At 34.2% G+C, this 72,089-nt stretch overlaps 2 protein-coding genes across 2 annotated transcripts; one reads left to right on the forward strand and one right to left on the reverse strand.

Moving 5' to 3' along the window:
* The first annotated feature begins 16,588 nt into the window (after positions 1-16,588).
* Positions 16,589-21,149, forward strand: LOC139851931 (ERAD-associated E3 ubiquitin-protein ligase HRD1B-like). The gene is made up of 8 exons (XM_071841130.1): positions 16,589-16,645; positions 17,103-17,648; positions 17,993-18,169; positions 18,345-18,494; positions 18,615-18,811; positions 19,197-19,356; positions 19,436-19,694; positions 20,698-21,149. The coding sequence occupies exons 2-8, from the start codon at positions 17,116-17,118 to the stop codon at positions 20,923-20,925; spliced, it is 1,704 nt and encodes a 567-aa protein (XP_071697231.1). The 5' UTR covers positions 16,589-16,645; positions 17,103-17,115; the 3' UTR covers positions 20,926-21,149.
* Positions 21,150-21,833: 684 nt separating this feature from the next.
* On the reverse strand, positions 21,834-25,102 carry LOC139853050 (uncharacterized). Its single transcript, XM_071842417.1, has 5 exons — positions 25,050-25,102; positions 24,161-24,540; positions 23,224-23,501; positions 22,389-22,832; positions 21,834-22,311 (listed from the first exon to the last, which is right to left on the reverse strand). Exons 2-5 carry the CDS (start codon positions 24,315-24,317, stop codon positions 22,090-22,092), a joined length of 1,101 nt encoding a protein of 366 aa, XP_071698518.1. The 5' UTR covers positions 24,318-24,540; positions 25,050-25,102; the 3' UTR covers positions 21,834-22,089.
* Positions 25,103-72,089: the final 46,987 nt, after the last annotated feature.

Consider the following 72,089-nt stretch of genomic DNA (forward strand, 5'->3'; position numbering starts at 1 on the left):
AGACAATAGCAAGGAGTTCTTTTTCAGTAGTTGTGTAATTCGTTTGTGCTCCTTGTAACGTCTTACTAGCGTAATAAATAGGTTGAAATCGTTTTTCAATCCTTTATCCTAAAACGGCTCCCATTGCAAAATCACTTGCATCGCACATGAGTTCAAATGGTAGATTCCAATTTGGAGTTATCATGATCGGCGCATTAGTGAGTTTTTCTTTAAGAATATTAAAAGATTTGATGCATTCATCCGAAAATATGAATGGAGCATCTTTTTCTAGGATTTTATTCATAGGAGTGGCAATTTTAGAAAAATCTTTTATGAAACGTCGGTAAAAACCGGCATGCCCTAGAAAACTTCTAACTCCTCTAACATTGGTGGGATGTGGAAGTTTAGCAATTACATCTACTTTAGCTCTATCCACTTCAATTCCTTCCTTTGAAATTTTATGACCAAGAACGATGCCTTCTCTAACCATGAAATGGCATTTCTCCCAATTAAGAACTAGATTTGATTGCTCGCATCTAATAAGCATTCGTTCAAGATTAACTAGACATGTTTTAATTGTATCACCGAAGACTGAAAAGTCATCCATGAAAACTTCCATGCATTCTTCTATAATGTCGTGAAAAATCGCCATCATGCACCCTTGAAAGGTTGCAGGGGCGTTGCAAAGTCCAAATGGCATGCGTTTGTAAGAAAAAGTACCATAAGGGCACGTGAACGTGGTTTTCTCTTGGTACTCGGGTGCTATTGGAATTTGAAAATATCCGAAAAAACCGTCAAGAAAACAATAGTAACTATTTTCGGCTAATCTTTCCAACATTTGATCAATGAAAGGTAAGGGAAAGTGATCTTTTCTGGTGGCGTCATTTAATTTTCTATAATCAATACAAACACGCCATCCTGTTACAGTCCTAGTAGAAATAAGCTCATTTTTTCATTTGTGATGACAGTCATGCCACCCTTTTTAGGTACGCATTGAACTGGGCTTACCCATGGACTATCAGAGATTGGATAAATTAAACCTGCATCAAGCAGTTTAATAATTTCTTTCTTAACAACATTTTGCATATTAGGATTTAGTCTTCGTTGGTGTTGCACATACGTTTTATGACCTTCTTCCATAAGGATTTTATGTGTGCAATACGAAGGACTTATTCCTTTAATATCATGAATCTTCCATGCAATAGCTGGTTTATGAGCTTTTAGCACAGAAATGAGTCGAGATTTTTCATTTTTTGTAAGAGAAGACGATATTATTACAGGTAATTCAGATTCACAATGCAAATAAGCGTATTCCAAATGGTTTGGAAGTGGCTTTAACTCTAATGTCGGTGGTTCTTCTATCGATGATTTATATCGATATTTGTCTTCTTCTTTTAGCATTTGAATTTCTTCTGTTGTTGGTTCGTATTCATTAGCCATGAGTGCGGCTAACATTTCAGCTTCATCAATTGGTTCAGTTCCTTCTCCTAAAGAACATTCTCCTGTTCCTTGTAATTCTGGAAATTCTTCTAACAATTCTGCATGTGAATCTATAGTTTGAATATAATAACATGTATCATCTGTAGATTGCGGTTGTTGCATGGCTCTATCAACAGAAAAGGTAACACTCTCGTCCTCTATACTTAGGGTCAGTTTCTTACCGAACACGTCTATTATTGCTTTAGCCGTGTTTAAGAATGCTCTTCCTAATATGAGAGGAACTCGAGAATCTTCTTCCATGTCCAGAATAACAAAATCTACTGGAAATACTAAAGTACCAACTTTAACTAGCATGTTCTCTATTATCCCTCTAGGATATTTTACTGATCGATCTGCTAGTTGTATACTTTTCGTGTTGGTTTCAATTCTCCAAGGTCTAGTTTAGCGTATAGTGAATACGGCATTAAATTTATACTAGCACCTAAGTCTGCCAATACTTCTATTGAACTAAGACTACCCAGAAAACATGGAATTGTGAAACTTCCTGGATCAGATAATTTTTCTGGTATCTTATTTAACAGTACTGCAGAGCACTTAGCATTCATAGTAACAGCTGAGAGTTCTTCCATTTTCTTTCTATTTGTGATTAGATCTTTCAAGAATTTAGCATACCCAGGCATTCCTGAAATCACATCAATGAAAGGAAGATTTACATTTATTTGTTTAAACATATCCAAGAATTTGGATTGCTCAGCTTCAAGTCTTTCTTTTCTCATTTTACTCGGATAAGGAAGTGGTGGTTGGTATGGTTTAACATAAGGCTTTGCCTTAACTTTGTTATCTTCATTAACCTTTTCAACTACCGGTTCTGTTTCCTTTTTTTGCTCAAATTATGGTTCTTGTGGAGTAGGAATAGAGTCATCAGAATTTACAGGCATTTCAGATGGTTTAAGTGTAATACCACTTCTTGTGGTAATGGCTTTAGCTGTTTCATTTCGGGGGTTAGCATTTGTATCGCTAGGTAGACTTCCCGGTTTTCTTTCACCTATCAACCTTGCTAGGTTGCTTACTTCTTGTTCCAAATTTTGGATAGAAGCTTGTTGATTTCTAAATGTTTGAGCATTTTGTTCATTAGTTTGTTTCTGAGATGTGAAAAACTGCGTTTGAGATTCAACTAGCTTTGAGATCATATCTTCTAAATTTGGCTTTTTATCATCGGTTTATGGTGGTTTATTTGGAAAAATAGGTCTTTGCTGATTGTAAGTATTGTTGGATACTTGTTGATTGCTAGGACCTTGTTGGTTGTTGTATGAAACATTTCAGTTATAATTCTGATTTTGATTGTAGATTGGTCTTGGCGGTTGATAATTATTCTGATAATTATTTCCAGGCCTTTGGTTCATGTATGAAACATTCTCTTTTTGTTCCATTGTTTGTTCAATACTGAGACAATCTTTTGTCAAATGTGGTCCTCCACACTGCTCACAACTAATTCGTATTGAGTGAATATCTTTAGTCATCTTTTACATTCATCTCTCGACAGCATCTATCTTTGCAGAAATGGAATCAAAGTCATGGCTAGAATCGGCTCTAGCTGCTTTAGATGATCTAACGATATCTTTTTCTTGGTGCCACTCATGTGAGTGGGAAGCAGTGTTATCAATAATTTTGTAAGCTTCAGTTGCAGTTTTCTTCATAATGGAACCACCAGCTGCTATATCTATGTCTTTTCGTGTAGTGATGTCACATCCTTGGTAGAATATTTATACTATTTGATAAGTGTCTAAACCATGTTGCGGACATCCTCTCAACAACTTTCCAAATCTTGTCCACGCCTCATATAGAGTTTCATTTGGCTTTTGCGTGAACGTAACAATTTCTCCTTGTAGTCTCACGGCTTTAGATTCCGAAAAGAATTGTTTAAGAAATTTTTCAACTAAGACATCCCATGTATCAATCGCCCTTCAGGTAACGATTCTAACCAATCTTTGGCTTCTCCCTTTAAAGTCCAGGGAAATAACATGAGATATATCTGTTCATCCTCAACTTCTCTGATTTGAATAGAGTACAGATCCTATTAAAGGTACGAAGATGTTCATTTGGATCTTCCTTCGGTGCACCACTAAATTGGCATTGATTAGTTACCATGTGTAGGATTTGTCCTTTTATTTCATAATCTGGCGCATTAATGTCTGGTTGAGTAATTGCATGACCTTGGCCAGTGCGTTTAGCTCTCATTCGGTCTTCCATACTTAGAGGTTCCAGATTTTCCATGATTGAATTTGTTGAATCTGAATCACTAGAGGATTCTGATTTAATGGTTTCTTCCTTGACAATCTCTGGATGAGTGATTTGTGGTTCAGGAGGAATGATTAGTGGTTCAGAATCTCTGAATTGTCCCTGAATATTCTCCGGATTCTCAATTGTGAGGTCGGGTTCAAAAAATGGATTATCGGAAATTTGAATTGGAGTACTTGGTCGACTAGATGACGATTCTAAATAAAAATCAATGGCGACAATGTTGGCTAGATGTCTTGATCGAGTTACAGGTGGTGAACGTATGAAAGGTGGTGAACGTTTTGCTCGGTGCATTCACTGAATATCCTATTAGTTATAAAAGATAAAAATTATATAAGTTATCAAATTAATAGACTTTTCTGATTTTGCTCACATTTCGAATAGCCAATAGATGCAGCAGGTAGCCAGGACCCTTTAAATCGGAAGCCCACAACTCGCCACTAAAAAATCCAACTATTACTACGAACCAGAAAATTTTGGATGTCTATCAATTTAACCACTTAAAATAATTTTTCGTCGAAGTTTAAAGAAATTTTAGAGAAGAAATAGAAAAATCTATGTCCTAAAAAACTAGAGCGTCGCGAAATAAGAAGGAAAAAGAGTGCGTCGGAAAATAAAAGGTCGAAAAATAAGCGTCGAAAAACAAAGATCGAAAAAATAATAATAAGGGAGTAGCACGTCGAAACTTAAAAGGTACTAAATACTAAAAATTAAAATTTACGTCTAAAGGTATTAAAGATTAAAAGGAATTCTATATTCAAAACGGCAATAACTTAAAAGTCACTAAAATCTATAAAATATTAAGGCGATAAGCGACGTCATAAAATTCTAAAGCACCTAAATCTTAGTCTAAAGAAAAAGCACTTAAGGGATTTTACGGCAAAGCCTAGAAATCTAGAAATATAAAATGGCTACGGCAAAAACTATATCTTAAAACTAGTTACGAACGATAACTTATACAATTATGAATAAAAAGATACAAAATATAAAAATAAAACTTAAAGTTATAAAAATACAATTTTTATAAAAATATTATTTTTATATTATTAATTTATAAAAGTATTAATTTTATAAGTAATAAAACTAATTAATACTTAAAAATACAAATTTAATTAAAACTAAAACTAATTAATAAAAACTAATTAAATAATTAAACCCTAATTAGGGTTAATAAATTAATAATAATTATTATTATTAAAACCCTACTGCGTAATAATTACTGTACTAGGTTTCAGTCTGGTAGGCTCCGCGAGTGCGGATTTTTTTCTGCCCAGGATCTCCGCGAGTGCGGAATTTAATAATATTGGGTTTGCTGGTTGGGCTTAAACAGTTCGGCCCAGCTCAGTTTTTAATCTAAAATTTATTTTGGGTTTCAAAAATAAACTGGCCCAGTTCAGTTTTTTTTTTTTAGTTTTTATAAAATATAACTTACATAAAACTTATATTTTAACAATTACTTATTAGATTTTTATAATTCTAAAAAAAATAAACTTTTTTTTAATTAAAACACCTAAATATATATATATATATATATATATATATATATATATATATATATATATATATATATATATATATATATATTATGTTTTTATATTTTGGTTTTTAATATTTAAAACTTATATTTTTACAAAAATAGATTAAAATTCTAATAAAAATCTCTTTTTTTATTATTATTTTTTTATAGCGTTTTGCTTTCGGCGTTTATGAAGTCATCGGCAGCGGCGCCAAAAATACTTGATGTTAAAGCAGAGGTGTACGAAATAGTTATATATTTACTACGAAATACTATTAAATACAATACAATTTTACACAAGTTATTTATTTATTTATAGAGTGGATATACCTAAACCTTGCTACAACACTTATAGGCAGTGTACCTAATCGTACAGTAGTGTAGTTTTTAGTAAGTCAGGTTCGTCCACAGGGAACTAGCCAAGTTTAACGCTATATTTTATTTTAAACTATATTTGTATATAAATATATATATAAGTAGTATTATTATTATAAAAATGGGGTTTTACCGTTTAATGACCGATTTGTCGATTTTATGTCTTAAGTCGCAATTAAAACCTAATGTAAAATATTAAAAATGAATATAACTTAAATTAAAACGTAAAGTAAATAATTATAATAAAAGTGCGGTAAATTAAAGTGCGATAAATAAAATTGCGATAAAAAATACGATAATTAAAAGTGCGATAAATAAAATGACGATAAATAAAATTGCGATGAAATATGAAATAAAGGAATTATGCTTATTTAAACTTCCGTAATCATGATGTTTGACGTGTTGATTTTAATTTATTACCATGGGTTAATTGTCCTTTGTCCTGGATTATTTAATATGTCCATACGGTTTTTGTCCATAACAGTCCATCAGTCATAAATATAAAGTGCGAGTGTCCTCGTCAAATTATCCTTATACCTGAAGTCAAATATTCCAACTAATTGGGGACTTAAACTGTAATAATGTTTTAATACTTTATTATCAATTACACCAAGTGTCCTTGCATGTAATCCACCCCTGTTTTAATGAGTCCATTGACTATTAATCCATTCCCATGTCCGGTCAAATGAACGATTATTAGTACTTATAAATATCCCGCCCATCGTGTCCGATCGAGTGTATGTGGTTATTTATAATTACGTCCAATTGTAAATTTTTATATTAAATTAACGAACTATCATTCAATTAAACAAATATAAAGCCCATTAATAGCCCATAGTCTAATTTCCACAAGTGTCGATCTTTTGTCCAAACCCCAATTATGGTACAAAGCCCAATTACCCCGTCTTTAATATTTAGTCCAACATCATGATTACTTCGATTTAAATAAGCATAATAATAACTTAGCTACGAGACATTAATTTAAAAAGGTTGAACATAACTTACAATGATTAATAATAGCGTAGCGTTACACGGACAGAATTTCAACTTACACACTTACAACATTCGCCACTATAACCTTATCATTATTAAACTTAAATTAAAATTAAAATTAAAATTATAATATATATATATATATATATATATATATATATATATATATATATATATATATATCGTGAGAGAGAGATTGAAAAAGGAGTGAATAAAATCGATCAGAATGCGCGACCTTTTATAGGCCCACGTTTCACTGTAGAGCTCCGCGAGTGCTGAGCTTTTATGCTTTACACCTCCGCGAGTGCGGAGGTCTGGAATCCAGCTTACCAAATGAATTTAACGTGGGCTGCTTTTATTAAAATAATATATAATATATATATATATAATTAATTATATATAATATTATATTCTTGTGCATAGTTGACTTGTAATTTTTGGTCCATTGCGTCGCGCGCTGAAAGTTGGTTCATGTCTCGGTTCCGGATTTTCGAACGCCTTTTCGTACAATTTAATATCTTGTACTTTATGTTTCACGGCTTGTAATCTTGTAATTTTTAGACGTTTCTCATCAATAATTTGAACCACTTGGATTGTACTTTGTACTTTTTAGCTTTTTTGTCATTTGCGTCTTCAATTCGTCGAATCTGTCTTTTGTCTTCACCTTTTATTATTTAAATGAATATCACTTGTAAATAGAACAATTGCAACTAAAAGCTTGTCTTTCTTGAGGGATAATGCTATGAAATATATGTTCATTTTTAGCATTATTAAAAACTATCTGAGTCATTAATTTAACTTAAAACCTCAAAACGAACTCGAATTTTGCTAAGAACAATCCGTTGACTTTTTGAAATAGAAACTTTGACTTCGAAATTTGAATTCGATAGGATGAATTGAGAGGTGAAACTTTGCAGAAAGATTGAGTAAATGATTCCTAACATCTCTGCATTTTTAGTTTTTGAAATGGGATTCAAATTCAAGGTTTTGTAAAAATGGATAAGAACAGAGGTCGACACATTTGTTTTTTTTATATCTCTGTTTAATTTCAATCGACTGAAACATTTGTGTTTGATAATTGATAGAAGTTGAATGAACTTATTAAGATCACGAGCTAATCGATTTGTTTTATAACCAAATGGGTCGACAAGAACAAATCTTTGGCCAGTAGGATTATAAAAATAAAATCAGGAAAATACATAAATAAATAAAAAGCTGATCGTGATTTATAAAAAAAATAAAAGCAGATCTGAATCCATAAAAAAAAGAGCAGATATAAAATTATATATATATCGTGTATTGTTCTTGACTTTTTAATTTTATGTTTAATTGATATTATTATTAAATATATTAATAATAATAATAATAATAATAATAATAATAATAATAATAATAATAATAATAATAATAATAATAATAATAATAATAATAATAGAATTAATAATAATATTAATAATAATAATACTATTAATAATAATTATGTTACGAATATGTATCATTAATAATAATGATAATAATAATTATTAATAATAATGTTAATAATATTAATGATAATAATAATATTAATGAAAATATTAATAAGTTATTTTATAATGACTATATCAATAATTATAGAATTTTTAATAATTCTAGTAATAATAATATTGATATTAATAATAATGATATTTCATTATATTAATATTAATGTTAAGTATTAATAGTAATACTAGTAATAATAATATTAGAAATGATAATAATGTTAGTAATGACAATAATAATAATCATAATATTAATAATACTGATAACGATAATGATTGTAAAAATAATTAATGATAATATTGATTAAAACAATATTAATAATAATACTAATACGTAATTATTTACAAATAATTGTTCGTGAATCGTCGGAATTAGTCTAGGTTAAGTGAAATCGTGTAAAGAATTTGTTTAAATTTTTTCGGAAATTTTCGGGTTGTCACAAACTCCGTCCATCATAGCCATCAAACAGCACCAACGACCACCGAGAATATAGATCTGAGTAAAAGCTTACAAAAATGAATAGCGATGGGTGGTGAACGACGGTTAAGTCAGAACAGAAGAAGGTAGAGGCGGTCTGAAAGAAACAATGATCTGAGCATCGGTGGGATGGTGGTAGTGTCGGAGCGATCGGCGGCGGCTGAAAATCAAGGAAAATTAGGGTTATGATTTGAAGCAAAAAAAAAAAAAAAAAATTGTGACTGCTTGATCTATCTAAAAAAATTAGCAAAAGTGATGGTTTTTTTTTTCAAGCCTTTTTAGGGGCCCAAATTTGTTTTATGTAATTATTGAAGATAAATCTCAAGCTTTTCTTTGATGAAGTTTATGGCAGTAGTTTGTGCGAAGAAGATGATCAAAAAAGTGGGGAAAAGATAGCAAAAAAGAATTGGTGAGGAGATGACCACGTATGGTGTTTTTTTTTTTTTTTTATATTTCAATATACTCTTTTTACAGAAAACCCTCTAGAGATTGTTTTATATATCATATTACCCCTTACACGTTTGAATGTTTGTTACTTTATAATGTAAAGTTTACATCTCATATTACAAATACAAAGTTCATACGCAATAGATACTAAAACATACTAAAATATCTAGTATGTGTGATGTTTGCGAGGTGTAGTACGAAATACTATTATTTTTATTACGTAATATGATACAAGTTTTATTTATTTATATAGATGGGATATATCTAAAACTTGCTATAACACTATAGGCAGTGTACCTAATCGTAGAGTAGTGTAGTTTTTAGTAAGTCCGGTTCGTTCCACAGGGAGCTAGCTGAGTTTAACGCTATATTTTTAACAACTATATTTATATAAAATATATATAATTATATATAGTAATATTATTATAAAAGGGGGTTTTTACCATTTAATGACCGGTTTGTCGATTTTAAATAAAGCGTAAAGATAAATGACGATAATATGAATGATAGAATTTAAATTGCGATAAAGTAAATTGCAGTAATTAAAATGACAGTAAATAAAGGTACGATGAAATATGAAATAAAAGTATTATGCTTATTTAAACTTCCGTAATCATGATGTTTGACGTTTTGATTTTAATTAATTGTTTCCCGGGTTAATTGTTCTTTGTCCTGGTTTATTTGATACCTATCTGGTTTTTGTCCATAATAGTCCATCGGTCATAATTATAAAATGCTCGTCAAATTAACCTTATTCCCGAAGTCAAATATTCCAACTAATTAGGGATTCGAACTGTAACAAGGTTTTAATATGTCATAACCCCTCCTTAACCATAAGAACGAGTTAGATAACGTATGATTTCATTGCGAGGTATTGACCTCTATATGCGACATTTTTAAAAGAACAACTGCATTTATTTTACATTACAAACCATAACTCTTATTTTAATACAAGCTTTAGACAATAAAAAGATGATTATCGTTTAACGATAATCTTAGACTTACAAACTTTACATGTGATGATAACAATACGATTTCTATCATATTTTACATTACAAATCCTCCGATATGCAGTTTTATTTTTGACACAAATATGCATACTCAAGATCTTGCTTAAATTCAACATGTTGCAGCGGAAGCTTCTAATTATCACCTGAGAATGAACATGCTTAAAACGTCAACATAAAGTTGGTGAGATATAGGTTTAATGCCGGCAGCGGTATAAATATAGACCACAAGATTTCATATATAAACGTTTCAATAAAAATATTCTAAGTTGTTGAGCACTTGATAACCATACTTAACATTTAATCAACGTCGCATATTCCCTTTATTATGAAATCTTACTACACCGTACCAAGTGTAGTCACCGAAACAAAGTACTGTGCAACCGTTGAATACTGGTCGTCCAGTCCGGTTGGGGTTGTCAGGCCCGATAGATCTATCAACAGGATTCGCGTTTACAATACCGCTGTAAATAATAGTTACCAAGCTACAGGGAAGTATGCCAGTGGTACAACTCAACGTAGAATATATTTTCAGTTACTTGTGTCCATATCGTAAAACATAAAATACATGTATTCTCATCCCGAAATATTTAGAGTTTAAAAGTGGGACTATATACTCACTTTTGCCTTGAAGATATATATATTTTGACTTGGTCTCCGGTTGATATCACGAACCTATCCATATATAATTTATCAATATATTTTCATTTTAAACAATCGTCACATATATATACTTATAATACTTTTAATGTCTTCTTAGTCCGTAGTTAGCAATTCAATTTTTAATGGTTCATATTTAGGTGTTTAATAAATAAATAAAACCCCCATCGAAATAAATAAAACCCCCATCGTATTCGTATTGGTCGGGATTAATCTTGACCCACGGTACCGTGTTGTCAAATGACGTGTTGCGTACATAAAGTACCGGTGTTGTCAAATGACGTGTTGCGTACGTACATGAGGTCTTATGATTAATCTTCTCGTGTTGTTTACGGGTGATCCTGAAATATATAAAATTAAATTATGAGTACATATATATAAAATATCATGTTATTTTAGAAAGATGTGATTTATTTAATTTTTCTCCAATTATTTTCGTGGCTAAACTAGTTTTGGATATCCGATCTTGTTTTGGTCATAGTTTCTTCGTTACAACTCTGTTTTCGTTGGTTCAACTTGTCATTTCCTTGAATCAAGTCCTTCTTTAAGAATATGAACTGTAAATACCTTAGTTTGTATTCGAAATCACAGGTCATAGGTCAAACTTTGGTGAAACTTATGAAGTTAATCATTTTCCCTTATGCAAACAACATTAAATGATTATTTTTCTAAAAATACTTATACTTTGAGTTAAATCATGAAATTTTTATGTGTTATCATATTCATAGTAAATATCATTTTTCCAGAAAATAAACCTCCAATTCAAGGTTCAAAATAGTTTTTAATTATCCAACCCAAAACAGCCCCCGGTTGCACTCCGACGTCGTAAATTCAGTTTTTAAGGTGTTCTTTGAAAAACCAAGTTATACCTTGTTAAATTAGCATATCCTTATGATATATTACAGGTCTTGAAGTATTTTAAAAGTTAAGTTAGAAGGATCTATTTAGTTTGCAAACAAGTTTGAAAACATTCAAACTATGTTCTTGTTGTTAAAATTTTATACCATAAAATAAGATAACTATATATATATGAATCGAATAAGGTTATGAACAAAGTTACTACCTCAAGTTACTTGGACAAGATTGCTGTAAAAGAGGAGTAAAAACCTAGAACCAAAAGAGTGATGGAGTTGGATGAAAGATTGGAAGTAAACTTGTGTTCTTGGAAGGATTCTTGAAGTGTTTTTGTAAGGGTTTTCTTATGATGATTAAGTGATGTTTTTGAAACTAGATCTTCATGGTTGTGAGCTGAGATGGTTAAGGGGTTTAAGGTTTCTAAGTATGTGTGTGTTTTGGCTAGAGAATTGAAGTAAAAATGAATCAAGAATGGAGTACTCCTAGCCCATTAAAAACGTGAATGGGGGGGGGGGGGAGACAAAGACAATTTTCAAGCTTGTAATCTTGTTAATTAGTCATACAATCATACAAAAGTAATTACCTTATACATAAGGCATGAACAAGGGCTGGTTGGTGGTGATTTGATGTGTATATACCAATAGTAAATACGTATAGAAGCTAGGTATGATACAGGTACATATACCCTAGATATACGTATAGAAATCTTGTGAAAACGGAACGAAGATTCAAATATAGCTATCTTTTGTGAATACACTTATATTGTTTTATGTATTTAAGTCCTTAAAAAGTGATTAAATACATTACATATACGATATATATATAAACATTATAGGTCATAAGTATTTATGTCAAATAACGTTACGTATGGTTATTGTTTTGAAAACTTAAATTAGTAGTTTCAAAATATACTTATAACTTATTGTTATTAATACAAAATGAGGTAATACAACATTCTTAGATTATGTTAAATATGTATATATACATATATATACACAAACGTATAATTATCATATGTTATATAGTTCGTGATATCATCGGTCAACTAGACGGTCAAACGTTGTGTAAAACTCTTTTCAAAAACATAAGTCTCCACAATTTGGATTGCTTATCATGTTGGTAAGGTTTAATTTATGTAAATATTAATCTTATAAGTATAGAACGATCGAAAAAGTCCGGGTCATTACATAATACTTTGTTAATAATTATACCAGGTTATCGACTGCGTGTAATCCAAGGTTTTAATACTTTGTTAACAATTACATCAATTATCCTTGTATGTAATCCACCCCTGTTTTAATTAGTCCATGATACATTAATTTATTCACTTGGCCATAATGAATAATCAATTACCCAATCCAATTGATTAATTTAAATGATTTGTAAAAGATGTCGTATAAACGTCACTAAATAGGACATGCATAATCATTTAATAATTATTAGATTAACTAATTTGAAGATAGGTTCGACAGATTCAAATGAGTTGTCATTCAATTAGATAATACCCCCTACCTATTAATAGTCAATAGTCCAATGTTCACAAATGTCGGTCTTTTGTCCAAACCTTAATTATGGTACAAAATCCAATAACCCCGTCTTAGTATTTAGCCCAACATCATGATTATTTCGGCTCAAATAAGCATAATAATAACTTAGTTACGAGACCTTAATTTAAAAGGGAAGAACATAGCTTACAGTGGTGATTAATCGCGTAGCGTTACACGGATAAAGTTCCGTCTTATAAAACCTTAAAACATTTCTTACAATAACCCAATTATTATTAAATTTAATTTAAACTTAATATTATAAATATATATATATATATGTTTTCGTTACAGAGAAGGAAAAGAAAAAGATGTGTAAAACTCGTACGAAAATTGGTGAATTTATAGACTTGGCCATACTTTCCCTTCCATGCGATCGCATGAGATTAAGGCAGCCAGGCCATGCGATCGCATGGCCAGCCGGATCCAGCTCAATCACTTTGTTTTCCAGTTTGTCGACGTATTATAATAATATATAATATAATATATATATTTTTATATAATTATATATATATTATATTATATTCTTGTGCATAGTAGACTTGTAATTTTAGGTCCGATGACTCGCGCGTTGATGCTCGGTTTATGTCTCGTTTCCGGATTTTCGAACGTCCTTTCATACGCGTAGATATCTTGTACTTTGCGTTCCGCGGCTCGTACTCTTGTCATTTTTAGACGTTTCTTATCAATAAATGGAATCACTTGAATTATATCTTGTTCATTTGAGCTTTTTGGTCATTTGCGTCTTTAAATCGTCGTTTTCTTCTTTTGTCTTCGCACTTATTTATTTAAACGAATATTACATAAAAATAGAACAATTGCAACTAAAAGCTTTACATATTGGAAGGATATTGAGCCTAAATATATGTTCATTTGGAGCACTATCAATGTGCTTACTAGATATTTATCTAAATATTAGTTAATTATTATTAATAGATAAAAAATAGATGTACTTACACTAAGAAGGATACATGGTTGTGATTTATTAACAAAATCTTATATACTCCTTAGTATAATAAAAGTTTTGAGGATAATGAATAATCAAGCGTTTAATCTTCGTGTTATGTTAAAAAGTTTGTTATTGGTCACAACTTTTAAGGGGTTCGCACAGGGCATCACAATCTTCAGGATCATTAACGTTAAAATAAAATATTTTTATGTAACTATATAGTTATGCATTATTATGTATACGTCGGAGTAGTGGCCGCCGCAATGCGCGCCTGGCCACCTGTTTGTTTTCTTCATTAAAATGCTCAATCTCTAGGCCCAACGTCTTCATACTAAGCGTAAAAGAGGCTAAGAATTTTAGAAGGGAAGAGAGATATCAAGCCCAAGTGAATTAGGCCCAACTTGTTTATTATTTTGTATTACTACCAATGGTTTTGGCTTTTATAAAGTATATTTCCTTTGTAGTTTACCGATGTGGGATAAAAAAAAACTAACATACCGGTGGTATTATTATAAGTCCAAGTGTGGAAAATTTCGACTTATAACACGCAAAGTTGGGACGAGCAGACGGCCTGAAACTCATTTTGTCGCTTGATAAGTGAGTCAAATATAACTACATATACTATCTTGTTACAGTAATACTACAAATACTATTGAAAAACAGAATTAAGCAATTTTATGCATTAGATTTACACTTAGGAAGACTTTCAAGTTTTCAACCCAGTTTATCCCTTTCATATCCAACCTGTTAATTTCAAAACGGGTAGATATTGCTACCTTTAACTAACATCATGTGCATAGAACTAATACGTCAGTAGTTCTTTGTCCAAAAACTATCTTCTTAACCTATTGTTCTTGAGAGCCTCGAATCGACCTACTAAAAACCTTTCTTTTTCGACTCGCTCAGGGCACTAAAAATGTGAGGACCGGCCCTGCTTATGGTAGTCAAGAAGATTTGGTGTCTGATATGAAGAAGGTGGATAGTGTATCAAATTTTGGAGATGACATGAGTGACAGGCTATATAATGTTGACTAGTTTATTGTTTTGGCATCATTTGATAACGATCATAAAGTTAATAGTGGTGTGTATGATGATTTTAAAGATACTAATATGATATTGGGGGTTTAGATGTCAAAAAGTTGTATGCAAGGCTTCATACATTGGAAGGACATAGGGAATCCATGAAGAAGTCACTTATGTCGATGCGGACTGATACATCACAATTGGTTTTATTGAAGGAATTAGCTCAGTATTTGTATAAAGATATGTCAACACCAAGCAGTATGCCTGTTAAGAAGCCATCACTATTTCAGAAATTCTCATTATTTGTGCTGTTCTAGGTAATGGCAAATTAATGTTCTTTTTTTCCTTACCAGTTACGAGTTAGCAATATTGCTTATAATGTTCTCTTTATATCTGTCTATTACTCATTGCATGTATATCTTTTAGGTCGACGTTATTAGTGTAGTTGATGGTTCATGTATTAATCACATGTCTTGTTTGATCACTTGAAATTGATTCCTTGAAATTGATTCCTTTGCTCAACCGGTTAACAGATTAAAACAACAAGGCCATCCATGTAAAAAGAAAAAATGAATGTTCGTTGGGGTTTGTTGACGTTTCTTTTAAGGGTTTATTGCTCTTAGACCATATGTAATGCAGCGTGGTGGCTCCGAAATCACGAGCATCGCGCCACTATGCGGCGTGATAGTAGCAAAAAAGTCCGACGCGATGGGAGCATCACCAGGAAGAAGAAGAAGAAGAAGAGCGTGAGGGATGCTTGGGCCAATCAGATGCTGCCATTTTTCTAGATCTCTATTTTCATTTTCTATTTTGTTTTCATTTCTGTTTTGTTATCATTTTCTATTTTGCGTATTGTTTAATTGAGATGAAGATCGGCGACTGAAATGAAATAAGGAGTATGAAATTGAAGAAGATAAGATATTCAACTCAAAACTTTCGAGTGGCTGTCTCTTAGATCGCGCAAGAAGAAAATAGATTGACACGTTTGGTTCACTAATCCCGGTTACTATTTAACACATACTTGACCATCACGATGGGGTTGCTTCCTTAGCAACCTACTCTTTTTTGTTGTAATTTTAGTCTGTTTCTCGTGACTTCGACGCAACCGATATGGTTGTCTATTCTCGTGTAACATTCTTTTTTCGTGATAATGATATTAGCTTTTCTAAATATAAAAAAAAAAAAATTCCACATAATTTTGTAAAAATGTTTTCGTATACTTTTTGTATGTTTAGTTTATTACTCCATTTTCCATTAGACACGTCAGCACAAGCAGCCAAATCGGCCATGTTACACGTGTGATGTAATAATTGGCTAACATACGCAGCGGTGACGAGAACCCGACCACTCTCATCAATTTTATTTTTTATTTATTTTTCATCAAATTCTCTTCTTGTTTCCCCTCGATCTTCATCTTCATCATCATCATCCTTTCAAAATATAATTCCTGATGAGTTGAGATACGATTGACGTCACGACGGCTTGAAATTTTGTTCTAATTAATATTAATATATAATATAATTTTTGCCAACACAGTTTCCTGAAGTCAAATCATCACGAACAGGTATACCGAGATCCTAATCATCTTAGGTGTTCTTCACGATTTGTTATCATCACGCGTTTTCAATTCTAACTCTGCGTGATTGATATCTCAATTGTTAATATAGACTGCTACCTATCGATTTATTATGATGTTTAGGGTTTATCGAGATCCTTTTTTTGTCAGGTTATATGTTATTAATGAAAATTTTTGGTACATCAAAAGGTAAATAAATAGTATTTGTTGTTTTATTGAAATTAAAATGGCAGAAACACTCAAGTAAATCACCGTTTTCAGGTGGATTAATCCATACAAAGTTTCCCCTTTGATTATTTAATTTCTCAAATTGCTGTAATAGCTTAGTCTTTCTTATATAATTGAAATCTATACAGAAACTGGAAAAATGATAGTATATGAACCATGTATTGTGGTCAAGTAGAAGATGTGTACAATGCTAATCGGCTATTTTGTAATGTAACAGTGCGTAGCGCAAAATGATGAGGCTGCAGACGTACGCCGGACTGAGTGTGTTCGCCACACTGGCTGTTATATATCATGCTTTTAGCAGTAGAGGACAGTTTTATCCAGCAACAGTTTATTTATCGACATCGAAAGTCTGTTTAGTGCTTCTTCTCAACATGGGTTTAGTGATCATGTGCATTATGTGGCAGCTGACAAAAAAGATTTTTCTTGGTTCACTTCGAGAAGCAGAGGTTGAAAGATTAAACGAGCAATCATGGCGTGAAGTTATGGAAATCCTTTTTTCTATTACTATATTTCGGCACGATTTTTCGGTTATGTTTCTTGCTATGGTGACTGCTCTTTTACTGATTAAGTCTTTGCATTGGTTGGCTCAAAAGAGAGTTGAGTACATTGAAACAACACCGACTGTGCCAAAGTTGTCTCATATTCGGATCGTTTCTTTCATGGTGTTCCTTTTTCTTGTAGACAGTCTTTTTCTGTATAACTCGGTTAAGTACTTGATACAAACACGACAAGCTTCGGTTTCCCTCTTCTTTTCATTCGAGTAAGCTGGTTAATTTATACACGTTTTAATGTTATTATCCCGTTTCTTAGAAATGTTGACCTGTATGACATTGTTGTCCATAATGTTCATTAAATAAACGTGGAAAACATAGCCTGGATTCACTATTTATATGTGACATCGTCATGGCTATAATTGTTCTGTCTAGGAATATATTTGTATAATTGTATGTGTGTACATGGGACCATATTTCACCTATTTGATCCACCTAAATATTATTAGTTATCTATTTGTTTGCAAGTCACTTGTTTATTGCAATCTCTTTTATAAATTTTAGTTTTATAGGCTTGATTTTGGATTTTTTAATCTCATTTTGTGATTTTCAGGTACATGATATTGGCAACAACAACAATTGCAATATTTGTCAAATATGTATTCTATGTGAGCGATATGCTAATGGAAGGACAGTGGGAAAGAAAAGCTGTTTATACCTTCTATTTGGAACTTATTCGTGACTTGCTGCACTTATCTATGTATTTGTGCTTTTTCCTCACAATTTTTGTGTAAGTACTACATATCCTACTTTGATATCTTACAAATGAAGATTATGTGGAAATGAACATGTTATGCAATGGCAATTTGGTCACTTGTGTTGTGTGTATGGTGGATATATATTAATATAAGTATGTTTTTTTTTTTTCTTGTGTATTTACAATTTCAACACTTTCTGTTCTCCAGGAACTACGGTGTGCCTCTGCACTTGATCCGCGAGCTTTACGAGACGTTCAGAAACTTTAAGCTGCGTATTGCTGATTACATACGTTATCGGAAAATCACATCAAATATGAATGATCGATTTCCAGATGCAACACCTGAAGAGTTGAATGTGTTAGTTGTTAATCCATTAAATACTCCTCATCCATATGTGTGTATGTGTATGTGTATGTGTATGTGTATACATCAGTTATGTATTCTTATTATATCTATATCTATTTGTATGATATGCAGAGGTGATGCAACCTGTATTATATGTAGAGAAGAAATGACTACAGCAAAAAAATTAGTGTGTGGACATCTTTTTCATGTGCATTGTCTCCGGTCATGGCTTGAACGTCAACATACATGTCCCATTTGCAGAGCACCTGTTATACAAAATGATGGTGGGACCACCACAACACGTTCACGAGCTGGAGCTAATCGTCAAGGTCAGTATTTTCACATTTGTTTGAATCATGCTTAAATGTTAGACAGACCCTCTGCAAAGTTCCAATAATAAAAAAAATAAAAAAAACATTTTATAATGCCTAATAGCCCAAACATATGTCTAATTGGTTGAATATGTGGTCTGGTTTTGTGTGTGAATACAGTTATTATGAACCTATGCCATTCTATTGTTTTGATTGAATCTTAATTTGATGAGATAGTTCTTTTTTTAGTGTCACTACTAAACAGGATTTAGAAAAATTGCTTTTACTATGAGGGAAACCTGTTGATGTCTATTTCGTTGGGGGAAAAACCGTAATGTTTATCATCTATAGATACAGATAATTGTATGGATCACACAGTTTTAACAGTTCTGTCTGTGTTCAGGAACAAACTCAGCAAATACATCGAATCAGGATCAAACTGGTGATGGTGTGGGAAGTGGAAACGTTAGCAGAGATCAAAAGAGAGTTCAGGCTGCAGCAGCAGCAGCAGCTTCAATATATCAGAAATCTTTTGTTTACCCTTCTCCAAGTTCTTTAACATGGTATGTACTTTATACTTCTACACATCTGTATGATTTATTATATGAAATGATATGTATATGTTTTGTAATTTGTATGTAGGTCATCTGGGTATGCTGTACTTCCCAACAAATCCACACCTAACAACAACATTAATAATGTTGTTTCTTCTGGTGAATATGACAATTCGGGCTTCAACAACCTTGCAAACGTTCAGTCTTCCCAGTTCCCTCGAACGGGTTTCATGCCACTTCAAGCTCAGGGCACAAGCCTTAATGCTGAGGATGGGTGGACCACCAATCTCCAGTTGTCAGTCTCACAATTGGAGGCCCAGGAAAAAATTATTCAGCACCAGATTGAGGTATGGTAACTTGAACCTTCTAGAAGTTTGTCCCAGAATGTTGTTAATGAGTGCTTATATTTTCCCATAAACTTGTGCTTGTACTTGTACTTGTAAATGTTATTGTGAATGTTTTTCCTAGACTACAAATCATGTATGGGTTAAACCACCCAAAAGCTCGCATGATTCAAGTAGTTGGACCACATAAGTCCACAATAGGAAGGTACATTTGTTATGGCCAGTAAATGGGTAAACGGATAAGGTTTTCCCTGTTCAGGCTACCCGGGGTTTTTACTCAGATGTACGCGCCCTAACCGGGTTATCTCGTGACCGTTTCCATCCCTTTTCCCCAGCCACCTCGAGATACATTGTTAGTGAGGTTTGAACCTGAGAACTTTTGTTATGGCTAGTAATATTATTATATCATATTGATCGGCATTAGTTGCTAACCGTTTTCGATGGATCTTATAAAAAAGATGTGTTGCGGCAAATATGAGGGAATTGAGCTTCTTTTGTGTTGTATGGTATCCTTTAGGAGTTTGTTATCTGCCATATGAACTATTGTTGCATTGCATCCAACCTAAATTTGGCTGTAATATTACTATAAGAGATTTTTATTAGCTAAATCATTGTGGATCCAGACCTAAAATGATTGTAAATGTGTGACCTAAAATGGTTGTAAATGCCTACCAACAAACATATTCTGTTACAAAATTCTGATAGTTTTATAAATTATCAGGACCATCCATTTTATGGCAAAAATATGTATTTTTGATAATACTGCAAATAGTCGGATAAGATGATCTAGGGTTTTATATGCATCGGTACTATTTACTTGGAAAACCGTAAACCTGTTTGACGCGTTAGCGATAAGATAATGCTCATTTATAAGTAAATGTATCATAATTGAGGCCATGAGAAATTATTATATGAACTTATGGTAAACGCCCTTGTAACCAATTGTGGTTTTCTTTTTTGGGGTTGAATAATATCTCACTTTGTAAGTTATAAATTCATTGAACAGATTTTGCAAAGTCAGCTTAAACAATTACAAAAGCCTGCAACTGAGAAAAACTTAGTTGCTGCAAGCAGCAGCAGCAGTAACAGTAGCTGGGAGATGGATTTGCCTATGCCTACTTCTGATAGCAAAGGAAAGGCGGTTTCATCATCATCTTTATCGGTTTCGGGTGTCGAACAAAGTCAAAATGGGATGGACAGTAACCCAGATGATATGAACAATTCACTATTGTAGATGATGAAGTTATGTGGGTGTATCTGTGGATATTAAATTATAGAGGGACACAATAGTGTGTTGCATTGTCAGATTTTTGTTTGTATGTAGGACCTGCTTCTCAAACTTCCCTTGAAGACACCTAATGAATTTGCAGAATACACGTATGATTACTAAGTAAAAAAAAAAAAAAAAAGCTATGATAATGCTGAGTTAGTTTTTGAGTCCTTGTATCAAAATCTGAATTTTAATACACCATGTTTCCTTAATTTACTTGCTGCATTCGGGGTGTAATTGAATCGAGGCGGTAGATATCCAAGCTCGACCTCGACTAGAAACCTCGGAGTTCGAAACTCGACTTGAGCTTGGCCAAGCTTGTATTTTCGAGCCCGATCGAGCTTGTATTTTCTGGCTCGAATGAGCTTGTATTTTCAAGCTTTAGCTCGACTTGACTAATAACCGACGCTTTAAACTTGGTTTGACATGATTAGCGGCATTAAGGGATTATTATTAAAGATTAGAATAATTAATATTAATATTTAATCTAGTCGATATTTTCAACCTTGGGTTGACCCAAAATGATAACTTCATGCTCTGACTCGACTCTAATTTTACTTATTGTTAACCATAAATAAATATGTAAACGAGGAGTAAAAAATGTAAAATAATGCAAGCCTGCAAGGAAGGTTAAGCTTTCGAGCTAGCTGAGTGCCCGAGTATTTAATACTCGAGCTGGACTCAAAACTCTACTCAAGTAGCTAGAGCTGCACTCGACCTCTAACTAGTCGATTTTCGAGTAAGCTTATCCGCTTATTATACATGTATGTTTGCACATACATGTATCATGCGGATATCTCTGTTTGTTGTCAAATTGGAAATTATCAATATTACCATTCTCAGTTAATGACATGCTATGAAATATTCAACCATTTGCCATTTGAAATAAAACACAAACTAAAGGCTTATTGAAAGTCGGTCAGATTTGTCATGGCTAACCGTCGTTCACAATAACAAAGCAACACAACACTTAAAATTTTATAAAACAACAATCATTTAACAACCCAAATTAAAGTCATTTGGTAAGAAAGGGGGGTTGAAGGTTGAACCACCCAGCCACTATGGTTCAGCCCGAGCACATGTTTTCAACATCAGACTGCTGTGTATGTATGCCTTCAGGAGGTTTGATCAGTCGTCATAAAAGTATCTAAGATCGTTATCGAGATCATCAAGTGAAAGTAGGTTGCTGAGAGTGTACTCAGTTCCAACGTCAGTTATAAAATTATTCAGCTCAGCTCCTCTTATCTGTTCGTCTAAATCAACAAGGTTCACTAAATCAGCATAAATATCATCATCTTTATTAGGTGCAACACCTTCTTTTCCTTTCTCTTTGTTGCCAGCTTCAACCCCCTACATGTAAACAATATAATATTAATCAAGATAGAAAGGAGTATTTTGCATTTAACACGTAAGGCAGTGGGGCATACCTCATTTTCATTGTTGCCATCAAGATCCTTCATAGATACCCCCAAAAGTGAAGCAATTTCTTCAAAAAGTATCATATCATCACTGGAAAACACATCCATCTGTCTTTCGTTGTCAGAAAACATGACAGTGGATGAACCAGGTTCAGTTAAGGAAACATCCGTGTTCGATGTAACTGGACCTTTTTGCTTGTAATCAAGTTTGTTTAAAGCCTCAGTTGCAGAACATGTCACAATAGATGAACAGGGTTCAGTAATGGTGATGTCATGCACACTTAAAGGTATAGGCATCTTTGTAGCCATGTCTGGACCAACAGTAGTTGGACATCTGGAACAGCTGCCTCCATCATCATTCCACACTTCATCATCAAACGGGGCACCATAATTAGCACCGATTTGGGGCCCCGCACCACTTTTCTCGAAAACCTTACAAAGCACATACGCATCCTGAAATACAGAGATCAAGTGTCAATTACAATTTGCAAAGCTCCATTCAAACTCCAAAAATGACACTTTTCCTAACGTACATGTTTGTCTTTACAAAAAAAGGCCTATATTTTTCAATAATTTGTTATATGCCATAAATTATAATTAGCATCACACAAACTGTTATAATAGCACAATATGATGAAGCTTATGCAATAAATGAATATAGCCTAAAAAGAAGCAATTTAAAACATCTACTAATTGAATCTATCTCTGAATATTAAACATAATAAAAGGCCATTAATTTATGCAAAGATTGTCATAAAGATAAACTAAAATGTAGTCCAGTGAACATCAAAATGGAGTTTTTTTCCTTCTTATACTAGAAAAATGAAACTAAAACATATAATACCTGAATGATTCCCGCATTAGCCAACTGATCATCGTCCATTTTGTATTCATGCATCACCCAATTGGTTCTTTTTCCCTTTCCTTCATGAGATAAATGAAAAACCAACGTCTTAATAGTTGCTACAATTCTTTCCTTGTATTTAACCTTCCTGTCTTTCCCAGTGGCCTTCCAGAAGCCAGTTTCAGTTGCACGATTACTTCTAAACCCATTCGAATACTTTTTAGATTTAGGACAGAAAAAGAACCACTCTAAGTCTCCAGTTTTCAACGAGGATTTATCTGAAACATTAAACCCAATGACTCATTACAAAAAAAGCAGTTAAGACAAGTAAGAAGCACATAAAACATACTAATTATAATCTATCAAGTGTTGTTTACATGTTCGTCTTATATGCATGAAAATGAAGATATGCATACAAATATGATGTTACCATCCATTAACTTCATTTCATCTAGATCGTACCAATAAACAGATATCATTTACTAGTCACTCTGTAGATTGTTTTTTTATATGATTAAACAACTAGAGTTGGACACAAAGTTAAAACAATAATCCTATTGTTAGGTTTGTTCAACTAAAAACAACAGTTAGGGTTCATATTTCAAACAGATATTGCATATTGAGGCAGTCAGTAACAAAATACAAATGCAGACATAAAGGGAAAAAACAAACAATTCCTATATATCAATATATTATAATACTGTACCCATAAGATCAAGACAAATAGCCACCTGTTAAATCTATAAAAAATGAAACACATATAACTAGATATCAGATCATAGTCACTTTTCGCCTCTCCATTTCTTAAATTCTTAAACCAAACAGCATAAACTTTCTGTATAAAGACCCCATTATAGAACACATTTACCATCATAATTTAAAGACCAGCATTAGAAATTAAAGAGGCAGTGTTGTTATTTAAATTCGAGCTTTATACCTGGAAGATCCCATGGACTGAAATCATAAATGTTGACTTCTGCCACAGCATTAACTACAATCTTCTTCCCCAATAACTTCCTCTTGAGATAGTACATAACCAATTCGGTATCGGTAGGATGAAAGCGAAATCCCGGAGTGAGGGATGATATGGCCATGAATAAAGCTTAAAAAATGTACAAAAAAATCAAAAATTTTCTACCCAACAACAGTTTTGCTTAATTAACTAACTAGCAAACAATAAAAACAAACTCCTAATTGTAATATCAGGTCCAATGACGAAAAATTATCCAGTTAGTTCTCCCCAGCCTCTCCCAGTTCATGAACACACGCAAATGTATTCCTTTATTTGTGCAAGAGGTGACAAAAGACATCTGTTTCCTGCATATTGTGAAGTACATTTATTTATTACTGTCAACATACAAAAACAACATAATCAAACCCTAATAATTACTGTATTTATTTAGACTTATACAGATTTAAGCCCAAATAAAAAAAATAGCAAATTTTAAAATAAAATCAAACCCCAACTATTCTTAAAGAAAAAAACCCTATTTATAGAATAAGTAATCTCAAACTACCAGTAGTCTATGAAACTGATTACTATCGGTGTCTAATTACACAAATAATACAGCAAGTCAACGAATTTTGAAATCGGATTATATACCAGTAAATTAAAACATCTACGTAAAAACCCTAATTACGGAAGGCAGATAAGCCCTAACATCAGAAACAATAAAATTACGAGTAAAATATAATAATGATAGCAACAATAAAACGCAAAGAACGAAAAAATAAAGATTGATCTTACCAAAGATCGCATAAAATTGAACACAAAATAAATAATTTTAGAGAGTACTGTACTATATTGATATATAGAGATAGCTTACCGGAGAAGAATAGAGAAGATGGCGCGAGAAATTTTAAGGAAGGGGCTGAGCAGTGTGTGTGTGTGTGTGAGGGAGTGAGGTATGAGTTGATTTATAGCAGATGCACATGGGTCATGAGCCGGCCCAATATAAGTTAATGCGAGTTTGGTGTAACTTATAATGGGCCGAATGAGCCTAATATGACATGAGATTAGGGCTTTTATTTTTTTTAAGGCGACAAAAGTTGAAATCCGTACTTCATCTAATATACGGTAAATTGTTTTCTTTTAACATATTTTTTTATCTCATGACAATCAGAACATGATCCAACAAATTATTTTGTAACTTCAAAAAAATATCTTAATCCAACATCTATATATGAATTTTACAGCCTTTTATTTATTTACAAGAGAAAATTTCATAAAATAATTAGGTAGCCAGTTTGCTATCTATTTGGTTGTGTGTGTTAAATAGTACTAGATTTGACATTTTTAATAAAAAGTTTTGACGCCCATTTCTGATTTCTTAAATAAAAGTCAGTCCACAAGTAATTTTATATGTTTAAGTTTCATTATTTTTGGCAACTAATTTAATACTTTATTAATTTAATTTAATTTAAATTATGTATATACAGAGTAGAGTATTAAAAAATAAATTAATTTTTCATTTTTTTTATATTTTATATTCGTAAGATTAAGTATTGTTGTTATTATAGATAAAAGAAAAAACAGAATATTCAAATAACACATGCCACTCATTTATATGTTTATATATTTACGAACACAAGTTTCGGCCAAGATAATTGGGAAAGATCAACCCAACTTGAAACGCTCATTTTTGTGATCAGTAATGATATTAATTAATAACTATAATGACTCAAGTTAACCACTTAATTCAAAATCGTATTAGATCTAAGTACAGTTACGTCAAAGTAATATGAACATCAATTCTAAAATCCTAAAAGTAACCTAATATTTCTTAAAAGAGTTCTACATATCAAAATAAACAAATATGAATCAAACGAGTAGCAAAATTAGGCAACACTAATTCAAACGTCAAATACATTCATTCACGATCCTTTGTTCCTATCAATCAAATTAACATAAAGAAATATTGGATAACACAAATCACAAATATTTATCTGGTCTAGCTTACGAAAATTATTTTGTAAATGGTGGTAATCATGCAGTAAATAAAAAAAAAAACCAAATTAATCATTGTTACGTATTTCTAGTAACAATCTAATCGCAAACAAAGAAATAGTAATTAATACATGAATGAATTCTTGCAGCCAGAGGAGGACCAAGGAGATTATAAAGGTGAGAAGCTGGGAGATAAGAACTAAAAAGGAGGGAAATTAGGAAAGATGAATAAATAAATAAAAAAGGGGGGGAAATGAAAAAATAACGTGGGAATGAGGATTCCCCTTATTTTTAGGGTTAATGAGTCATTAACTAGTTGCATTGGGGATTCCCATTATAAATTAACAACCAACTTCAATTATTATCATAGTCATTCCTTATCCTCCATTCCCCCCAACCAAACACACCCCAAGTGTATGTTAATAAACTTTGAGGTAATTAACATTGAATTCTTATATCTTTAAGATGCATTAACGATTTCCAACATATTTTATAACTAATATGAAATTATTTAACTGATAAAGATACTGTAATTGTAAATATTACCGCCATAATAAACTTTGAGGTAATTAGAATTGAATTTATCAGGGAAGTCAATTAACATGTCATCTCTTCCACTATCTGTTTCTTCAATAGTCATATTTGATCCCTAATTTGAAAAACTAACTACAAACAGAACTATAATACGAAATAAGCAGTTTGTTGCAAAATCCTAATATAAGTAGCGCACCTGCAAAATGTCTTTTTGGATACTAAGCTATAGATATAGATATGGTAGCTGATATCGTGAAGACTATGCTTCCAGGGGTTGCTAGAAATGGCGGGAAAGATCGGATTTTTTTTGGCGGGATAATGATGAAGACATTTTCGCGAATTTGCAAGGGGCTTGGACTGAGCTTGAACTTGGGCCTGGTTTGGTTTGGTTTGGCCCTTTGGGTTTGCAGGTTTAGCCTCTTTTTCAAAGGTGTTTGTGGAAAAAATAGCAAGAATACATTTTTTTTATTCTTTAGTTTTATGAACTATCAGTATCAGAACACACTTTTGTAAACTTGCCAAAATACGATGTTGTTTCGAATTAGTATTTATTACAACACAACATGTATAAAAAAAGTCTTTTGTTCTTCGATGACCGGTTAATAAGTGTGTCGACCTTGGCAACGAGGTTCGAATCAGTTGTTCTAACTTAGTTCAAACAATTCGGTTTGAACTAATTGTTGTTCTAACTTAGTTCAAACAACCGGGTTTGAACCAATTGTTGTTTTAACTTAGTTCAGACAATTGGTTCGAACTCATTTGAACTAGATTAGAACACCAACTAGTTTGAACTTGAATTAGAACAACAATTGGTTCGAACTCATTTGAACTAGATTAGAACACCAACTAGTTTGAACTTGAATTAGAACAACAATTGGTTCGAACATAGTGCTCGAGATGGACCAACATTATTACTGGTCATCGAATATAAAAATATCGTATCCAGAATTCGAATAAACATTGGTTCGAACCAATGGTGTTGTAAGGATTATAGGACCCAAACAATAGAGTAATTGCAGAGTATTACTCTTCCACAATCGACAAACGAAAGAACAAAAAATAAAATAATTAAAACGCGCGATTTAACGTGGTTATATGTAATCGAATGTCGATTACTTTAATCCACGGACCAACTAAAGAGATTTTATTGATATAATTCGTAGATACAACTGAGGGTTACATTAGGATGCTTATATAGGCCAAAAACATCTTGGAGAACAAGAAAAGCATAAATTTGGAAACTTCTCGCCAGACGAAGCCGTGCCGTGCCATTTGAGGCCGCGCCGCGCCTCCAAGGCAATTCTCCGGACAGACGTTTTCCCAATCTGATGCTCTGTTTCATGTACTAGGTCGCGTCGCGCCTTCCAAGGCCGCGGCGCGCCTCCTCCCATCGTTTTGATATCCTTCACATCCAACAATCTCCCACTTGAAGATAGTCAAAACTATGACATTGTCAACCCATCGTACAAAACTAACCAAGATCGCTAAAGCACCCTTTACCGCCAAACTCCATTTCGGACACGCACACTCCTATCACATACGCCGGATAAGCAGACTTTCGATACAAGGTCTTCAACACTTCTTGTTAGAATCGAATCATCATCTCTCTATCTCCCTAGTCGGTCATCACCTTCTCATTAGTTCATGAGAAGACCCGTTGAAGCTATGCAAAACTTCAACTTGTCCATTGACACCACCTTAGTAAACATATCCGCGGGATTCTTCATACCAAGGACTTTCTCCAATATCAAAGTACCATCTTCAATACGTTCTCGAATAAAATGATACCTCAAATCAATGTGTTTCGTACGATTATGAAACACCGGATTCTTCGCGAGATTGATTGCACTTTGGTTATCACAATATAAGACGCAATTGTCTTGTCTTTTACCCAACTCACACAAGAAGTTCTTCAACCAAACAAGCTCCTTAGAAGCTTCCGCAATAGCCATATACTCGGCCTCGATGGTTTACAAAGCAACACTCCTTTGTAGTCTAGACATCCAACTAACCGCTGTCTTACCAACCATGAACACATATCCCGTAGTACTCTTACCCGAATCACCAAATCCACCCAAATTTGCATCCGCATAACCTCTAAGTACAACATTGCTTTTAGTGAAACACAATCCCATACTGGATGTACCTTTCAAATAACGAAGCAACCATTTGACCGCTTCCCAATGCTCCTTCCCCGGATTAGACATATAACGGCTTACAACTCCCAATGCATGAGCTATATCCGGTCTCGCACAAACCATGGCATACATAATACTTCCCACGGCTGATCTATACGGAACCTTTTCCATCTCCGCTTTGTCTTCTTCCGTTTTAGGTGATTGATCCTTCGATAACTTTATCGCGCTACCCAAAGGCATAGTACGAGCCTTTGCTTTATCAACATTAAACTTTTCTACTACTTTCTCAATATACTTGGATTGAGACAAGTATAGAACACCTTTAGCACGATCACGCACAATACTCATTCCAAGTATTTGCTTAGCACTACCAAGATCCTTAATCTCGAACTCTTTTGAAAGCATACCTTTCAACTTATTGATCTCGAAAATGTCCGAACCCGCAAGCAACATGTCATAAACATATAACATTAATATTATGTAAGAAGACTTGAGTTTCTTCAAGTAACAACAATGGTTCGCTTCACATTTTACAAAACCAACCTTCTTCATAAACTCATCAAATCTCAAGTACCATTGCCGAGGTGCTTGCTTCAATCCATACAAACTTTTCTTTAACATACAAATCCACTTCTCTTTACCTTTTACCTCAAAGCCCTCGGGTTGCCTCATGTAGATCTCTTCATCAAGATCCCCGTGTAAGAATGCGGTCTTCACATCTAGTTGTTGTAGATGTAAGTCCTCGGATGCGACCAACGAAAGCACCAAATGAATAGTAGTCATCTTCACCACCGGTGAAAATATCTCTTGGTAATCAACCCATTTCCTTTGTTGAAACACTTTAATCATTAACCGTGTTTTGTACCTCTTCTTGTCATCCACCTCATTCTTTATTCTATACACCCATTTGTTTTGCAACGCCTTCTTATCATGAGGTAATTTCACTAGTGACCAAGTCTTGTTCTTCTCAAGTGACTCCATCTCTTCTTTCATAGCAAGCTCCCATTGTATGGATTATTTGGACTTTCTTGCTTCAAAGTAACTGTTGAGTCCCCAAAATAATTAAGGATTTAATTATGACAAAATTGTAATTTATTTGCACTAAAATGTTATGTGCAGTCAGCACAAGTTTGTTTATGTATAGACAGCAGATATTGCTGTGTCGAGTGTTTAGTTTGCTGCTCAGTCTATCAGCACAAGGTAGACAGTGTTCTTCAATCAGCACAGGATGTGTACTCAGCAATTCAAGAATATCAAGTGACTCAGCAATGAAGAACCAGCACAGCTGGAATGCAGCTTACTACACAAGACAACTATGCTCCATTATAAGCATAGTAGTTTCCCGAGTGGTCTACATCAATGGTACTATTCAACAGAAGTCAAAGACAAAGTTGAACAGAAAAGGACACGCGTCGGCGGCTGACAAGTGACCTTACAAAATCACGTGGGAATGCAGAAGTTTAACGCATGTGCAGACATGGGTTATACTTTGTCAACACCTAGGGAACACAACATTCTATTTGTTTAATTAAATAGTGGTGCCAAACTGAATTGGAGTGTTCCTGCAAATAGCTACCAAAGAGGAAAGAGGAGAGCATGCTCTCTGATGTAGTCGTCCCCACAAGTACAGACATCCTATGTACCAGTGGACAATAGAACCATTACACGGTTAATAGGACTACTATAAATTGTTGTATCCACTATTGTAACAACTAGTGGTGTGGGTTTATTTATTTAGAGTCAAAAACGTGTAATAGCTTTTAGTTTACCTCTTAGCTATATTCTAGGTAATCTGTATCAACCAACTATCATTCCGCCAAGGATAGTTGTAATTCTTTGTGATTCAATCAATAAAGAATAACCGTTGAAAATTACATGTGACTCTATTTAATCTTCATGTTTGAATACTAATCGTGTTTAACTGTTAAGTTAATTAAAAGAAATTGTATTCACCCCCCTACAATACTCCTGTTGTTATCAAGGAACCAATAACTGGTATCAGAGCGTCAGTCTTGATAATTAATATCTTGGATCTGAATTCTCTCATGGCTGCATATTCAAATACAGCTTACCTTGAAAATGTCTCATCCAATAGACCACCCAAATTTGATGAAGATGAGTATGAAACTTGGAAGGCAAGATTCATGCTTCACCTTGAGTCTATTGACCCACTCATGCCTGGTATTGCCACATATGGTCCATTTGTTCCCACTGAGACTATTGGTAGTGCTCCAGCTACAGCTGACACTCCTGATGTTCCTGGCAGAGAGGTTATTCTCACCCCTTCTAGATGGGATGCTGAGGATAAACGTCGTGTTGGACTTGACCCTAAAATCAGAACCTTGTTAGCTATAACTTTGCCTAACCCACTGTTCAAACTGATTAAGGAAAAAGAAAATGCCAAGCTTATGTTGGACTATCTAGATGTTACCTATGAGGGTATGGGAGAAGTAAGGCAGAACAGAATGATTGCTTTAAAAAGAGAATATGAAATGTTCTTTGCCTACAAGAATGAAACCCTTAAGCAAACCTTCATTAGGTTTAACTCTTTGATTGCTGACCTGATCACTTTGAATGTCACCTATACTGAATTTGAACAAGCAAACAAATTCATAGATTCACTTCCTACTAAATGGAAATCTATTACTGACCCGTTAAGAACCACTCAGACCCTAAAGAACTTTAACATGTCTTCTCTCTACAGTTCACTTTGAAACCATGAGAAGGCAGAGGCTAAATTTGAACTTAACTTGAAAGAAAACTTTAGATCTGCCCCCACCACTTCAAAATCTTCTAAGACAGATGATACTGCTCTTATTGCTGCTGCTAAAAAGAAAGCTCAAAGGCTTTACTGGTTCAAAAGTTGTTGGCAGAAGAAGAGACAACTGAGAGTGACGTGGATAGTGGTACTGGGTCTGAAGAAAGCAGTGATGATGAAAGTGATGCAGAAGGGTTTGCTGAAGGTATGGATTTGCCAGCTAGGCAGTTCAAAAGGTTCAATCATAATAGAACCAGCAAGTCATACAAAGGGAGTAAGAAACCGAGTGCTAGGTATAGCAGTAAGTCAGTCAAGGGTCCTAAATCCAAGTGTTATAATTGTGGGAAGGTTGGACATTTTGCTGCTGAATGCATGTCCAGGAAACCTTCAACTTCACATGCTAACTCTTTCTCAAAAGCTGACAAGTACAAGAACAAGTACAAAGCTATGAAAGCTCAGATGAAGGAAAGTGCTAAGACTGATAAGAAGGGTAAAAAGCCAGAAAAGGTTCTAATTGCTGAGCATCATGATTGGGATGAAACCAGCTCGTCATCTTCCTCTGATAGTGATACTGATGATGATGGTGCTGGTTATGCTCCAGATAAAAAGCTGTGTTTAATGGCTAAGGAGGTCAAGGAGTCTGATGAGGATGATAGTGGTAGTAAGTTTTTGGCTGATATGAGGGAAGCAGATCAGAAAAGAGATTCACCTCAATGGAAAACTGAATTGATGTATAAGGGCATTCAAAACAAGCAAATCTGGTATCTCGATAGTGGTTGTTCGAGACATATGACCGGATGTAAGTCCCTGCTGATGGACTATCAAGAAAAGGATGGTCCAGTTATTTCGTATGGAGATAATTCGTTGGGTTACACAAAGGGTTTTGGTACTTTGACTAATGGGAATGTCACGTTCTCAAATGTTGCATATGTCGTTGGGCTCAAACGTAATTTACTCAGCATAAGCCAACTGATAAGTAAGAATAAGATAGTCCAATTCAGAAGGAAAATTGGCACTATTTTTGATAAGACAGGGAAGTCGCTGCTAACTGCAAAACGTCATGAAAACATGTATCAAATTGACATGAACACAGCAGTCACAACAACTGATACTTGTTTCTATTCAAAGGCAGCAGACAACCTGAAGTGGTTATGGCACAAGAGACTCTCACATCTCAACTTCAAAGATATTCACAAATTATCCAGTAGAAGTTTGGTGTATGGGCTACCCACCATGTCTTATGTAAAGGATAGATTGTGTCCTGGCTGTGAAAAGAGAAAACATCACCATGCCTCATTCAAATCAAATCAAATCTCATCTGTTGAGAAACCATTTCATTTACTTCATATGGATCTTTTTGGTCCTGTTAATGTGACCAGCTGTAGTGGGAAGAAGTATACACTGGTTATTGTTGATGAATATTCCAGATACACCTGGGTATTGATAATGCTAAAAATGAACATATATTTCATAGCATTATACTTCAAGAAAGACAAGCTTTTAGTTGCAATTGTTCTATTTACAAGTGATATTTGTTTAAATAATAAAAGGTTAAGACAAAAGACAGATTCGACGATTTGAAGACGCAAACGACCAAAAAGCTCAAAAGTACAAAATACAATCCAAGTGGTTCAATTTATTGATGAGAAACGTCTAAAAATTACAAGAGTACGAGCCGCAAAACGCAAAGTACAAGATATTAAATAGTACGAAAGGACGTTCGAAAATCCGGAACCGAGACATGAACCAACTATCAACGTACGACTCAACGGAGCTAAAATTACAAGTCAACTATGCTCAAGAATATAATATAATATTTAAATAATTCATAATAAGAATAATAATAAATAATAAAAAGTTGATAATTGAGCATAGTTAAATGATCATAAGTGAAAATATTTCAATCGATATTTCAATTTAGTGAATTGAATTATCGTTAGCTACCTTTCTAGCTAACTTTCCATCTTGCTATAGTAATTCATTTTGCCTATAAAATGGAATTCACGGAGGCACCAATGGATACACCTTCACACTTCATTTTCCTTTCTTCTTTCTGTAATCAAAATATATATTTATATTTATAATATTAAGTTTAATTTAAGTTTAATAATAACTGGGTTACTGTAAGAATGTTTTACGGGTTTTAAAGTCGAAACTCTGTCCGTGTAACGCTACGCTATAAATAATCATTGTAAGTTATGTTCTTCCTTTTTAAGTTAATGTCTCGTAACTAAGTTATTATTATGCTTATTTAAGCCGAAGTAATCGTGATGTTGGGCTAATTATTAAGATTGGGTTATTGGGCTTTGTACCATAATTGGGGTTTGGACAAAAGAACGACACTTGTGGAAATTAGACTATGGACTATTAATGAGCTTTATATTAACTAAACGATACCTCGTTAATTTAATATAAAGGTTACTATTTGACGTATCTATATATAACCACATACGCTTAATCGGGAACGGTGGGCGGGATATTTATAAATACAAATTATTGTTCATTTGACCGGACACGGGAATGGATTAATAGTTAATGGACTCATTAAAACAGGGGTGGATTACATTCAAGGGTAATTGGTGTAATTGTTAACAAAGTAGTAAAACCTTGGACTACACGCAGTCGATAACATGGTGTATTCATTAAACAAAGTATTAAGACCTTGTTACAGTTCGAATCCCAATTAGTTGGAATATTTGACTTCGGATATAAGGATAATTTGACGAGGACACTCGCACTTTATATTTATGACTGATGGACTGTTATGGACAAAAACCAGATGGACATATCGAATAATCCAGGACAAAGGACAATTAACCCAAAATCAACACGTCGAACATCATGATTACGGAAGTTTAAATAAGCATAATTCCTTTATTTTATATCTTATTGCACTTTTAATTATCGTACTTTTTAATTATCGCAATTTTATTTACAGTCATTTTATTTATCGCAATTTTATTTATCGTCATTTACTTTACGCTTTAAATTAAGTTATATTTATTTTTAATATTTTACATTAGGTTTTAATTGCGACTTAAGACATAAAATCGACAAACCGGTCATTAAACGGTAAAAACCCCCTTTTTATAATAATAATAATACTACTTTTATATATATATATATATATATATATATATATATATATATATATATATATATATATTCAAATATAGTTTAAAAATATAGCGTTAAACTTGGCTAGTTCCCTGTGGACGAACCGGACTTACTAAAAACTACACTACTGTACGATTAGGTACACTGCCTATAAGTGTTGTAGCAAAGTTTAGGTATATCCACTCTATAAATAAATAAATAACTTGTGTAAAATTGTATCGTATTTAATAGTATTTCGTAGTAAATATATAACTATTTCGTACACTACCCTGCACACATCAAGTATTTTTGGCGCCGCTGCCGGGGAACGCTAAAATGCTATATTTTTAATTTATATTTTTAAAAATATAATTAAAAAATAATTAATTTAACACAAGTGTTGTTTAATTAACATCAAGTTGTCTGGACATAGTTATCATCTAGTTAGTACTTAGTAATTAGGAATTATTAATTTACAAGTTGTCATTAATTTTTGGCGTCTCATCAATCACAGAAACACATCAAGTGTACTTAATCCATATTTAAATAGTTGTCATTAGTTTTTGTCTGCACATCTAGTTTTCTCATATTTTAAAGTTTTTAACACCAAGTTGTCTAGAATTTACACAAGTGTTACAAGTTGTCACAATTTAAATTTAATTATTTAGATATTTTGAGTTTATTATTTTTAAAATATAGAATTATATATATATATATATATATATATATATATATATATATATATATATATATATATAAGATTCTGATAAAAGATAATAATTCGAGAAGTTTATGTGTTAGGTAAAAAAAATAAATATATTTGCTTTCTCGGTTTGGGATTACATTGTTTGTTAAGAGAAATTATTAATCATAGACTTGGTCAACAACATATAGTTTAATACTCCGTATTACCTTTGATTAATATTGTCATCGATATATGCAATTTTCCATATTAACAAGTCCAAGTGACCAAATATAGACATTAAAACTAAAAAGAATGTGAGAATTGAATCATGAATTGAATATGTCAGTATGTTAACCAACTTGTCCCCCTCACATGCTAGCTTTTTGGTAATAAGTTGAGAATTATTGTGAGAGACCAAAAATGTGTGTATAGACTAGAGATGTACGGAGTAATATATATTAAGGCATGACCAATTTCATAAAAGGTTAGGACAGTAGCTGAAAAAAAAATTAAAAATAAAAATAAACCTACTTTTAGAAACATGGTGCTACTTTTAGGTGTTGTAAAAAAAAAAATATCCACGGACAATAGGCTGCTACTTTTATTTTTTGTTACTCACTAGACAATAGGTTGCTACTTTTAGGTGTTGTAAAAAAAAAAAATTTATCCACGGACAATAGGCAGCTACTTTTATTTTGTGTTACTCACTAGACAATAGGTTGATACTTTTAGGTGTTGTAAAAAAAAATCGATTTGAGCCTGCATTTGATTTGAATCTGCACTCCCAATTTTGAATCTGCACTCCCAATTTGAGCTTGCATCAAATTTTAAAATCGATTCATTAAAGGTTTAAATATTAAATTTCATAACAATAAATCAAGTGTAACAATAGTGGAGTGGCTAAGTGCCTTTGAAGTTACTTGGGTGATCACGGGTTCAAGTCCCAGGAAACCCCTTTCATTTTTTTTTTCCTTTTCCCCTTATTTTCTTTTTATAGTTTTTAAATTAATTTAGATAACTAATATAGAAATTAAAATCAACTTAGACTCGTTAAGTGTAAATTTTATTTTTGTTATCTTTATATTTTTTGTATAAATTTAGTGTTAGTTTAATAAATTAGTTTAGATAGTTAATATTGTAGGCTAAATCTAGATAACTAAGTTAATTATAATTAGTGCATAAAATTTAAATCTTAAAATCTTGAAATATATATATATATATATATATATATATATATATATATATATATATATTATAGAATTTAGTGATTTATCAAAATAAGTATATAATTTAATTCACTTAAGCTAGCTACTTCCATAGTTTTAATTTCCTTTAGTTTTAGTTGTATATTTCCGTTTGTATTTTATTTTTTTTAGTTCGTAGTTTCTAATTTTGTTAGTTTCGTAGTTATAATTCTAGTTTTAGTTTTTAGCAATTAAGTTTTTAAGTAAATTTTAAGTTCTTAGTTTAGTATAGTGCCGTAAAATTTCCCGTTAGAATCTTTCTCTTTAATTTTTTTTTTTAGAATCCTCGATTAAATCGCCTTTTTTAGTTTTACGTAGTAGTATTTAGAATAGATTTTAAAACTTTAGATTTTAAGTCGTCGTATTTCCTTAGAATCGAGTTTTAATTACCGTAGAATTCAGTTGCCGTTTTCCGAATAGAATTGCATTTAAGTTTTAATACCCTTAGGCGCAACTTTTTAGATCTAGTTTTTAGACTTTTAAGTTTCGACGCTGTAGTGACCCAAACTTTTCCATGTTTATATATATTAATTGAGATTGATATTTACATGATTAAATGTTTCCAACATGTTAAGCAATCAAACTTGTTAAGACTTGATTAATTGAAATATGTTTCATATAGACAATTGACCACCCAAGTTGACCGGCGATTCACGAACGTTAAAACTTGTAAAAACGACATGACGATATATATATGGATATACATATGGTTAACATGAGATTATGATAAGTAAGTATCTCCATAAGTATATTAACAATGAGTTATATACATATAAACAAGACTACTAACTTAAGGATTTCGAAACGAGACATATATGTAACGATTATCGTTGTAACGACATTTAAATGTATATATATCATATTAAGATATATTAATATATCATAATATCATGATAATATAATAATTTAACATCTCATTAGATATAATAAACAATGGGTTAACAACATTAATTGAGATCGTTAACTTAAAGGTTTCAAAACAACACTTACATGTAACGACTAACGATGACTTAACGACTCAGTTAAAATGTATATACATGTAGTGTATTTAGATGTATTAAAATACTTTTGGAAGACTTCAAGACATATATCAAAACACTCATACTTAACGAAAATGGTTACAATTACTTTTCCATTCTTTTCTTTCATCAAGAATTCTAGTCGTATTCTTACCCGTATTATACACAGCTTCAAAACGTACTTACTATGAGTATATACCAATAGGAACTAGCATGGGATTCCACTCTTGATTATGTCATGTATGACTAATCAATTTTAACTTCTACCATGAGCTAGTCAACTAACTAGAACTCCTTTAAACCCCACTCACCACTCACCAATTACCACTCATCATTCACTCCATTTCACTTCCAATTCTCTTTCTAATTCTCTCTCAACACACACACACACTATTATGAACGTATTTTTCCAGTAGTTAATCATCATCTTCATCAAAAATCACTTCAAGAATCAAGCTATAATCATCATAGGAAGAACACTTCAAGAACACTTCAAAAATCCCTTCAAGTTTACTAATTTACTTCCAAGCTTTCTAATCCATTCCAAGTAATCATCTAAGATCAAGAAACCTTTGTTATATATAGTAGGTTATCTTTCTTATTCAAGGTAATATTCATATTCAAACTTTATTCAATTTCTATAACTATAAACTATCTTAATTCGAGTAAAAATCTTACTTGGACTTGTTTTTGTGTCATGATCCTACTTCAAGAACTTTCAAGCCATCCAAGATCCTTTGAAGCTAGATCATTTCTTGTCACTTCCAGTAGGTTTACCTACTAAACTTGAGGTAGTAATGATATTCATAACATCATTCGATTCATATATATAAAACTATCTTATTCGAGGGTTTAAACTCGTAATCACTAGAACATAGTTTAGTTAATTCTAAACTTGTTCGCAAACAAAAGTTAATCCTTCTAACTTGACTTTTAAAATTAACTAAACACATGTTCTATATCTATATGATATGCTAACTTAATGATTTAAAACCTGGAAACACGAAAAACACCGTAAAACCGGATTTACGCCGTCGTAGTAACACCGCGGGCTGTTTTGGGTTAGTTAATTAAAAACTACGATAAACTTTGATTTAAAAGTTGTTATTCTGAGAAAATGATTTTTATTATGAACATGAAACTATATCCAAAAATTATGGTTAAACTCAAAGTGGAAGTATGTTTTCTAAAATGGTCATCTAGACGTCGTTCTTTCGACTGAAATGACTACCTTTACAAAAACGACTTGTAACTTATTTTTCCGACTATAAACCTATACTTTTCTGTTTAGATTCATAAAATAGAGTTCAATATGAAACCATATCAATTTGATTCACTCAAAACGGATTTAAAATGAAGAAGTTATGGGTAAAACAAGATTGGATAATTTTTCTCATTTTAGCTACGTGAAAATTGGTAACAAATCTATTCCAACCATAACTTAATCAACTTGTATTGTATATTATGTAATCTTGAGATACCATAGACACGTATACAATGTTTCGACCTATCATGTCGACACATCTATATATATTTCGGAACAACCATAGACACTCTATATGTGAATGTTGGAGTTAGCTATACAGGGTTGAGGTTGATTCCAAAATATATATAGTTTGAGTTGTGATCAATACTGAGATACGTATACACTGGGTCGTGGATTGATTCAAGATAATATTTATCGATTTATTTCTGTACATCTAACTGTGGACAACTAGTTGTAGGTTACTAACGAGGACAGCTGACTTAATAAACTTAAAACATCAAAATATATTAAAAGTGTTGTAAATATATTTTAAACATACTTTGATATATATGTATATATTGTTATAGGTTCGTGAATCAACCAGTGGCCAAGTCTTACTTCCCGACGAAGTAAAAATCTGTGAAAGTGAGTTATAGTCCCACTTTTAAAATCTAATATTTTTGGGATGAGAATACATGCAGGTTTTATAAATGATTTATAAAATAGACACAAGTACGTGAAACTACATTCTATGGTTGAATTATCGAAATCGAATATGCCCCTTTTTATTAAGTCTGGTAATCTAAGAATTAGGGAACAGACACCCTAATTGACGCGAATCCTAAAGATAGATCTATTGGGCCTAACAAACCCCATCCAAAGTACCGGATGCTTTAGTACTTCGAAATTCATATCATATCCGAAGGGTGTCCCGGAATGATGGGGATATTCTTATATATATGCATCTTGTTAATGTCGGTTACCAGGTGTTCACCATATGAATGATTTTTATCTCTATGTATGGGATGTGTATTGAAATATGAAATCTTGTGGTCTATTGTTACGATTTGATACATATAGGTTAAACCTATAACTCACCAACATTTTTGTTGACGTTTAAAGCATGTTTATTCTCAGGTGAATACTAAGAGCTTCCGCTGTTGCATACTAAAATAAGGACAAGATTTGGAGTCCATGTTTGTATGATATTGTATAAAAACTGCATTCAAGAAACTGATTTCGATGTAACATATTTGTATTGTAAACCATTATGTAATGATCGTGTGTAAACATGATATTTTAGATTATCATTATTTGATAATCTACGTAAAGCTTTTTAAACCTTTATTTATGAAATAAAGGTTATGGTTTGTTTTAAAAATGAATGCAGTCTTTGAAAAACGTCTCATATAGAGGTCAAAACCTCGCAACGAAATCAATTAATATGGAACGTTTTTAATCAATAAGAACGGGACAATTCAGTTGGTATCCGAGCATTGGTCTTAGAGAACCAGAATTTTGCATTAGTGTGTCTTATCGAGTTTGTTAGGATGCATTAGTGAGTCTGGACTTCGACCGTGTTTACTTGAAAAATGATTGCTTAACAAATTTTGTTGGAAACTATATATTTTTAACATGTGAATATTATGTGATATATTAATCTCTTAACGCGTTTGATATTATGTGATAGATGTCTACCTCTAGAACAAGTCCCATTGACTCACCTAATAATAATGAAGAGTCAAATGTAAATTGGAATGATTCGTGGACTGATTCACAAGTTCCCGAAGAGGAACCGGAAGAAGAGTCGGAACCAGAAGAAGAATCGGAACCGGAAGAAGAATCGGAACCGGAAGAAGAAATAGAACCGGTGGGGGAAATAATAAAACGGTTAAGTAAAAGAGAATCCTCAACCAACCGACCAAAGTTAATTATGGTCAATGGTGTTTCCGCCAAGGAAGCAAAATATTGGGAGGATTACCAATTCTCCGATGAATCAGATTCCGACGAGAATTCCGATGATGTTATAGAAATTACCCCAACTGAATTTAAAAAGGCAAAAGAAAATAATAAGGGAAAGGGCATAAAAATAGAGAAATCTAATTCCAACCCTGATGAACTTTATATGTATCGTCAACCCCCGAAGTCCTTAAGTTGTAACAATGACCCGGGAACCTCTAAACCACCAGGTTTTTCTAAACCAATGTGGAAAACGACGGCTCGTATTAGGGGAACATCATATATCCCTAGAAACTTGGCAAAACGAACCAAAACCGAAGAAGAAGAAACAAGCGAGTCGGAATAAGATAGTTGTATTCGTGTGGTGTAATATATGTAATATAGTGTGCTTATGCTTTATGATATATGTAAAAATTGCTTGTATTAATAAGTATTTTTTTTATGAATCTAACTCTTGTCTATTTTACAGTATAAAAACACAAAATGGATAGACAACCCAATATTTTAAGAGACCTACCCAGAAACATGATTGATGAAATCTTGTCTAGAGTCGGTCAGAATTCCTCGGCACAACTATTTAAGGCGAGATTAGTTGGTAAGACATTCGAAGAACGTTCCAAGAATGCCTTGGTTTATAAAAGGCTTTCGTTCGAAAGATGGGGGATATCACATTGGGAAATCCATAAGTTACGATGTGTTTACTTTGACGCATATATTGCGGGGAACCCAAATGCTATTTTACGCAATGGGTTAAGAAATTATTTTGACTCGATATATCCGAATATTGGACTTCGTGATTTAGAAAAAGCGGCTAACATGCAACATAAAGAAGCATGTTATGCTTACGGATTAGTAATGTTCGCTTCTCACCAAAGTGAGAACAAGAACATCGGGCTACAACTATTAAACAAAACGTTCCCACAAGTGACAGAGTCAGTAATTGGGGTAAGAAATGAGGTTTTTAGATTGTTACGGGACTGTTGGACATTACGTAACCCTCGTCCCTTTGACGACGTTACAACACGTTGTCTTATCAACGGCCATAACGGTTATGTTCCACAAGACCAAGGATGGGAAGTAATCCTAGTAAAACCAGAATGCATGACTTGTTTCTGGACGTATGAATTACGTGACTTTATTGCCTTTGCTGAACGACTTGTGTACTAGCTAGAATTATCATCACAACCATCTTGTATCAAATTTATTGTGTGCTATATTTCATGCTATATGTAAAATAAGAGGTATTGTAAGTTTGTAAAATATTGTGTAAAAGTTTGAACGCGAAATATTATTACAATCAATTTTTCATATAGAATTGTAGTAGTTGAATTGTATATTAGCTACTAAGTATGAACTTAACGGGTAGGTACTACCCGAATTTAAACTTATAAAACGCTAATATGAAGAAAAAGCTTTTATAAATGAGTTCATATTATGCTACGAAATACTATTAACTACTCTTAATATTCTTTATGATTAACTTGTTCCATTTGACTATTTTGAAGGAAATGGCACCGACTACTCGACACACCGTGAATATGAATGAAGAGGAATTCTGTACTTTTCTAGCTTCAAACATAGCCGCAGTACAGGCTGCGTTACATACCAACAATAACCTTGGATCTGGCAGTACAGGAAATCGTGTAGGATGCACCTACAAAGAATTCACTGCCTGCAAACCTTTGGAATTTGATGGAACCGAAGGACCGATCGGATTGAAACGGTGGACCGAGAAGGTCGAATCGGTGTTTGCCATAAGTAAGTGTACTGAAGAGGACAAAGTGAAGTACGCTACGCATACCTTCACAGGTTCTGCGTTAACATGGTGGAATACCTATCTAGAGCAAGTGGGACAAGATGATGCGTACGCACTACCGTGGTCAGCATTCAAGCACTTGATGAACGAGAAGTACCGTCCCAGAACCGAGGTCAATAAGCTCAAGACAGAACTTAGAGGGTTACGAACCCAAGGATTTGATATTACCACGTACGAAAGACGATTCATAGAATTGTGCCTATTATGTCCGGGAGCATTCGAAGATGAGGAAGAGAAGATCGACGCGTTTGTGAAAGGATTACCGGAAAGAATCCAAGAAGATATAAGTTCACACGAGCCCGCCTCCATACAACAGGCATGTAGAATGACTCACAAACTAGTGAACCAGATTGAAGAAAGAATTAAAGAACAGACTGCTGAAGAGGCCAATGTGAAGTAAGTCAAAAGAAAGTGGGAGGAAAACGGTGATAAGAATCACCAATACAACAACAACAGCAATTGCAACAATAATCGCAACAATTATCCCAACAATCGCAACATCAATCGCAACTACAACAAACGGCCCAACAACAACAACAACAACAACAACAACAACAACAACTACAATAATCATCCCAACAACAATAATAACCGCAACAACAACAACAATCAGAAGCAGCTATGCCAAAGGTGTGAAAAGTATCACTCGGGGTTCTGCACCAAATTTTGCAACAAGTATAAAAGAAATGGTCATAGCGCGGTGAAGTGTGAGGTCTACGGACCAGGGGTTAATAGAACGAAAGGAACAAATGGTGTCGGAATGAGTAATGGCGGAGCAAGTAGTGTCGGAGCAAGTTATGCCAATGTAGTTTGTTATAAATGTGGAAAACCGGGCCACATTATTAGAAATTGCCCGAACCAGGAGAACACGAATGGACAAGGCCGCAGAAGAGTTTTCAGTATTAATGCGGCAGAGGCACAGGAAGACCCGGAGCTTGTTACGGGTACCTTTCTTATTGACAATAAATCTGCTTACGTTTTATTTGATTCGGGTGCGGATAGAAGCTATATGAGTAGAGATTTTTGTGCTAAATTAAGTTGTCCATTGACGCCTTTGGATAGTAAATTTTTACTAGAATTAGCAAATGGTAAATTAATTTCAGCAGATAATATATGTCGGAATCGAGAAATTAAACTGGTTAGCGAAACATTTAAGATTGACTTGATACCAGTAGTGTTAGGGAGTTTTGATGTGATAATCGGTATGGACTGGTTGAAAGAAGTGAAAGCAGAGATCGTTTGTTACAAAAATGCAATTCGCATTATACGAGAAAAAGGAAAACCCTTAATGGTGTACGGAGAAAAGGGCAACACGAAGCTACATCTTATTAGTAATTTGAAGGCACAAAAACTAATAAGAAAAGGTTGCTATGCTGTTCTAGCACACGTCGAGAAAGTACAAACTGAAGAAAAGAGCATCAATGATGTTCCCGTCGCAAAAGAATTTCCCGATGTATTTCCGAAAGAATTACCGGGATTACCCCTACATCGATCCGTTGAATTTCAAATAGATCTTGTACCAGGAGCTGCACCAATAGCTCGTGCTCCTTACAGACTCGCACCCAGCGAGATGAAAGAACTGCAAAGCCAATTACAAGAACTTTTAGAGCATGGTTTCATTCGACCAAGCACATCACCGTGGGGAGCTCCTGTTTTGTTTGTTAAGAAGAAAGATGGTACATTCAGGTTGTGTATCGACTACCGAGAGTTGAACAAACTTACCATCAAGAACCGCTACCCACTACCGAGAATCGACGACTTATTTGATCAACTACAAGGCTCGTCTGTTTATTCAAAGATTGACTTACGTTCCGGGTATCATCAAATGCGGGTGAAAGAAGATGATATTCCAAAGACTGCTTTCAGAACACGTTACGGTCATTACGAGTTTATGGTCATGCCATTTGGTTTAACTAATGCACCAGCTGTGTTCATGGACCTTATGAACCGAGTGTGTGGACCATACCTTGACAAGTTTGTCATTGTTTTCATTGATGACATACTTATTTACTCAAAGAATGACCAAGAACACGGTGAACATTTGAGAAAGGTGTTAGAAGTATTGAGGAAGGAAGAATTGTACGCTAAGTTTTCAAAGTGTGCATTTTGGTTGGAAGAAGTTCAATTCCTCGGTCACATAGTGAACAAAGAAGGTATTAAGGTGGATCCGGCAAAGATAGAAACTGTTGAAAAGTGGGAAACCCCGAAAACTCCGAAACACATACGCCAGTTTTTAGGACTAGCTGGTTACTACAGAAGGTTCATCCAAGACTTTTCCAGAATAGCAAAACCCTTGACTGCATTAACGCATAAAGGGAAGAAATTTGAATGGAATGATGAACAAGAGAAAGCATTTCAGTTATTGAAGAAAAAGCTAACTACGGCACATATATTGTCATTGCCTGAAGGGAATGATGATTTTGTGATTTATTGTGACGCATCAAAGCAAGGTCTCGGTTGTGTATTAATGCAACGAACGAAGGTGATTGCTTATGCGTCTAGACAATTGAAGATTCACGAACAAAATTATACGACGCATGATTTGGAATTAGGCGCAGTTGTTTTTGCATTAAAGACTTGGAGGCACTACTTATATGGGGTCAAAAGTATTATATATACCGACCACAAAAATCTTCAACACATATTTAATCAGAAACAACTGAATATGAGGCAGCGTAGGTGGATTGAATTATTGAATGATTACGACTTTGAGATTCGTTACCACCCGGGGAAGGTAAATGTGGTAGCCGATGCCTTGAGCAGGAAGGACAGAGAACCCATTCGAGTAAAATCTATGAATATAATGATTCATAATAACCTTACTACTCAAATAAAGGAGGCGCAACAAGGAGTTTTAAAAGAGAGAAATTTAAAAGATGAAATACCCAAAGGATCGGAGAAACATCTTAATATTCGGGAAGACGGAACCCGGTATAGGGCTGAAAGGATTTGGGTACCAAAATTTGGAGATATGAGAGAAATGGTACTTAGAGAAGCTCATAAAACCAGATACTCAATACATCCTGGAATGAGGAAGATGTACAAGGATCTCAAGAAACATTTTTGGTGGCCGGGTATGAAAGCCGATGTTGCTAAATATGTAGGAGAATGTTTGACGTGTTCTAAGGTCAAAGCTGAGCATCAGAAACCATCAGGTCTACTTCAACAACCCGAAATCCCGGAATGGAAATGGGAAAACATTACCATGGATTTCATCACTAACTTGCCAAGGACTGCAAGTGTTTTTGATACTATTTGGGTAATAGTTGATCGTCTCACCAAATCAGCACACTTCCTGCCAATGAGAGAAGATGACAAGATGGAGAAGTTAGCACGACTGTACTTGAAGGAAGTCGTCTCCAGATATGGAATACCAATCTCTATTATCTCTGATAGGGATGGTAGATTTATTTCAAGATTCTGGCAGACATTACAGCAAGCATTTGGAACTCGTCTAGACATGAGTACTGCCTATCATCCACAAACTGATGGGCAGAGCGAAAGGACGATACAAAAGCTTGAAGACATGCTACGAGCATGTGTTATTGATTTCGGAAACAGTTGGGATCGACATCTACCGTTAGCAGAATTTTCCTACAACAACAGCTACCATTCAAGCATTGAGATGGCGCCGTTTGAAGCACTTTATGGTAGAAAGTGCAGGTCTCCGATTTGTTGGAGTGAAGTGGGGGATAGACAAATTACGGGTCCGGAGATTATACAAGAAACTACCGAGAAGATCATCCAAATTCAACAACGGTTGAAAACCGCCCAAAGTCGACAAAAGAGCTACGCTGACATTAAAAGAAAAGATATAGAATTTGAAATTGGAGAGATGGTCATTCTTAAAGTTGCACCTTGGAAAGGCGTTGTTCGATTTGGTAAACGAGGGAAATTAAATCCAAGGTATATTGGACCATTCAAGATTATTGATCGTGTCGGACCAGTAGCTTACCGACTTGAGTTACCTCAACAAATCGCGGCTGTACATAACACTTTCCACGTCTCGAATTTGAAGAAATGTTTTGCTAAAGAAGATCTCACTATTCCGTTAGATGAAATCCAAATCAACGAAAAACTTCAATTCATCGAAGAACCCGTCGAAATAATGGATCGTGAGGTTAAAAGACTTAAGCAAAACAAGATACCAATTGTTAAGGTTCGATGGAATGCTCGTAGAGGACCCAAGTTCACCTGGGAGCGTGAAGATTAGATGAAGAATAAATACCCGCATCTATTTCCAGAAGATTCGTCAACACCTTCAACAGCTTAAAATTTCGGGACGAAATTTATTTAACGGGTAGGTACTGTAGTGACCCAAACTTTTCCATGTTTATATATATTAATTGAGATTGATATTTACATGATTAAATGTTTCCAACATGTTAAGCAATCAAACTTGTTAAGACTTGATTAATTGAAATATATTTCATATAGACAATTGACCACCCAAGTTGACCGGCGATTCACGAACGTTAAAACTTGTAAAAACGACATGACGATATATATATGGATATACATATGGTTAACATGAGATTATGATAAGTAAGTATCTCCATAAGTATATTAACAATGAGTTATATACATATAAACAAGACTACTAACTTAAGGATTTCGAAACGAGACATATATGTAACGATTATCGTTGTAACGACATTTAAATGTATATATATATCATATTAAGATATATTAATATATCATAATATCATGATAATATAATAATTTAACATCTCATTAGATATAATAAACAATGGGTTAACAACATTAATTGAGATCGTTAACTTAAAGGTTTCAAAACAACACTTACATGTAACGACTAACGATGACTTAACGACTCAGTTAAAATGTATATACATGTAGTGTATTTAGATGTATTAAAATACTTTTGGAAGACTTTAAGACATATATCAAAACACTCATACTTAACGAAAATGGTTATAGTTACTTTTCCATTCTTTTCTTTCATCAAGAATTCTAGTCGTATTCTTACCCGTATTATACACAGCTTCAAAACGTACTTGCTATGAGTATATACCAATAGGAACTAGCATGGGATTCCACTCTTGATTATGTCATGTATGACTAATCAATTTTAACATCTACCATGAGCTAGTCAACTAACTAGAACTCCTTTTAACCCCACTCACCACTCACCAATTACCACTCATCATTCACTCCATTTCACTTCCAATTCTCTTTCTAATTCTCTCTCAACACACACACACTATTATAAACGTATTTTTCCAGTAGTTAATCATCATCTTCATCAAAAATCACTTCAAGAATCAAGCTATAATCATCATAGGAAGAACACTTCAAGAACACTTCAAAAATCCCTTCAAGTTTACTAATTTACTTCCAAGCTTTCTAATCCATTCCAAGTAATCATCTAAGATCAAGAAACCTTTGTTATATACAGTAGGTTATCTTTCTTATTCAAGGTAATATTCATATTCAAACTTTGATTCAATTTCTATAACTATAAACTATCTTAATTCGAGTAAAAATCTTACTTGAACTTGTTTTTGTGTCATGATCCTACTTCAAGAACTTTCAAGCCATCCAAGATCCTTTGAAGCTAGATCATTTCTTTTCACTTCCAGTAGGTTTACCTACTAAACTTGAGGAAGTAATGATGTTCATAACATCATTCGATTCATATATATAAAACTATCTTATTCGAGGGTTTAAACTCGTAATCACTAGAACATAGTTTAGTCAATTCTAAACTTGTTCGCAAACAAAAGTTAATCCTTCTAACTTGACTTTTAAAATTAACTAAACACATGTTCTATATCTATGTGATATGCTAACTTAATGATTTAAAACCTGGAAACACGAAAAACACCGTAAAACTGGATTTACGCCGTCGTAGTAACACCGCGGGATGTTTTGGGTTAGTTAATTAAAAACTATGATAAACTTTGATTTAAAAGTTGTTATTCTGAGAAAATGATTTTTATTATGAACATGAAACTATATCCAAAAATTATGGTTAAACTCAAAGTGAAAGTATGTTTTCTAAAATGGTCATCTAGACGTCGTTCTTTCAACTGAAATGACTACCTTTACAAAAACGACTTGTAACTTATTTTTCCGACTATAAACCTATACTTTTCTGTTTAGATTCATAAAATAGAGTTTAATATGAAACCATAGCAATTTGATTCACTCAAAACGGATTTAAAATGAAGAAGTTATGGGTAAAACAAGATTGGATAATTTTTCTCATTTTAGCTACGTGAAAATTGGTAACAAATCTATTCCAACCATAACTTAATCAACTTGTATTGTATATTATGTAATCTTGAGATACCATAGACACGTATACAATGTTTCGACCTATCATGTCGACACATCTATATATATTTCGGAACAATCATAGACACTCTATATGTGAATGTTGGAGTTAGCTATACAGGGTTGAGGTTGATTCCAAAATATATATAGTTTGAGTTGTGATCAATACTGAGATACGTATACACTGGGTCGTGGATTGATTCAAGATAATATTTATCGATTTATTTCTGTACATCTAACTGTGGAAAACTAGTTGTAGGTTACTAACGAGGACAGCTGACTTAATAAACTTAAAACATCAAAATATATTAAAAGTGTTGTAAATATATTTTAAACATACTTTGATATATATGTATATATTGTTATAGGTTCGTGAATCAACCAGTGGCCAAGTCTTACTTCCCGACGAAGTAAAAATCTGTGAAAGTGAGTTATAGTCCCACTTTTAAAATCTAATATTTTTGGGATGAGAATACATGCAGGTTTTATAAATGATTTACAAAATAGATACAAGTACGTGAAACTACATTCTATGGTTGAATTATCGAAATCGAATATGCCCCTTTTTATTAAGTCTGGTAATCTAAGAATTAGGGAACAGACACCCTAATTGACGCGAATCCTAAAGATAGATCTATTGGGCCTAACAAACCCCATCCAAAGTACCGGATGCTTTAGTACTTCGAAATTCATATCATATCCGAAGGGTGTCCCGGAATGATGGGGATATTCTTATATATATGCATCTTGTTAATGTCGGTTACCAGATATTCACCATATGAATGATTTTTATCTCTATGTATGGGATGTGTATTGAAATATGAAATCTTGTGGTCTATTGTTACGATTTGATACATATAGGTTAAACCTATAACTCACCAACATTTTTGTTGACGTTTAAAGCATGTTTATTCTCAGGTGAATACTAAGAGCTTCCGCTGTTGCATACTAAAATAAGGACAAGATTTGGAGTCCATGTTTGTATGATATTGTGTAAAAACTGCATTCAAGAAACTGATTTCGATGTAACATATTTGTATTGTAAACCATTATGTAATGGTCGTGTGTAAACAGGATATTTTAGATTATCATTATTTGATAATCTACGTAAAGCTTTTTAAACCTTTATTTATGAAATAAAGGTTATGGTTTGTTTTAAAAATGAATGCAATCTTTGAAAAACGTCTCATATAGAGGTCAAAACCTCGCAACGAAATCAATTAATATGGAACGTTTTTAATCAATAAGAACGGGACATTTCAGACGCTTTACTTTCTTATTATTATTTTTCAACTTTTCCAACGTTTGTTTTTTTTTTATTTTTTTTCTTATTTTTTGACGCACTTTTTCTTTTTCATTTCTACGCTCTAGTTTTTAGGACATAGAATTTTCTATTTCTTCTCTAAAAATTCAAACGAAAAAATTATTTTAAGCAGTTAAATTAATAGACATCCAAATTTTCTGGTTCGTAGTAATAGTTGGATTTGTTAGTGGCGGTTGTGGGCTTCCGATTTAAAGGGTCCTGGCTACCTGCTGCATCTATTGGCTATTCGAAACGTGGGCAAAATCAGAAAAGTCTATTAATTTGATAACTTATATAATTTTTATTTTATAACTAATAGGATATTCAGTGAATGCACCGAGCAAAACATTCACCACCTTTCATACGTTCACCACATGTAACTCGATTAAGACATCTAGCCAACATTGTCACCGTTGATTTTTTTTAGAATCATCATCTAGTCGACCAAGTACTCCAATTCAAATTACCGATAATTCATTTTTTGAACCCGACCTTACAATTGAGAACTCGAAGGATATTCAAGGACAATTCAGAGATCCTGAACCACTAATATTTCCTCCGGAACTACCAATCATTCAACCAGAGATTTTTGAGGAAGACACCATTAAATCAGAATCCTCTAGTGATTCAGATTCAATAAATTCAATCATGGAAAATCTGGAACCTCTAAGTATGGAAGACCGAATGAGAGCTAAACGCACTGGCCAAGGTCACGCAATTACTCAACCAGACATTAATGCGCCAGATTATGAAATCAAAGGAAAAATCCTACACATGGTAACTAATCAATGCCAATTTAGTGGTGCGCCGGAGGAAGATCCAAACGAACATCTTCGTACCTTTAATAGGATTTGTACTCTATTTAAAATCAGAGAAGTGGAGGATGAACAGATCTATCTCATGTTATTTCCCTGGACTTTAAAGGGAGAATCCAAAGATTGGTTAGAATCGTTACCTGAAGGGGCGATTGTTACATGGGATGTTTTAGTTGAAAAATTTCTTAAACAATTCTTTCCGGCATCTAAAGCCGTGAGACTTCAAGGAGATATTGTTACGTTCACGTAAAAGCCAAATGAAACTCTATATGAGGCGTGGACAAGATTTGGAAAGTTATTGAGAGGATGTCCGCAACATGGTTTAGACACTTATCAAATAGTACAAATATTCTACCAAGGATGCGACATCACTACACGTAAAGACATCGATATAGCAGCTGGTGGTTCTATTATGAAGAAAACCGAAACTGAAGCTTACAAAATTATTGATAACACTGCTTCCCACTCACATGAGTGGCATCAAGAAAAAGACATCGTTAGATCATCTAAAGTGGCTAGAGCCGATTCTAGCCATGACTTCGATTCCATGTCTGCAAAGATAGATGCTGTCTAGTGACGAATGGAAAAGATGACTAAGGATATTCACTCAATACGAATTAGTTGTGAGCAGTGTGGAGGACCACATTTGACAAAAGATTGTCTCAGTATTGAACAAACAATGGAACAAAGAGAGAATGTTTCATACATGAATCAAAGGCCTGGAAATAATTATCAGAATAATTATCAACCGCCAAGACCAATCTACAATCAAAATCAGAATTATAATCGAAATGTTCCATACAACAACCAACAAGGTCCTAGCAATCAACAAGTATCCAATAATACTTACAATCAGCAAAGACCTATTTTTCAAAATAAACCACCACAAATCGATGATAAAAATCCGAATCTAGAAGACATGATGTCAAAGCTAGTTGAATCTCAAACTCAATTTTTCACATCTCAGAAACAAACCAATGAACAAAATGCTCAAGCATTTAGAAATCAACAAGCTTCTATTCAAAATCTGGAACAAGAAGTAAGCAACCTAGCATGGTTAATAGGTGAAAGAAAATCGGGAAGTCTACCTAGCAATACAAATGTTAACCCCCGGAATGAAACAGCTAAAGCCATTACCACGAGAAGTGGTATTACACTTAAACCACCTGAAATGCCTGAAATTTCTGATGACGCTATTCCTACTACACAAGCACCACAGCCTGAGCAAGAGAAGGAAACAGAACCGGTAGTTGAAAAGGTTAATGAAGATAACAAAGTTAAGGCAAAGCCTTATGTTAAACCATACCAACCACCACTTCCTTACCCGAGTAAAATGAGAAAAGAAAGACTTGAAGCCGAGCAATCCAAATTCTTGGATATGTTTAAACAAATAAATATAAATCTTCCTTTTATTGATGTGATTTTAGGAATGCTAGATATGCTAAATTTCTGAAAGATCTAATCACAAATAGAAAGAAAATAGAAGAACTCTCGGCTGTTACAATGAATGCTAATTGTTTTGCCGTGCTGTTGAATAAGATACCAGAAAAATTATCAGATCCAGGAAGTTTTACAATTCCATGTTTTCTGGGTAGTCTTAGTTCAATAGAAGCATTGGCAGACTTATGTGCTAGTATAAATTTAATGCCGTATTCACTATACACTAAACTAGACCTTGGAGAATTGAAACCAACACAAATAAGCATACAACTAGCCGATCGATCAGTAAAATATCCTAGAGGGATAATGGAGAATATGCTAGTTAAAGTTGGTACTTTAGTATTTCCAGTAGATTTTGTTATTCTGGACATGGAAGAAGATTCTCGAGTTCCTCTCATATTAGGAAGACCATTCTTAAACACTGCTAAAGCAATAATAGACGTGTTCGGTAAGAAACTGACCCTAAGTATAGAGGACGAGAGTGTTACCTTTCCAGTTGATAGAGCCATGCAACAACCGCAATCTGCAGATGATACATGTTATTATATTCAAACTATAGATTCACATGCAGAATTTTTAGAAGAATTTTCAGAATTATAAGGAACATGAGAATGTTCTTTAGGAGAAGGAACTGAACCAATTGATGAAGCTGAAATGTTATCCACACTCATGGCTAATGAATATGAACCAACAACAGAAGAACTTCAAATGCTAAAAGAGGAAGACAGATATCGATACAAATCATCGATAGAAGAACCACTAAAATTAGAGTTAAAGCCACTTCCAACCCATTTGGAATACGCTTATTTACATGGTGAATCTGAATTACCTGTAATAATATCGTCTTCTCTTACAGAAAATGAGAAATCTCAACTCATTTTTGTGCTAAAAGCTCATAAACCAGCTATTGCATGGAAAATTCATGACATTAAAGACATAAGTCCTTCGTATTGCACACATAAAATCCTTATGGAAGAAGGTCATAAAACCTATGTGCAACGCCAACGAAGACTAAATCCCAATATGCAAGATGTTGTTAAGAAAGAAATTATTAAACTGCTAGACGCAGGTTTAATTTATCCAATCTCTGATAGTCCATGGGTAAGCCCAGTTCAATGCGTACCTAAGAAGGGTGGCATGACTGTCATCACAAATGAAAAAAATGAGCTTATTTCTACTAGGACTATAACAGGATGGCGTGTTTGTATTGATTATAGAAAATTAAATGACGCCACCAGAAAAGATCACTTTCCCTTACCTTTCATTGATCAAATGTTGGAAAGGTTGGCCGGGAACAGTTACTATTGTTTTCTTGATGGTTTTTCTGGATATTTTCAAATTCCAATAGCACCCGAGGACCAAGAGAAAACCATGTTCACGTGCTCTTATGGTACTTTTACTTACAAACGCATGCCATTTGGACTTTGCAACGCCCCTGCAACCTTTCAAAGGTGCATGAAGGCAATTTTTCACGACATGATAAAAGAATGCATGGAAGTTTTTATGGATGACTTTTCAGTCTTCGGTGATACTTTTGAAACATGTATAGTTAATCTTGAACGAATGCTTATTAGATGCGAGCAATCAAATCTAGTACTTAATTGGGAAAAATGTCATTTCATGGTTAAAGAATGCATCGTTCTTGGTCATAAAATTTCAAAGGAAGGAATTGAAGTGGATAGAGCTAAAGTAGATGTAATTGCTAAACTTTCACATCCCACCAATGTTAGAGGAGTTAGGAGTTTTCTAGGGCATGCCGGTTTTTAACGACGTTTCATAAAAGATTTTTCTAAAATTGCCACTCCTATGAATAAACTCATAGAAAAGGATGCTCCATTCATCTTTTCGGATGAATGCGTCAAATCTTTTAATATTCTTAAAGAAAAACTCACTAATGCGCCGATCATGATAACTCCAAATTGGAATTTACCATTTGAACTCATGTGCGATGCAAGTGATTTTGCAATGGGAGCCGTTTTAGGACAAAGGATTAAAAAACGATTTCAACCAATTTATTATGCTAGTAAGACATTACAAGGAGCACAAACGAATTACACAACTACTGAAAAAGAACTCCTTGCTATTGTCTTTGCTTTTGACAAATTTCGTTCATATCTAGTTCTAGCTAAAACGGTGGTTTATACCGACCATTCTGCTCTTAGATACTTATTTTCGAAACAAGATGCCAAACCACGATTAATTCGTTGGATATTACCCTTACAAGAGTTCGATATTGAGATCCGAGATAAAAAGGGAGCAGATAATCTCGCCGCTGATCATCTTTCTCGTCTTGAGAATCCCGAATTAGAAGTTCTAAATGAATCGGCTATACAAGATAACTTTCCTGATGAATATCTATTGAAGATCGATTATAATGAAATTTCATGGTTTGCAGACTAAGCAAACTATTTAGTATGTGGATTCCTTGAAAAAGGGTTGTCGTACCAAAAACGAAAGAAATTCTTTAGTGATATAAAACACTATTTTTGGGAAGATTCACATTTGTTTAAAAGTTGTCCTGATGGAATAATACGCCGATGTGTATTCGGAGATGAAGCTAGTCAAATCTTAAACCATTGTCACACAGGACCAACATGAGGGCATTATGGGGCTCAACTCACAGCAAGAATAGTCTATGACGCTGGATTCTATTGTCCTACAATTTTCAAAGACGCACACCTTCTTTGCAAATCCTGTGATGCTTGTTAAAGGGCCGGAAAAATAAGTCAACGTGATGAAATGCCACAAAATGTCATTCAAGTATGTGAAGTATTTGACATTTGGGGTATTGACTTTATGGGTCCTTTCCAAAATCTCATAATAATCTCTACATTCTCGTTGCCATTGATTATGTATCTAAATGGGCGGAAGCACAAGCTCTCCCAACTAATGATGCACGAGTTGTAGTCAACTTCTTAAAACGTCTTTTTGCAAGGTTAGGAACACCGAAAGCTTTAATAAGTGATCGGGGTACTCATTTTTGTAACAATTAACTTGACAAAGTTCTCAAAAGATATGGAGTAACTCAAAAAATCTCAACCGCTTATCATCCACAAACAAGTGGACAAGTTGAAAATACCAACCGAGCTTTAAAACGTATTCTAGAGAAAACCGTAGGATTAAATCCGAAGGAATGGTCCATGAAATTGGAGGATGCACTCTGGGCTTTTAGAACAGCCTGCAAAACTCCAATTGGAACCACACCTTTTAGACTCGTTTACGGAAAATCATGTCATCTTCCAGTAGAATTTGAGCACAAAGCATTTTGGGCTTTGAAGACATGTAATCTTGATTTACATGAAGCCGTACGTCTACGGTTAAGTAAATTAAACGAATTAGAAGAATTGAGACATGAAGCATACGAAAATTCGTTAATCTATAAAGAAAGAGCGAAGAAATGGCATGATAAAAGAATCAGAAGTTCAAAAGAATTTAAAGAAGGAGACGGAGTTCTTCTTTTCAATTCACGTTTCAAGCTATTTCCTGGAAAATTGAAATCAAGATGGTCTGGACCATTCATAGTCAAAAGAGTTTTCCCGTACAGAACAGTAGAATTAATAAACAAATGGGGTTGAATTTAAGGTTAATGGTCACAGAGTTAAACATTACATAGATAGTCCAATGAAAGTTGAAGATGAAGTTAATCACAATTTCGACACCACAGCTAACTAAGTGTGGGAAGATTCGAATCTTTTAAGGATAATACGTATTTCTGTTAGAGTTAGATTTTTTGTTTTCGTGTAGTTCTCTAAAATGGAATCCGAATGGTCTTTCCCTAGCAGACCCTAAAGAACTAGTCTTCTCCCTCCATTCTGAATATTTTTTTTAGGTTTTACGAGATGAAGAATTCTTTGATCTGAACCATGGTCTACTACTACACGCTATGATTACTAAACGTAATAATAACACTTTTCCGAGTGAACTGGTATCATTCATAAGAGGAAAAATGGACGAAGTGAGGAAAGAACTCAGGAAAGATCATCATAAGATACATTTTGGTAAAGAAAAATCAAAATCCGCAATAAAAAGAAGAGCACGACACCTTGAAAGATGTCATAAATGCGGAAAATGGTCACACGAAGGTAAATGCTCGAACAATCAAACATATTCAAATACCGAATTTGTTACTCTATGCAGAGAAGGACCGTTCATATGTTTAGAAGAAAAGTTATTGAAGAATCGAGGTTACGCTTATGTAGCTATGGAAAACCAAATCACACGACTCTCCTATGAGTCGGCTAAAGCAGGTCTCTGAGAATTCTATCTCACAGGTAAGTATGTAAAGTTTTTATTTATTTTTATTTATTGCTTTTAACCTTTTGATAATAAACGCTGAATCGTTCGATATAAAGTATTAAATTGATATTTAATAAGATTAGGTATGCGAAATCGAAATTATTGATATCATTCAAAAATTTATTACATCACTGCGAAATTTACCGTTTATTCATAAGGTATAAATATCTTTAATCAATCAATCCAAAATATTTCAGAAATTCGTCAGGAGTAAAACTAGGTAATATAGCCGAAATTACTTTACCCAAAAGAGGGGCGTATATTTTTAATAATATTTAATTGATTAAAGTGGGATAAAAGATCAAAAAGATTTTTAATTTTAATTTTTACCTTGTTTTTAAATTAATATTAAATTAATATTGTAAATATTTTTAAATCAATATATTTAAGTTTTTAAATATTTTAAAAATTAATATTTTTAATATAAGTTTGTAAAATTAATGTATAAAAATATTAATGATATTTTTATGAATTTTTAATTTTATGCATTTTAAATTTAAATTTGGTGTGAATTTAAAAACAAAAATGTACTTTATTTCATTAAGTTAAAAATGTGATTTCTAAAAATTCGTCGTGAGTTGAAGACTAGGTCGTTGAACAGAAATTGCTTTACCCGAAGGTGGGACGAGAAATTTTGTTATCATTATTTTTAATCTTATTTATCTAAAGTATGCCAAAAACATTAAAAAAAAACCTGAAAATCCTTGCTTTTAAAACAATCACTTTAAACTGACAAATTTTAAAATTTTGTCGATGAACGGACTAGGTAAATGTACCGAAACTACCCCTACCTAAAGTAAAAGGAAACAAAATGTTAAAAAAAATTATTCATTTAAATTGTTTTAATAAATTAAGGTTTTATAAAAAATAAATATTATGTATATATATATGTTTGTAGTTTATCTTATGTACAAAACAGGGTAAAACAGCGCACTTTCAAAGACAACATTAAGTTCAGCAAAAGCTACCAATTTTAACGACAAGACGTAAAATATCAAATGTGATATAAAACATTATGTTTGCAAACTCGGTAAATTTAATCATTTTTCTATGCTAATCACCCTCAATAATTTAAATTGTTACTGATTTCTTGCAAATGAGGGCATTGCAAGATCTTAAGTGTGGGAAGGGGTTAAATTCTTTCGGATTTTTAAATTTTTTTTGACTTATACACTTGGTTACCATTAAAAATACTAGTAACGCAGTAGTTGTATTAGAATCTAGTGCTCTCTGATAATAAAGAATAGCCCTAGTCTTATATACTGACTACCTAATTCTAGTAAAAATTTTAATTTTTTTTTCAAATAAATGAATTCAAAATCATGTTTATACATATTTATGAACGATAAAACTAGGTGTTAACACCAAAATTATTGTTACCTCGAAAAGGACATAAATTGGGAAACAACCCAAAATGATTGAATTCATTTAAAATGGAATAGATGAGAATAAAAAGGCAAAGAAAGGAAAATAAAAGCCAAGTGTGGGAAAAATTTACCAAGTTATTTAGAATATATATCACATATTTTTGTACAAATAATTGAAAATACTTTTGTTTTGGACGATATTAATCAGTTTTACCCAGTTTGTTGTAATATAAATAGAATTTATAAGGAAGTAAAGTGTTCCGAGAAAAAGACATGCACTTCTTGATTTAGGTCAGGAAGTTGTCGTCCATACCAGTTGTAGAGTCTACGAAAAACCTTGAAAAGTTTTCTCGAAAATCAGCTGGAAATCCACGGACCTCAGCATCAAACAGGGTCGCCAAGTGGTCAGACTTATCCTAACCATGAGAGGATATGTCTCGTACAATGGGGGGCACCGTGCAAATTAGCTTATAAGACTAATGAATCAGATCCCCAGAAAGGATAATCTCCTTAAAGATCAAAAATCAGCTTTTAAGACTGATATTACTCAATCCTTGAGATTGACTTTTAAAAGATTGAGAATTACAAACTCATGGAATTCAATGATATCTAAACTCGAGCTTGAACGAGAAAATATTTTGATCAAATTACAAACCGATTTATTTTCTAAAAACCCATTTTCAATGCGTTCATTACCATTGAACGTAAAATCCTAATATTCACCGGAATTCATTAGGTCACCTGAACCAAATCGGGTGTCAACAGTAAGAACGGTTGTTGTATAGCATGGTCGAAGACAGGACCTTATGCTAGACCGAAAAAATATAGGGTGATCTTTACTATTGCTCCTACAAAGGATAGTAATTGCATACGACATGATATAGACCATAATCAAAAGCATGTCACGAGACATTGCCTCAACTTTTGCTTGTTCAATGCTTTCTTTTACAACCGGATGGTAGTTTACCGAAAGGTAATATACAGAGCAAGTAAACTGGATGTGTTGCTTTCCCAATACAAGGTTAGCAAGTGGGTGACACAAAACCATAAGTTTTGAGCTAAAATTTTCAAATATGAAACCCACGAAACTCACAAAAACAATTTGCAAACATCGGTGAAGGGTTATTCCGGAAAACTTGTCTAGGTTAAAATCTAGCATGTATTTTAAAAAGATCAAATATTTTCATAAAGATCCAATTTCCTAAAGGATCTAAATTTTTATAGTCATGTGGGACTGTAAACCACAACGTTACTATCATTGTTCATACCGCCGTATAGAAATCACTGATGTACAAAGTGTGAGAAATAAAGAAGTGATTCAAGTATGTTTTTATTCAAGTTCTATATTGCTTGAGGACAAGCAACGCTTAAGTGTGGGAATATTTGATAATGCTAAAAACGAACATATATTTCATAGCATTATACTTCAAGAAAGACAAGCTTTTAGTTGTAATTGTTCTATTTACAAGTGATATTCGTTTAAATAATAAAAGGTTAAGACAAAAGACAGATTCGACGATTTGAAGACGCAAATGACCAAAAAGCTCAAAAGTACAAAATACAATCCAAGTGGTTCAATTTATTGATGAGAAACGCCTAAAAATTACAAGAGTACGAGCCGCAAAACGCAGAGTACAAGATATTAAATAGTACGAAAGGACGTTCGAAAATCCGAAACCGAGAAATAAACCAACTATTAACGTACGACTCAACAGAGCTAAAATTACAAGTCAACTATGCTCAAGAATATAATATAATATTTAAATAATTCATAATAAGAATAATAATAAATAATAAAAAGTTGATAATTGAGCATAGTAAAACGATCATAAGTGAAAATATTTCAATCGATATTTCAATTTAGTGAATTGAATTATCGTTAGCTACCTTTCTAGCTAACTTTCCACCTTGCTATAGTAATTCATTTTGCCTATAAAATGGAATTCACGGAGGCACCAATGGATACACCTTCACACTTCATTTTCCTTTCTTCTTTCTGTAATCAAAATATATATTTATATTTATAATATTAAGTTTAATTTAAGTTTAATAATAACTGGGTTACTGTAAGAATGTTTTACGGGTTTTAAAGTCGAAACTCTGTCCGTGTAACGCTACGCTATAAATAATCATTGTAAGTTATGTTCTTCCTTTTTAAGTTAATGTCTCGTAACTAAGTTATTATTATGCTTATTTAAGCCGAAGTAATCATGATGTTGGGCTAATTATTAAGATTGGGTTATTGGGCTTTGTATCATAATTGGGGTTTGGACAAAAGAACGACACTTGTGAAAATTAGACTATGGACTATTAATGAGCTTTATATTAACTAAACGATACCTCATTAATTTAATATAAAGGTTACTATTTGACATATCTATATATAACCACATACGCTTAATTAGGTACGGTGGGCGGGATATTTATAAATACAAATTATTGTTCATTTGACCGGACACGGGGATGGATTAATAGTTAATGGACTCATTAAAATAGTGGTGGATTACATTCAAGGGTAATTGGTGTAATTGTTAACAAAGTATTAAAACCTTGGACTACACGCAGTCGATAACCTGGTGTATTCATTAAACAAAGTATTAAGACCTTGTTACAGTTCGAATCCCCAATTAGTTGGAATATTTAACTTCGGATATAAGGAGAATTTGACGAGGACACTCGCACTTTATATTTATGACTGATGGACTGTTATGGACAAAAACCAGATGGACATATCGAATACTCCAGGACAAAGGACAATTAACCCATGGTAATAAATTAAAATCAACTCGTCGAAGATCATGATTACGGAAGTTTAAATAAGCATAATTCCTTTATTTTATATCTTATTGCACTTTTAATTATCGTACTTTTTAATTATCGCAATTTTATTTACTGTCATTTTATTTATCGCAATTTTATTTATCGACATTTACTTTACGCTTTAAATTAAGTTATATTTATTTTTAATATTTTACATTAGGTTTTAATTGCGACTTAAGACATAAAATCGACAAACCGTCATTAAACGGTAAAAACCCCCCTTTTTATAATAATAATAATACTACTTATATATGTATATATATATATATATATATATATATATATATATATATATATATATATATATATATATATATATATATATATATATATATATATATATATATATATATATATATATATATTCAAATATAGTTTAAAAATATAGCGTTAAACTTGGCTAGTTCCCTGTGGACGAACCGGACTTACTAAAAACTACACTACTGTACGATTAGGTACACTGCCTATAAGTGTTGTAGAAAGGTTTAGGTATATCCACTCTATAAATAAATAAATAACTTGTGTAAAATTGTATCGTATTTAATAGTATTTCGTAGTAAATATATAACTATTTCGTACACTACCCTGCACACATCAGGTATTCTTTTTGAAGCAAAAGAGTGAAGCTGCTGATGAAATTATCAATTTTATCAAAAGAATGGAGCTTTTAAATGGGCAACTGGTGAAACAGCCAAGAAGCGATCATGGTACAGAAATCAGAAATGCTACATTAGAAGAATTTTGTGTTGACAAAGGTATTTCACAGATGTTTTCTTCTGTGAGAACACCTCAACAAAATGGTGTTGCAGAAAGAAGAAACATAACTCTCATTAAAGCAGCAAGATCTATGTTAGCTGAGTCTGGGCTGAAAAATTCATATTGGGCAGAAGCTGTGAACACTGCATGTTTTACCCAGAATAGATCTTTAATAGTGAAAAGACATCAGAAAACTGCTTATGAAGTTCTCAAAGGAAGATGACCCTCAATTTCATTTCTTCATGTATTTGGCACTCCCTGTTTCATTCTAAACAATAGGGATCAGCTAGGCAAGTTTGATGCTAAGGCTGATGAAGGTATATTCTTGGGATATTCCAACATGTCAAAGGCATATAGGGTTTTCAATAAAAGAAGGGGTTGTTTTGAAGAATCAATTAATTTTACATTTGATGAGACTGCCCCAGCTTCATCTCTTAGTCAAGAAGATGAAGAGTTATTGTTTGAAGAGCCTACTCAGCAAGCTCTTGATGATGAAGAAGAACCAGCTGCAAATCCCTCACCAATCCATGTTACTGGGTTCTCTAATGATGAGATGGAACACTCTGTTCCATTTGTGTCTAAACCAAGTGGACCTACTGGCTCTACTGAAGTCCTACAACTTGAGCATAGGTCTACTGGTTCTGAAGGATCATAAGCTGGTACTGGTTACATTAATAATGAACAGCTGTCTCCCACTGCTGCTCATACCTTTGAACCAGCTGATGATCAAGATGCTGTGTGTTCCATGACAAGCTCACCTGTCCATAACACTAGATGGACAAAAGAGCATCCAATTGAGCAAGTTATTGGTAATCTGGCTAGTGATGTTAAAACAAGAAGGCATGCAACCAGCAACTTTTGTATGCATGTAAATTTTGTGTCTACCATTGAACCTACATGTCCTGATGAAGCAATCAAAGATCCAAACTGGGCAGGAGCTATGCAAGAAGAGATCTCCCAGTTTGATAGGAATAAGGTTTGGACATTGGTACCTAAACCTGATGATGAAACTAAGAAGATCATTGGTACCAAGTGGGTTTTCAAGAACAAGATGGATGAAGATGGGATTGTGATAAAAAACAAAGCTAGGTTGGTAGCTCAAGGGTTCAAACGGGAAGAAGGATTGGATTATGGAGAGACATATGCTCCAGTGGCTAGGATGGAAGCTATCAGATTGTTCTTGGCATATGCTGCTAAGATGAACTTTAGGGTATTCCAGATGGATGTTAAATCTGCATTTCTAAATGGGAAGCTGCAAGAAGAAGTTTATGTCAAACAGCCTCCTGGTTTTGTAAGCAGTAAATATCCAGACCATGTCTACAAGCTAGACAAAGCTCTTTATGGCCTCAAACAGGCTCCAATAGCATGGTATGAGACACTTCATGTGTATCTCACTGGTATAGGTTTTAAAGTTGGAACAATTGATACCACTCTATTCTCAAAAGAGACAGATGGTGATCTCTTGCTGGTACAGATATATGTGGATGATATTATTTATGGATCTAAAAATGAAAAACATTGTCAAGATTTTTCAAAACTTATGTCAAAGACATATGAAATGAGCTTACAAAGAGATTTGCAATACTTTTTGGGATTGAAAATTAAACAACTTGATGATGGAATTTTTATAAGTCAGGATAAATATATCAAAGATATGTTAAAGAAATTTGGTTTGACCTGTTTAAAAGATATAGGGACCCCAATGGCAGCATCTATTAAAATAGATGCTGATCCCAATGGTGAACCAGTCAATATCACTGAATATAGAGGTATGATTGGATCCCTACTTTATCTCACAGCCAGCGGACCAGATATTATGTTTGCCACATGTCTCTGTGCCAAATATCAAGCTGATCCTAAAGAGTCACACTTGCTAGCAGTAAAAAGGATATTTAGGTATCTGAAAGCTACTGCTAAATGTGGTCTTTGGTATCCCAAAGACCAGGATTTTGAGCTAATTGGGTATTCAGATGCTGACTTTGCAGGGTGTAAAATAGACAGGAAAAGTACTACTGGTGGTTGCCAGTTACTGGGTGGTGGGCTAGTCAGCTGGACGAGCAAAAAGCAAAATACTATGTCCACATATACTGCTGAGGCAGAATACGTTTCAGCTGGTAGTTGTACTGCTCAAGTAATATGGATGCAAAGCCAGCTGAAAGACTATGGTGTTCATGTTACAAAGACTCTAATCTACTGTGACAACACAAGTGCAATTGCTATCACCAACAATCCTGTGATGCATTTGAGGACAAAGCACATTGACATTCGATATCATTTCATAAGGGATCATGTTCAAAAGGGAGATGTGGAGCTACATTTTATTTCAACAGACCAGCAGTTAGCAGATCTATTCACAAAGCCCTTAGATGAGAAACGTTTTAACTATCTCATCTCTGAGCTGGGTATGCTTGAACTTTAAATAAAAGACAATTTTTGTTGGTGTGCTGGCTCTACAACATGTAGGGCAAACCAGTAAGTCACATTTGTTAACTTACTGCCTACATGTAAAACACTCAGTACAACAACATCTTTTATACTTTGGTTACTCAAAATGTTTTTTTAAATGAAATCATAAATAGCTCACTAAATTAAATGATTCCTTAAATCTGAAACTCATTTACTCCCAATGATTTAAATTAAATTCATGACATATTAAATGTAACAAAGTATTTTGTATTTAATACAAAACTTATTCTGTGGTCTTTAAATCAATTTTTGAATTAAAACCTGCTGCATTTAATGCTGAATGGGAGGTATGAGTATTCAAGCCGTATATACGTCATGTCAACAGTCTGTGTCCCCCCTCGAAAGTGTGCCAGTCTATCACACCTGCCCACGCGCCTGCAGATGACAGTTGCCATTTTTTCTCTCCTGCACTTTTTCATCCAATCACAACGGTTAAAAGAGTGTTTTATCTTCCATAATAACCTTCGGTTATTCATTATTCAAAATCACATACTCTTTTCTCTCAAAATCTTCAAATCTTTCAACTTTCACAACTTCATTTTTTTTTTTCATCTTTACATTTCATCAATGGCAGACCAACCTCAATCACCATATGTTGAACACCAGCCAGAGGAACAACAGCAGCAACAATAACCAGCACAACAACCTGATCAACAACCACAACCTGCACCGGAGGAACATGTTGTTCAAGGACCACTGTTCAATCTTCGTCCAACTCTGGTTAGGGCTAATAATGCACTTGATCACACGACTATTCGCCTATCAAGAGGCAATGCTGCTCATTCACTCTCCATTTCCAAATCAAAAGTCAATATGGGTTATGAAACACTAATTGAATACATCCGACAATCCCCTCTGGCTAGGGCTATCACCGGTGTACCTTCACGCCTTTATGCTGCCTGCTTGGCAAGATTTTGGTATACTGCTACCACTGCCACCACTCCCCAGAATGTTCCATGTATTCGTGGCATGGTAACTGAAACCCTAACTTGCTTTGTCACCGCTGAAGCCATCCGCCGTGCCCTTCAATTACCAGATGGACCATTTGTTGATTCACCAACCAGCGATGTTTTCAGAAGGGAGGTGCTAGAAATCATTGGGTTTACTCAACCAATTGCTCATACACCTTTGAGGAAGCATATGCCACCTCTTTGGTACTACTTCTTTGGGCTGCTGACCCAGTGCATCAGTCAGAAATCTGGAAGTTTTGACTAGTGCTCAAATTTTGAGCTTAAACTTGGTCATGGTTTGTTGTTCAACAGGAACATTGATTATGTCGGGGAAATTTATTTGAGGCTAAGGGAGATGGTGCAAGCACCTAAACGAACACATTTAATCCCCTTTCCAAGGTTCTTAAGCCTGGTTTTTGAAAGTGAGCTGGGTGAAGCTTACCAGCAGATTGCTGATCAATCATACGACCTGCCTCTAAAACAAGGGGGTATGCCAAAAGATGCAGCTGCTGCTCCATATACTGGTTTGACACCAGGCATGCTCGAGTATCTTGCTGCTCGGGGTGGAGTTAACCAATCGACTGCCTCTGGTTCTGCACCATCTGAGGGGGAGGGTCCTCAGCGTAAGCCAGCTACGCGTAGGAAGCAGCCAGCTACCTCAACTAGAATAGCCACCGTCTGACATACTGGTAAAGCAGTAGTTGTATTAGAATCTAGTGCTCTCTGATAATAAAGAATAGCCCTAGTCTTATATACTGACTACCCAATTCTAGTATTGGAATCCGTTGCTTATCTATTTCTTAGTAAAAGGCAAATCCAAATGTGCAAAGGCTGGCTCCAAGCAAACTACAGGGGAGATTGCACCAGTCTCAATTGCTGCTCCTGCAAAGGAAGTGGCTATGGAACCTGGTGCGTTTCTAGACCATACAGCAGAAAATTCTAACTTAATTGAAAACATTTTAACTGCTGACTTGAAAAATGAAAGTGGAGTTAAAGGTATAACCTTGGCTCCCAAGATGACTGGTTTTAAAACTAGTGTTAAGAAGAGTAGCAACCCATATTCTTCTAACCAGACACTTCCACATTTTTCTCAAATGAACATAATGCAATATCCTCTGCTGATAGTACAACCAGCAGAGAACATCACTGACCCCAGAAGCAATCTTGAGCTGGCTCCTCATTGTGTTGAATCAGCTCAGGCTACTGCACAGCTAATATATTACTTGGATCATGATAAGAGTCTCACTCCTACATCATTACCAGCCAGAACTCTTACACTATCTGGGTTAACATGTGTTGCCAATGAGTCAGCAGAGTCACAACTGCACTTATAGACACCTAACTCTGTCTCAATCAAAGGGCTGACTAAACCACCAGTCTGTTCCCAGAGACTAACAACAGATGCAATTGTTGAGTCAAATTTATTTGGTTCTACAGTTGTTAACATAAAATGTTCTTTTGTTTCAGTTCTTAGCAGGGTAGATGAACAGGCAGAGGGGGAGCAAGAAAAGGATGTTAATGTCTCTACTGATGAGCTCTCTACTTCTGCTACTGGTGTTGGTGCTACTGATTTTCCTACTGGTGGTGCTGACACTAGTACTGTTGCCTCTACTACTGCTGGCTCTACTGGAGACAATATGGTTGCTGGTTCCACTGATCTTACTGTTAATGAGGAGGTAGCTACTGCTGATATATCTGTTACTCCTCTTACTGTCTCTGGTATTGCTACTTCAACCACTGATTCTGAAGTGGTTGATGAGATGATAATGGAACCTCCTCCGGTACTTGAAAAGGTTATTGATAAAATTGTTAAGGAGGTTCTTGATATTGATGATGCTGCCACTACCACTATTACTACAACTGCTGTTACTACTGAAGTGGTTACTAGTGGTGGCTTGCATGCTGATGATGATTCCTGGCCTTCGTTTCTTCAGGATGTTGGCTATGTTTCCAAAGAGCCAAAGGTGGATACTGCTGCTACTGGTTCTGCGAAACCCATTATGAATGCTGGTACCTCTGCTACTGCCACTACTGATTCATCTCAGGCTACTACTGAGCAGCAGCCATATGTGTGCCAGGTACCAGATCCTGATGAAGTTGTACCTAACTTCATCTATAGGGGAGCATCCATCACTCCCAGAGTTGCCTTGCTGGTGGATCAGCTGACTATTGATCCCCAAAGTGCTCTGGTGTCAGCCAGTAAACTACCTAGGGAAAAGCTGACTGAAATGTTGTCTCAGCTTGATTGACCAGCAAGAGAAGAGGTATATAAGAGGCTGGCTACTTTAGAACAGATCAACGAGCAGCCATACTATCACTATTTTGGTTTGGCTCCAGCTGCTTCCCCATGGCCTGGTACATGGAGGCCTCTCAAGTTCATCAGAGATCCCACTACTGGTAAGTTTATCATGCAACAACTTCCTGATTCGCCAGTACCTTCTGATTCATCAGCTTCTTCCTCATCATCTTCTTCATCTGATGGTGATGCTGATAAAGGTACTGGTAAGGAAGAGCTAGTCATTCATGATAATGTGACTGGCTCCAAAGATAAACCAGTGGATCTCACTTATAATGTTGATAATGATGCTGACAAGGATACCAGTGGTTCTAAACCTTCGGGTGAAGGTAAAAATGGTGGTGATCATGGTGACGAGTCAGATTCTAACATTCCACCTCCACCACCTCATGGAGGTACTCCTGTGTTAGCTGCTAGTGATCGCCCCTCAACCAGCTATATTAAGTTTGATGCTGATGAGGTGGCTGCCATCTCCACTTTGGCTGTCTATAAGACATTAGCTGAAATCACACCGGATCTACATAACACCATTCGATCTGCTATTGTTGATAGAGTGTCTGAAGTAGTATGCATAGCTGGGGAGGTTACCACTTATTCTATTGAGAACAAGCTCAAACAAGTGTGTGCCTTTGAAGATCTAGCTGTGGAAGCCATTGTCAAACAACATGAAGAGGAGGAGGATTTAAAGAAGCGAATAATCTCTCACAATAAGTATACTGAGGACATTGCCCGTATTCAAGCTGATTTGGATGCTCCTAATCGCAGAATTCTTTTCCTTGATGAAGAAAACAGGGTGTTAGAAGAGAGATTGGATTCGCAGGAACAGCAAATGGCTACTATGATTCCTGCCTCCGCTTATGTTCAAATGGTGGAGGTAATGCAACGCATGGCTGATCTTCAAGCTGGTGTTAGGGCTGATGTCCAAAACATGGCCATGGGTGTTGCTCGAAATGAAATTCGTACTTCCAACCTCTGCCTAAGACAATATGGCGTAGATCCTGGTGCCCATCTTTCTCCTGCAGATGCTGACTGGAACAATTTTGCCTTCTCTGTTCCTCAGTCAGATAGTGACCTTGATGCACAGGTCTCCCCTGCTCATCCTTCTGCCCCTGCTGATGACAAAAAGGGGGGAAGAAGTCTAAGAAAAAGTCTAAAAAGAGAAAACAATCGGAGGGGGAGCATGAGCATGAAAAGGCTCCTAAACAGCAAAGGAGAGATGGTGATGATGGTGGTGATGGTACTGGCACTAAGCCCAACAACGCTCATACTGAAGCTGGTGTACATGCAGCTGGTGAATCTCAACCCATTGTGTCTGCCACATCAGTGGATGATATTGGTTCTGGCGGTAAGCCTAGTGACGTTTTTGAATTGGCTATTGCTGAATCTTTTGCTGTCTCTCAAACCATTGAACATAAATTGAAAAGAAAAATGGAGAGACATCAGAAGAGACAGCAGGAATTAGATGCTACTTTCAACGCTAAGTTTGGGGCCTATGCTGCTCTAAAAAGACTTAAAATAGAGCGTAGGCGAACCCTCACTCCTGATAAGCGTGAAATTGATGATGATCTGATCAGCATTGAAGAATATAAAAGGGCTACACTGAAAAGAAATGCTAAGTTCATGATCAAGTATGATAAAAAGAAAGCCAAGCTGTATGCTGAGCGAGCAGATAGAATAAAGAAGATGACTCCTGAAGAGATGAAAGATTACTTAGCTTCTACTAGGTCAGGAGGAGTTAGAGCTGATGTATTTATGAAATTGCTGGATGCAATGTTAGAAACCAGCTCATCTTCTCGACCAGTATCATCTACTCAGCCAGCTACACAACAACAGCCAACAGATGTTGATATTCAGGGGGAGCATCTTGCTATTGTTCCCTATCTGCTACCACAAGAACCAGTATCAACACAAGAACCATCAGCTGAACCCATGCCAATTGACAAACAAAGGGTGAAATCTGCTCCTAGGGACAACCAGCCCCTAAGGAAAGGACCCCTATTTGAGGCAGCTGATGAAGATACTGAGGTAGTTGTGCTAGCTGATACTAATCATTCAGCTGGTACTGAAGATACAGCAAGGAGTGCTATGAATGAAGACCCAGCCAGTAGTGTGCTTCTGGGTGAAACAAGTGTTGAAGACCCAGCAAAGGTGGATGTGCTGGGTGATAATCAAGATGATGATACAGTTAATCCTACTGACTTTATAGTCTGGGGTAGTGGAGAACTGGAGATCACTTATTTGTTCAATCACTTATCTCTCCCCGGACCCTCACTTATTTTAACAGAACACAGGATAATCGTGTTAATCAGTTTTCAGTGAGTTCATCTGGCATAGGTGAATCAATCATGTATCCTCCATCTTCCCCAAGACGTCATGGTAAACACAGAACTTGGGAAGATGATTCAGTTACCCGTGGTGAGCCAGACTTATTTAAAATGAATCCAGATGAAAGAGATGCTTACAGGATGGAGATCACTATACCAGAATTGCTTGAGCAAAGACAAGTTGCTATTAATGAAAGGATACGTCAAGTTAGATTGCTACATCATCCTCTTGATCAGCCACTCTACATCACTGCCTTGACTTATGGCATTGAAATTGGTGTATACTTAAACAACAGTGGTCAAACGCTCTCTACTGATGAGGAGAAAGCTCAATTTCAAGAGGCTCGCCAGCTGAGTATGGATCTAAGGGAGTATCGTGCTACCCTTAGAACTGAAGAGGGTAAAAAGATGATTGAAACAACAAAGTCCCTGAAAATTACTGCCGATGACTATTTGTTGGGCTTACAAGCTGAAATTCAAAGAAGGGAGGCTGCTGATGCTAAACTCGCTGAGAGGGTAAGGCTTCAGGAGATAGAAGACAAATTGGCTGCTGATAGAAAGCTAGAGGCTGAGTCCCTCAAATTAGCTAAAGCCATTGTCAAGGAACAGGATAAGGCCCTTGATGAACTAGAAGCTGCTGAGAAAGCACCTGCTGTTGCTCCTATGGAAACTGCCCGAACCATAGAACTATCTGACCATTATTATAGGAGAAAGTATGGTGATGTGATGAACAGAAGATCAAATCCCAGCAAGATCATCAAGGTGCACAGAGGCTCAAAAAGAGCTTTCAATATCAGCAGGGAGAATAATGTTCAAGAAAGGATAAATTATGATGAGTTGTGATCTTTAGGATTCAGTGAATGGATGGAGATATTGGAGTATTTCATTGGTAAAGAGGAAAGTGGTATTAAAAAGTCATTGAAGCCCGAACTCCAAGATCTCTTCAACAAAGCTACAAAATTTGGGAATGCACTAGTAGTAAACGTAGAAGAGGTACTTTCTCAAAAACCTAAAGGGAAGAAATCTACTGATGAAGGCCCATGATAATGCTAAAAAGGAAAATATATTTAGTATCAATATCCTTCCAATATGTAAAGCTTTTAGTTGCAATTGTTCTATTTTTATGTAATATTCGTTTAAATAAATAAGTGCGAAGACAAAAGAAGAAAACGACGATTTGAAGACGCAAATGACCAAAAAGCTCAAGTGTACAAGATATAATTCAAGTGGTTCAATTTATTGATGAGAAACGTCTCAAAATTACAAGAGTACGAGCCGCAAAACGCAAAGTACAAGATATTAAATTATACAAAAGGACGTTCAAAAAACTGGAACCGGGACCTGAACCAACTATCAACGCGCGACGCAACGGAGCTAAAATTACAAGTCAACTATGCACAAGAATATAATATAATATTTAAATAATTATATAAATTATTTATATATTATATATTATATTAAATAACGTCGACAAACTAGCAAACAAAAAATATGTGAGCTGGATCTGACGGCCATGCGATCGCATGGGAAATAGGCATAAAACTCATGCGAGTGCATGAGCCCATGCGAGTGCATGATATTTGCACTAAAATCTCATGTGACCGCATGAGTTACTGTAGCAGGCCAAGTTCTATAAAAAGTCAGTTTTTCGGACGAGTTAGGTACACAAAAATCAATCTCTCTTCTCTATGTAATATATTTATTTTATAATTATAATTTTAATTTAAGATTAATAATAAATTATGGTTTAGTTGGGTTATTGTAAGAAATGTTTTACGGGTTTTAAAGTCGGAACTCTGTCCGGGTAACGCTACGCAATTAATCACCACTGTAAGCTATATTCTTCCTTTTTAAATTAATGTCTCGTAACTAAGTTATTATTATGCTTATTTGAGCCAAAGTAATCGTGATGTTGGATTAAAATATTAAGATGAGGTTATTAGATTTTGTACCATAATTAAGGTTTGGACAAAAGACCGACACTTGTGAACATTGGACTATTGACTATTAATAGATAGGGGGTATTGTCTAATCGAATGACAACTCATTAGAATCTGTCGAACCTATCTTCAAATTAGTTAATCTAATAATTATTAAAATGATTATGTATGTTCTATTTAGTGACGTTTATAAGACATCTTTTACGATCATTTAATTAATTATTCTGGTTGGGTAATTGATTATTCATTCTGATCAAGTGGGTAAATTAATATTTATATCTCATAAAAACAGGGGTGGATTACATACAAGGATAATTTGTGTAATTGTTAACAAAGTATTAAAACCTTGGA

The sequence above is a fragment of the Rutidosis leptorrhynchoides genome, chromosome 6 (assembly GCF_046630445.1).
Source record: "Rutidosis leptorrhynchoides isolate AG116_Rl617_1_P2 chromosome 6, CSIRO_AGI_Rlap_v1, whole genome shotgun sequence".
Classification (NCBI taxonomy): domain Eukaryota; kingdom Viridiplantae; phylum Streptophyta; class Magnoliopsida; order Asterales; family Asteraceae; genus Rutidosis; species Rutidosis leptorrhynchoides.

Coding starts and splice junctions, on each gene's coding strand:
- LOC139851931 (XM_071841130.1), top strand. CDS start 17,116: ATGATGAGGCTGCAGACGTACGCCGGACTGAGTGTGTTCGCCACACTG. Junction 18,170..18,344: donor TTTTTCCTCACAATTTTTGT/GTAAGTACTACA, acceptor TCTGTTCTCCAG/GAACTACGGTGTGCCTCTGC. Junction 18,812..19,196: donor AGCTGGAGCTAATCGTCAAG/GTCAGTATTTTC, acceptor GTCTGTGTTCAG/GAACAAACTCAGCAAATACA.
- LOC139853050 (XM_071842417.1), bottom strand. CDS start 24,317: ATGGCCATATCATCCCTCACTCCGGGATTTCGCTTTCATCCTACCGAT. Junction 23,502..24,160: donor CAGTCCATGGGATCTTCCAG/GTATAAAGCTCG, acceptor TTAATGTTTCAG/ATAAATCCTCGTTGAAAACT. Junction 22,312..22,388: donor ATGGCAACAATGAAAATGAG/GTATGCCCCACT, acceptor GTTTACATGTAG/GGGGTTGAAGCTGGCAACAA.